The sequence below is a fragment of the Manis pentadactyla genome, chromosome 4 (assembly GCF_030020395.1).
Source record: "Manis pentadactyla isolate mManPen7 chromosome 4, mManPen7.hap1, whole genome shotgun sequence".
Lineage (NCBI taxonomy): Eukaryota > Metazoa > Chordata > Mammalia > Pholidota > Manidae > Manis > Manis pentadactyla.
Genome location: NC_080022.1, coordinates 45,004,824 through 45,076,912, shown reverse-complemented (window position 1 = coordinate 45,076,912; position 72,089 = coordinate 45,004,824). Strand labels below are relative to the sequence as shown.

The following is a 72,089-nucleotide window of genomic DNA, read 5'->3' as shown; positions in this document are numbered from 1 at the left end:
CATGCTGTCGGGAAGATTCCTATGAATCTTCAAATGAATGCACAGTTGGACTAGCTCATGCCTGAGGTCCCATCCAGCTCTGAGACCCCAAGGTTCTCTGAGAGAAAACTTACCTGCTGGGTCCAAACTATACTCCCCTGAATTCACATGCTGTGAAACTGAGAAGTGCCACAGACAAGTTGTGAGGGAGAAGGGGTGTCTGGGGTTTCGGAGACCCCCGAGCCTGAGTAGGTTTCTGTCTTTTGGCTTATTTGCAGTACCCTCAGCCAGTGCCCCCCATGGGAACAAGGGGCGGTTCTATTTTGTTGTACAACAGTTCATAAATCCAGGAATTACAAACAAAGAGGATTCTGTTACAGGTAAATACCATTTGAAATATAATCTCTGTAAGGGCTTTATGTTTGTAACGAATTTTATAAATTGTTGCAGTAATTAACAGGGCATAAAACAGGCTTCCTGCCCCATCCGGGAAGGCCTTCTTGAATGAGCCATTGTCACATGTGCCACTAGGGCTCTCGGAGCATGGGTGCCCTGAGTGAAGCAGAATGTATTTGGGGGTGGGGGCACACAGCACTGGGAGAAACACCCTCGTCCAGGGGTGGTAGTTTAATGGGCTCATTTTAAGCAGTTTAGAGAATGACAGGAGATTTACCTCCTATGCCCTTCCCTCAATAAATCAGAATGGAGCCTGGGCCTGGGAGACAATTAGGACCTTCCCTGCATTTCAGTCAGAAGCTAAGCAACCAGAAAGGTTTTGTTCCTTGCTGGGCCTGCATGCATTTGGGGAATTTTCCCACTTTTTTCTTCTCGATTTCTTTCTCTCTCAGATAACTGTCAAGCACTGTATGGAAAATGAAGGCCCCAATTCACAAACACAGGCTTAATTCCTTTCTGGAAAATAGTACCTTCTTGGAGTCTCAAATGATACAGAGAATTGAGTCAGAGCTCCCCTGTTTCTGCTACCCTGAAAGATGCTGTCCCCTTCACACAACATGCAGGATGTCAGGAAACAGTAAGCACACGTCCTTGCACCCCCTCTTCATGGCATTTTAATTAAGAAATACTTTAGGCAGACAAAAACCATAACTGGTGTAAATAATATTTATGAGCCCACTACCTAGCTGAAAATAACTGAAGCCTCCTGGCCCCTCTCCCAATTTCCAAGTATGTGTCCTGTGAGGTTTTAGCAGGGAAGTGACATGGTCCGATGAGATCTGGGGGAGCTTATGCTGGAAGGATTGGAGGAACCAAGGCTGAACACGGAAAGATCATACTGGAACGGTGCTCACCCAGGATCCAGACCAAGGACACCAGCACTACAAACCCTGCGCTGTACTCCTTAATGCTAACCATAGAAAATCAATAGGAAAATGAAATTTGTGAGTAATATTGGCAACTGATACTGGATTCTCATCTTCAAGTCACCCAGTATTTTTCAAACTCATTAAAACACCAAATCCTCCCCATAACTCTTTCTTTAATCCCAATTTTACATATATGGAAAGTGAGAGTCAATGGATTAAATGATTTTCCCAAGACTATACTGCTGGTTTTGAGTCCTGTTAATGCCCCTACAGCTCTTTCCCCTGACTTTGTGTCAACATAATGTCTGGGACAGAACCCAGGTCATGACAGACTATGCTCCGTAAATGATCAGTGTATAAATGAATCACTCCTATTATATATCCTCTCTATTCTTGGGAGAGTTAATCACATACAACCCAGTGTCTTTTTTTGGCATTTATGTATATAAAATAGTTAGCAGTAATATTTCTAACTTGGTAGTGAACTATAAGAGGAGAGATCATGTTTCTTACCTCCTGGCACAAAGCAGGAATTCATAATTTTAATTCTGCATAGGCACATAGACTTCTATAATCAAAAGAGATGTTTAAGGGCACATGGTTAAATTTCTTCATTTTACAGATGAGGAAACTGAGACTTAGAAAAGAATGCCTGGCCAAGATCCATGGAGTAAGTCAGGAGGACAGTCCGCATGTCATACAGTCACTTTCTCCCAGATTCTTGGGCCAGCCCTCATTTAGAAACCCTCTGACGGGCAGGCCCCAGAATGGGCTCTGGGCTGTGACAGGCAACGGGACACAGTCCTTGCCCTGTGGGTCGTGGGGCTTTACAGACAACCCCATGGTGGGAAGCCATGTCATAGAAGCAAATGGGAGAGGCAATGCCCATGGAGAGTGAGAAAGCCAGTCCTCAAAATAGACATTCAGTTCCATTTTTACCCTCTGTGTCAAGAAAGCTTCCCATGATGGGAAGCAAAATTGGACCATTTGACCATTAATGCACCAGCTGCAAGCCCCTGGTCTGCTTGAGGAGCCAGATAAGTAAAATTTACATGTCTGTTATACCCATCTGGGTACCTCAGAGTTGAAGATGACTAAGGAGGCTGTAGTTGCATGCTAGAGGCATGAGGCCCTATCTAGTATTAAAGCATTCACAGGATTATTCTGCCTTGATACTGGCCACAGTGCCCGCACTTCACCTGGGACCAGTTATTGAATGGCCACCTCCCAAACATAAATCTAGAGTCACAAATGTCATACATGTCATAAATGCTCCTGACTGTCATTGCATTTCTGGGAACCTGTTCTAAAGAATAATTTTCAATCTTGGAAAAACACAGATTGAACCATGATTTACAATGGAGAAGAACTGGGTGTAGTAGTAATACTAATAAGCATTTGATAAACACTTATTGTTAGGTCGCACATCAGACACTGCTACATTACTTATGAACATTATCTCAATCACATTAGTCTTCACTGTCAACCCTACAAATACAAAAATACATAAAAATATAAAAAACAAAAGTCTTATAGCTTTGGTAAGCTATTTAAACTCTGTGTCTTTATTTCTTTACCTGTAAAATGGGGTGATAATAGCATCTATCTCATAAGGTTATTGTAAGATTAAGTTACATATGTAAATGTAAAACACTTTGAGTAATGCCTGGTGTATAGTAAATACCATGTGATGTGATCATCTGTATGTCATTATCTTTGTCAACATCATCTTCATTTAACCACAAGAGCCATGACTTCTTTGGCCATTTGTCAGCACACATTGATCTATTTCAAGCATTCACAGAACTAGAAAGAGCTCTAAGTGGTTACTCATGACATACTCTTGATTGCAAGCAAGACTGTATTCCATCAAGTTCAGGATGGCAGCTCATTTGGCTTTTCAGAGAGCCACTGGAGGGCTTTCTACATCAGTGTTACTAAACCATGCAGTAAATAATTATGAATAAATGAAAGCAGTCTCATTCCTATAAATTTGGTTCTAGCTCATAACTCTACATCTTTAACATTTTGTACGTACATGATGGAGGGTTGAGTGTATACCCATATACCTAAGAGGACAAGGGGGTGCTATTAATATTAACACTGGGGCAATAGGCATAAACTAGGACTGAGTGAGGCAAATCAGAGCATGTGGTCAACTGGGAATAACACACACAAAGGAGCAGAATGGGGTGTCTTAGGAGATAGTAGGCTCCCCAGGATCAGCATCTTCCAGTTAAGTTTTAGGTAGAGAGTGGGGGACCCTCTTGTTGTAACATGCCAGTGCTATAGCCAAACAACTTAATAGCAGGGTAGCATCTGAGTTATAAATCAAGCAATCTAAGGCTTCCTAAAGTCCCTTCCAACTCTGGTGGGCTGGGCAGTGTGGGAGTCACTGAATCTATGCACTGTATAAAAAGCAGGACATTTTTATGGCCCTGGGGAACAATAAATGTTAAAACACCAAAGGTGGCAATATAACAAGTATGCAAAATATGCCAAAGGGTCTTAAATCTCAGAGCAGCATGGCTTGTGTTTGACTGTCTTCAAGTCTGGACAAGTCTAATGCGTTGTCCAATATGCTCTCCACCCTGGCATCAGGGAAGAAGTGTTGAACGTGTCAAACATGAAATGTTCCTCTTTTTCAAATTTATTTGTTTCCCCATGAAACCTGAGTTGCTTTTCACAGTGTTGGCACCTGTGCCCTTTTTGAGAACAACTGGGACTGATGGGAGCTTTTGTATAGCACAGATATTCACAACTTAGCCTCCAGTGCCAACATCCTCAAGGCACATGAGCTGCACAGAAGGTATGTCCCTTCTGACAACCGTGGGTCAGGCTGAGAACTGCCGTCCGGTGTGCTTGTCACTTTGGGTTTCCTTGGCCAGAGGGGCTATAGGTTTTTCTTAATCAGGAGAAATAATAATAACAATAACAATCATATCTACCATTTATTGTGCCCTTACTAGGTAGATACTGGTGTCAGGTCCTCTGGGAAGCAAACACTAAGATAAGTAAGGGATACAAATGGTATATTGGGTACAAAGCTTATAAAAGTTAAGAAGGGGAGGAGGCAGAATTAGGCAGGGGTGGCCTCCAGACTGGGACAGAGGTCTGACTCCTGGAAAAGGAATGCAGAGAGGAAGCAGAATCAGCAGGGAGTGACCCCAACCGTAATGCAGAGCTGACAACTGACCAGGCCAACCCAGGGCGGAGCTCTGCGGCCATGACAGCCAATGGGGGACTCCCACTCTGCGTGGAATAGGCAGGCCCTGAAGGCCCCTAGTGCTCTGTCATCACCTGGGCTGCCCAGGAAGAGGGTGGCCTCAAAGGCTGAGGGAGATCCTGCAGGGGCTGCAGTGGGGGGCGCTCACAATTCTGTGGCTGCCACTGGATTATCCTACCTATTTTATCACTGACTAGAAAACTGAGGCCCAGAAAGTTACCCGTATGCACACAGCCAGTCAGCTGAGGGCAGAACTTGAGCTCATACAGACTTGTGTTCAAAGGCTCACCCTCTTGTAACCATCAAGGAAGACGGGGAGTAGGAGGAAGAATCCCATGGGATCCTAGAAAGATGATCAGGACTTGGGTCCCTGGGGGTAAAGAATTATGAACATTGAAGACGAGGGTACCACTAAGTCACCCACACAACTACGTGCTCCACGGGAGAGGAAGGAGAGGTGGCCTCCAGGCAGCGCACTGCTGGCCGGTGTCGGAGCCCATGCACTCTGGTGCATTGCTACAGAGGTCTCCTGTGTAGGGACTCTGCCACTTCCTCACGGTCACACGGTGGGGAGTGCGTGGGACTCAGCCAGGCAGTCCCGAGGGCCATGCAAGCTCTGCTACTCTCCGCTACCAGGTACGAGACCTCCCTCGGCCTCCCTGTGTCCCTGAATTCACTGCTTATTAACAAACCTTCACAGAGAGCCCTTCACGTTCTGTTCCAGGGGCCTCGAGGAGGAGGCATCACCTCTGTCTTCTGAGAGCCAGTTTCAGGCCAACGTGATGAGTGCTTGGAGGAAGGCGGTGTGTGTACAGGCTCGGTGGCAGGGCAGCTCTTCTACTCTCCACAGCCTGTGTGAAGGGCCTGCCTTGGCCAACAGACAGAGATCCCAGCAGTGCACACAGAAGTGCTATGAATGAAGGGCCTGAGCCCAGCTCCTTCCCAGCTCTGTGGTTCTGCATGGCACCTACCCTGTGCCTGCATTCACCTTGGCCTTCTGACGCCCCAGTGCCTGACTGGCTCCAAGCTTCTCCATTTGGCTCCACCTCAACCCCTGGCCTAGTACTTGCGTTTCAATTCTCTCCTCCAGCTTCCTAGACCACCTGGACAGCTGAGGCCTCACAGCCTGATCACCGTGAAACCATCCCTGATTGGCCAGGGACTCAACCTTCAGCTAGAATGCAGCCCAGAAGGTTGACAGCACACGAGCCCTGTCCTCATTCCCTTCAAGCACAAAACTCTTCAAGGCAGAAGGGTCTCCTGGCTGAGCTGCACTGCGCTAGACTCAGCATTTCACGGGCGCTAGGGTATGCAGTAGTCAGAAGCCAAGGGTCTTGTCTTCTCTTGAGCTGCTGTCACACCGAGGGTGGAATCTAACCACTGCTCTAGGTCCATGAGGGGACACAGACCGATGGGAGAGTGTCAGCTTTGAGCCAGAAGGACTTGGATTTCAACTCCAGCTCAGCCTCTTTCTTATGGGCCCTGGGGAAACCACCTAGTCCCTCTGAGTCTCAGCTTTCTATCGATATCATAAGAATATTAATGTTTTAAAGATTGAAGAGCTAATGTACAGGAAGCTCTTAGCCACCTTGAGTCATAGGATTATTGTAAGATTTAGAGAGAAATAAATAAAAATGGCTAATAAAATACCTAGAACATGGCAGGTAAAAAAATAAATTATGCTTGCCAAAAAAAATAGGATTATCTACTATTTTCCAGCAATAATTTATGCATAAGTAACCCCACAGTATGATTTCTGTTTCATAACACATTTGTTGATCCATTTTCTTGTTTGATCCTTTCAGCCCAATTGACAGAACACTCCGTATCTCCATTTTACAGAGACATAACCTGAGATTTAAGTAGCTGCCCTCGGGTGCCTCATTCAAGGTCACACTGACCTGCAGCAAAGGAGCTGGCCTTTTTACCGGAACTGACCCACACACCAGGCACCTTTCCCTGGGTTCTTCTGGCCCCAGTCTCTCTCACACAGCTCTATAAATTCCATGAGATCAGAAAGCCCATTTCCTACTGCATTGAAAAGAAGGAGAACCAGGCAATGAAGGGGAGAGACTTGTGGTTGTACACAAGCCAGAATAACAAAAGGGACACAGTTTCAGTCACTGAGCCTGTCTTCTGGACAAAGCTGTATTGGGAGCTTGGCAGCATCAATCAATCCTGGTTGATTCTCCCATGATCTTGAGGAGCAACTTTAAGAATAAACCCATTTTGCAGATAAGGGCAATCCAATGCTGAGGAGGAAAAGGAATGTATGATAGTGATGTGCAAATAGCCCTGCTGGGACCAGGAGCCCTGGGGGGAAGTCAGTTCAGCCACTGACAGGCCATGAGGCCATGCGTCAGTCACTGCTCTCCTCAGGCCTGTTTCCCTTTTCACAATTTTCCTGTAATTTATTCAGAAAATCCAGTTCAGGCTAGACCTCTCACAATATACGCAGAGCTTGGCCTCTTACAGAGCACCGGTCCCTGATGACTCTCACTTGCTAGGGTTTCTGGCAACTTTCTTAGGACTTGAAAGACTCAGAGCTTGTATGAGTATCAGGGTCCCCTACCTGGGAGCTTCCTGCCACTCAAATACATGGTACCAACTCAGGGGTAATCAGCCGTCCTTCTGTTTCCACCTGGCTCAAGGCAGAAGCCTGATTACGGTTCATACCTGTAATTTGAAGATAGAGCTATAAATGGGACCCAGACCAGATGGGGGAGGGTGGGGATGAGAAGCCACTAGACCAGCAGGGATGCCCTGGACACCAGTGAGGCTGGAGTTCTTGCATTTTAATAGACTCAGGTCCTGTGGGACACAGTGACCTCCTTGGGGGACTGCACCCTCTGGCTGAATCCTGCCATCCCAGCCTGGGGGCTCCCTGGAGGTGCCCATAGGAGCCAGCCTAAAGGGGGGCTTGCTGCTAGATACTGCCAAAGCAGGATTAATCTGGGCTTTTCCCAAATTGTTACCTCGCTCTAGAGGTCTTGACAACTTGGAGACTTGATAAAGGCAAACACGTATCAGGATTTTTCCACAGTTCACTCAGACACCAGCCACTCAGGGTGCACGCAAGGGTTGGCTCTCACAAGCCCACAGACCTGTATAGCTTAGAAAACTCTGGCTATTAAATTTCCATTTAGAAAAGAGTAAACTGGGGCTTGCTGGCTCCAGAGTTCATGCTCTTACTCATTACCCTGTATTGCCATCTGTATTTGTCAGTGTCTAGTAAGGAGACAGAAAGCTGAGTTGAACAGGGGAAATTTAACGTAAATAATTATTAACTACTAATAGCAGTATCAGGAAACATTGACCTGTTTCATGCCCTGAGTTCTGTATACTATTTAGTGTTGCAGAGGTGAGCGCCAGCAAGGCATGCAAGCTTGCATGCTCTTCAGATATCACTGAGAACATAACTATGCTTGGTCCTGTGTGAGGTGTCAGCGATTCAGCAGTGAGCCACACAGACATGGCTCTTGCCTCACAGAGCTCAGAGTCTAGAGAAAATGCCTCATACCTGCTGGGGAAGGGTGGAGAAACAACTTAGACAATTAAATTATGTGGGACGCATAAGAATCACCCGGAATGTCTGCAAAAACGGATCTGGCATATATCTGAATCCCACTCCAAAGCTAATGGACCAGAATTGTGAGAGGTGCTCAGAAAACAGAAAGCACAAACAAGTTACTCCTAATGTCTGAGCTGATGGGTGAATGGGAGGGTTCAAGGAACGCCTTCTGAAAGGCCAATAATAGGAGAGCTCACCCTATTGCAGACTAACCAGAGGCAAAACACTGTGGTAAGCATTCCACATGAATTATCTTTACTTAATCCTCCAGCAACCTTATTGCCTTTATGTGTATTAACACATTTAATTCTCATATCAGTCTTTGAGTTGTTATTATTATCATTGTTATTATTTTACAAGTGAGGAGCATGCAGCAAAGACAAGTGAAGGAACTTGCCAAGGTCACAAGTAGTAAGTAGCAGATTTGTTCATCATTATATGCCATTGCTATACAACCTGGCAGCTAAAGAGTCAGAGGGAATTCCCCCAGACAACTCCTCTCTCTGCCCTCCTGCCCATTCTGCAGTGTCCTCCCAGAATGGCTGAAAGAATAGCATATGCAAAAGCCCAGAGGTAAGAAATGGCTAAGACCACTCAAGTTGGCTGGGGAATGAAGAGTGCTAATAGAACCAAGCTGGATTATAAATAGTTCAGGTGCAAAGGGTACCGCATATCACAAAATCTGGACTCCACAAGCTAACATTTTGAAGCTCAGTTTAGCCCTCTGGCCTGCCTAAAGATGTGCTTGCCCATGTCCTATGCTGAGTGTCTTCATCCTTGCCTTAGCCCAGGCCCAACAAAAAGATACCTAAGGACCCAAAGTCAGGAGACTGGCAAAGCCCACCTTCACTACACTTCAAGCTCACCCCCCCACCCTGAGGACATCCCACTCAGAACCCCCTGATGTCCAGCCCCTCTTCCTCATCAGCCTTCTTCCTGGATATAGACCACAGCCTGTGTTCCAAGCCCAGCATTGTACCTTTCCCTCCTGCGTCCTTCTTTGCCTACTGAGCTAATAATGTGATTCATGAAAAATGTAAATAATTCATCTCTTAACGGTGACACATACCATGATGAAACAGAAAGAACTTAAGTTTAGGGTCAGGAAAAATGGATTCAAATTTTGGCTTAGCTGTTGACTACCCTTCTGAACCTTAGTTGCCCCATCTGAAAAATGGGACAGTACCTACCCCACGGAGTTGCTAAGAGGTGAACAGTAAGATAATGTCAGTGAAAAGCCATTTGAAAACTCTTTATCAAAATGATTTCAATAAACTTGAAGTTGGCCACTTAACACCTGTCTGACCCATTAAAATTCCTGCTAAAGCTAAGCAAGGGTAGGCATCATGTTTGAGATCTTTTACTCATTTACCCAAGTCAGTGGTCGTGTGTGTTGGCTCTGAAACCAAAACCTTCTGCCCCTGATTCAGACTCTGCCACTACCTGTCTGTGAGACCTCAGGCAGTTCGTTCAACTTTATGTGTCTGTTTTTCTGTCTGTAAAATGGAGATAATGACAGCACCCAGCTCACGCTTGTGGTGAGACCTAAATGAAATAACACAGTAAGACCCTTTGTTATTATACATTGTAACTGCTCAAAAAATGATAGTTATCTTTTAAAAGATCTCCACAGGATATGTCTCAGGCCTGAATGCTTCTCTCCATCGTACAGAGGAGTAAACTGAGACCTGGGGAGACTGACGTCTCAGCCAAGGATGTTCAGTAAGCAGATGGCCCTGCTGAGCTTTGAACCCAAGTCTGTGCAATGCCACTATCCGCTCATATCCCATCTGCCGCATCGTCTGTCGCTGGAGCCTGAGATGGGATCACAAGTCCCTCTGCGTGTTCATTGGTAACATGATCTCTTAGTTGGGCCCAAGCCTAAATGCTCTCCTCTGGAGAAAGGGTAAGATGGGGACAGGATGCTTATGAGCAGCAGAGAAGGGGGTGAGGGGGCAAGAGGACGGAAGCGCGTGGGGGCCTTTGAAAGGGAGGCGAGCAGAGTCTCAGCCAGGACAGGCAGCAAGCAAAGGGGAGGCCTGACTGGAGGGGCCTCAAAGGCAGGAGGAGCAGCTGACCCTGGGCTCCACCTCCCCTTTCAGGTCCCTCCATGCATCAGGGGACCTGTCGTCTTTTTGTAAGATTTCACCTTAAAGGAAAAAATAACTGTAGTAGGAAGGTCATTTCTTCTCTGTCCAGTGGAGAGCTCAGCCCCCATTGGAAAGGACAGAGCACACCACCCATAAACAACCCTCCCTTCTCCAAACCCCATCACTGCCGCTGGCCCTGCCCCTCGGGACAGGAGGTAAAACCTTCCTCCTAGGGGTGCCAAGCATCAGATTGAAAGGTCCTTAGAAATCATCAACTGGAACGCTTGGCCCTTAGGCAAGGAGACTGAGGCAAGATTGGAAAACTAGGTGAAGAGGAGTATGCAGCCACCTCTGCAGGCCTTGGAGAAAAATTCAAATCCTCTCCCCCTTCATTCATTCAATACCCATGTATGAAGTTTCAGGCACTGTGATCAGCTTAGAAGTGAGCAGCCACCAACTAACAGCCCAAAGGCATGATTTTTGGACCCACTCGATTATTTATAATTTTTTAATTAATTGACAACATTTTTAAATCAGCATTTTTCATACATATTCAGCTATTTGTATTCTTTTAAAAAATCAGACCTGGCCACATTCTGAGGACCTGTAAACATACTAGACTCAGCAGTGAGGCCCACTGCTGAGCGTCATGTCCAGCTGCCCCGGCACCTCTACCCACCCTCATCTGCCTACCCAAGTGTCCTGAGAGGCACACCCTGGCTTACCTTGCTCTCTTAGGTGGTGTTTACATAGGCTTATTCCCTCTGCAGCAGCACTTCTGAAACTTAAATGTGTGTATGAATCGCCTGAGGTCTTATTACAATTCAGATTCTGAGTCTGTAGGTCTGGGGTGGGACCTGAGATTGTTTTGTAACAGGCTCCCAGGTGATGCTTGGTCCTGTCTGGGACCACGCTTGAGAAGCAAGCCTCCCAGGAGTGCACAGCTCCCTTAAACCTGGGTTTACATGTGCCTCGGCAAGTTTCACTCCTGCTGTTGGCCTAACTTCAGCCTCTCTGTAAGGGCTGTTTCTGACTCAGTACGTCTCTGCGGGGAGTTTGAGAGCGCATTTCTAACAAGCTCCAAGGTGAAGCTGCTGCTGGGTCTGACACCCACTGACCCAGGTCCCCCCTTCCATTCACTTCCCCGCTTCTGCTGCGATGACCTGTCCAAAGCACTAATCAGTCCATGTTGCCCCGCTGTTTAAAACCTGCCATAAACCAGAGCAATGCCAATATTAAATTACTAGTTTTTCTCTCTTATTTAATCACCATTATTTAAATCACATATAATTATCAACAATAATCCTGCAGTGTATAAAGCATGACTACCATTTTCCAGATGTGAAAACTGAGGTTCAAAGAAGTTAAGCAAACTCCACAGGAGGACCTTATAATTTCTCATGCAAACAGGAATACCTCTGAAGGGAAAGAAGCCCTAGCAATCATTCAAAGGTTCAATGGGCATGACCTGGGACTGTGATAGGCAAACCAGGACGTGTGATCATTCCTCACCTGTAAAAACAGAGCAAGCTGGAGTCCAAACCCAGGACATGGACTCCAATGTCTGTGTCCCTCCACAACGTGCTGCTGAGATCCACCTCCTTTTGCAGCCTGGGGAAATGAGGGGGGCCTGGGGACCCATGGTGCTGGATGCTGCCTGCCAGGGTTTCTCCAGGAGGATTAGAGATGAGAAGTAATATGGTTCTTGCCAATCTGCTCCTTGCTAAGGTCTGGACAACCTGACTTTTATGTTCTTTATCTCTGGTCCAAAGCATAAGCAGTATGTCAGTTTTACTGGGAAAGGCTGCAAAGGTCAGAACCAAAAGAAGCATGTCAGGTTGCCCCAGGCCCTTCCGGAACACTCCTCCGGCAGGCGCTCTGGGCTCCGATGCACTGCAGCTGCACTGAAGTTCTGCCAGGCAGGCACTCCTGGCTCACAGAGGCACAGACAGACAGCAGCCCGAGTGCTCGCCAGTGCTCCACTGTCGCAAAACACTCTCACATCTGCCGCTCAGCGAACGTCTGCTCCAGGCCCATCCGCCTGACAAGAGGGGTTGTGATTTCCCGCTTGACAGATGAAGGATCCAAGACACAGAGGAGCAGAGAGACTTGCACAGAAGTCACCAGCCAGGGCCTGGCTGGCCCAACTTGTCTTTTTTTTCTAATGCCCCACACTACCACTTACTGATTTAGAAATAGGAAAACTAGGCAGTTTGCTTGGAATTTAGAAATTCTGAATTCACATAATCTTTGCATTTTTAAGACAAAAAAATTAGGAACTTGGTCTTTAATGGTTAGTTTGTCTATCATTAGATTGTCCCTAGTTTACTGAGGTACAAAAATGAAAAAATTGTCTAGTCCAAATTCTTACTCCCTAAGGTCACGGAGCAGTCCACTGGACCGAGGCCTTGAGGACGCCTGGGGAAAGAGCAATGGCATTGCTGCGGCATCCGCTGTGTGTCAGGCATAAGCTAGCATGGAACGTGTCACCTCATTTCACCCCCTCTTTCCAGATGAGAAACCGGAGGCAAAGAGGGGGCAATGATGACCTAGAAGCCACACGTCTAGTGAGGGATGTGGCCAAGATTCAAACCCCATGGGATCCCGAAGCCATTCACAAGGAGGGCAATGTTACAAAACTCTATTTCAATTCTATGTCTTGGGTCTTATTAGCTATCATTTCTCCTGTGCCAACTCCTACAGGGACAGGGGGAAAAACAGGATTGCTCCAAACCTTTCCTTTCTCCTCACACCTGCAGCACCTGCTCCCACTTCTTCACTGCAGCTGCTGGCCTTGCTTATTCTCTCCACTGTGAAAATGGACACACTCTGAAGCTTACTTCCACACACTCACAGCCCTGTCTGCCTGATGCCTTGCATCCATGCCTACGTGCTCTGCCACCCCTCCAGCCACTGTGGATGACCTGTCCTGTGCGACTGAGGCCAGCCTTTCCACAGGTGGCCTAGACCCAGACCCTCTCACTTCCAAGGACACTATGGAGGCATTGTCTCCTTTCTCTCCCACACTATCACATTTCCCTTTGTCCTTCCCAGCAGCCTATGAACTTATTGTATCCATCCCATCTTTACAAAACCCTGACTTGCCTCTTCATACTTCTCCAGTCACTGCGCCATTTCTCTGCTCCCCTTTATAGAAAAACTCCTCAAAAGAGCCTCTGTATTCTCCCCGTCTCAACTTCTTCACTGCAATTTCAACTGGACCCTCTCTAGTCCTGTTTCCACCCACATCCCATGGAAATTTCTCTGTCAAGGACTCCACTGACCTGCATGCTGTGAAATCCAATAATCAATAACGACCTAACAGCAGAGTGGACACAGCTGAATTCTCCTTCCTCCTTGATGCTCCTTCTTAATTTGGCTTCCAGCATTGTCTTGATTCACTTCCTTGCCCACCGTGGCTCTTTCTCTGTCCCTTCTGCTGGTTGCTTCTCCTCTCCCCCACTCCTGAAGTTGGAGGGCTGCAGGGCTCCGTTTGTAGTCCTCTTCTCATCTCTTCTCTCAGTAGACAGACACTTGATTATCTCATCCAGTGTTATGACTTTATGGGCCACATGCTAAAAACTCCTAGACACGAATCTTTTGCCCAGACTTCCCTCCTAACTCCTGTCTTACATGTCTATCTCCTCAACGTCCCTCTTAGATAGCTAGTAGACATTTCAAACTCAGCATCTCCTGATTTTCTTTCCAAACCCTGCTTCGTATCCACTTTCTTCTTAGTTGAGGTTAACTCACCTCTTCCAGTCAGACAGGCCATTATCTTAGAGTCACCCTTAAATTCTTTCTCTTATATGCCACATCCAGTCTGTCAGGAACCATGCTGATTTTGCCATCAAAGTATTTCCAGCATCGGCCCACCTCTCACCCCTTCTCTCACCACCCTGGTCTGAGACATCATCGCCGCTAGCTTGGACTTATGCAACAGCTCCTAACTGGTCTCTCTGCCGCTGACCTTGACCCCCTAACGTCCATTCTCAACCCATTAACAAATAAGATGGATAAAGTCATTTCTCTGCCTGCAGTCCTCCTGTGGCTCCTCACTTTGCTTGGCGTGAAACCCAAAGTCGTAGCAGTGCCCACTATCCCAGGAGTCCAGGTGCCCTGTCTCCACGCTGACCTCGCCACCTGCTGCTCTCCTCCTGGCTTGCTCTACTCCAGCCACACTGGCCACCTTGACATACTTGTCTCTCTGTTGAGAACAGTTTTTCCAAGATATATCCATGGCATCCAAGATCTTTCAAGTCTCTTGTCAAAAGCTAACTTCTCTTTAAAATAGTTACAGTCCTATATCCTGCATTTTCATCCCACTAACTTGCTCTGTTTTTCTCAAAGCACTTATTCCTTTAGAACATACTCAGTAATTTCCCTTTTGGCTATGTTTGTCGTCTGCCTTCCCCCATTACAATGTAACTCCCAAGAGGGCAGAGTTTTTCTGCTTTGTTCGCTGATATAGCCCAGACACCTAGAACAATACCTGACACACAGGTGCTTAGGAAATATTTGTTGAATTAACGAAGAAATGAATGAATGAGAGAGGAATATATCTGCTTGAAGGGTTTTGAAGGCCTTCTAGGAGGCTCTAGGTCAGGTACCACCCATGCTGGTGGATGACCCAGAGTCCCTGACTTCACTGTCCCATTTATTTCTTCAGACTCCTGCTTAGCAATATCTCTGCCACTCACCAACTGCATCTGAGAATTTGTCATTCTTTGGACTTGCAAGATCTTCATCAATAACTCCAATAACTTCTATTTCTTGAGAAATAATTAGGTAGCATGCTGGGTAGCACGCCAAGTGGCACACTAGGTGTTTTAAGTCCCTCTGGTCTTCATGTACCACTAAAGGGAGCTTGAAGTTTCCAACTCCTCCTCTGTAAGCAAGGACAATGAGAGGTTGTAGAGTGTATTCACAATCACAAATTGGAGAAGGACAGACACTACCCAGAGCCAGATTCCTTGGCCTTCAAAGCCTGTATTCTTTTTACTCCCCCTCACTGAAATAGGGGAGCTATGACTAAACAGCTTCCAACTTCCTATCCTGCGTTTCTCCCTTTGTCTTCTGAATCTATCCTCCTTAATCATAATCAGCTCCATGGGAGTATGGGCTCTGGAGCTATGCTCCCTGAGCTCAAATCCTGCCATCACCACTTACTAGCTGAGTAACCTTGGGCAAATGACTTAATTCCCTTAATTCTGATTTCCCTCTCTGCAAAATGTCAGTAACAGCAGCACCTACCTCATGAGGTTGTACCTGATTACAGCAGCTCACACGTGTATAGCACTCCAAATAGGACCTGGAATGTGGTGACTAATCATTGTAACTGTTGTTATTTATTATTAGTTCCTACTATCCAAACTAGACCATGACACTGGTCATTTGGAAAGAGAAAAAGGACTATAAAGTACTAAAAGGAAATACTCCAAAATATTAAAACTGGTTGTCTCAAGAGGAAGGGGAGATTACAGGTAACTTTATATTCTTTATAATTTTGTGTATTTTCATATAGACAGAGAGAAAGAGAGAGAAGTTTTAAGGAATTGGCTCACACAATTGTGGAGGCTGACAAGTCCAAAATCTTCAGTCTGGAGGCAAAATTCCCTCTTCTTCAGGGGAGGTAGCCTCTTTTTAAGTAAGGTGTTCATCTGATTGGATGAGACCCACTCACGTAACAGAGGACAACCTGCCTTACTTGAAGTCTACTGATGTAAATGTTAATTTTATCTTTAAAGACACTTTTGAGCAACATGCAGACTGGCATTTGACCACCTAGGTGGGTACAGCCTATGCAAGTTAATGCAGGAAATTCACCATTACAGGAAGTAATACCAGTACCTCTCATGGCATAGGAGAGCCTGTCATAAGCTGCAAAGATCACCTAAATACGGGGGATTACTATTCTTGAGAAATGCCAGAAGTCAAGCTTTTTTTTTTTTATGATGACACAAAAACAGGAAAAAGCAGAGGCCCGGCTCTCGGGAGACCTCCTAACAAGCACACACCCTGCAGGTCTTGCACACTCTTGCACACTTGCTTCCTTTCCCTCCCGTTTTGGATATAGACCCCTGACAAATGCACTTAGCCACTCCTCGCAGTCTGATGATATGAGAGGAGTTTTTAGTTTTTAGCTGAACCTAAAGCGTTAAAAGATTCCATGAGCCCAAATGTCTTTAGAATAGCATTGAAGACAGACATCCACTCATAAAACAGAATGGCTGTCCTTGCAATAGGTGCCTTTTCTGAAATTCAATTTCCCTTCCTATACAAAAGAACTCACACTGGCCCCGCTCACTCAACAGCCACTGAGACTCAGTGGGAACATGGAGCTGACTGTATTCTAAATTGTAATGTCCCCAATACCAGGGATGTTTTGAATCTTTGGAGAATAGTCACATCAAAAATAAGGGCAAACCATGCTCTTTCCACTATCCCACAGGAGATCTAACAGTAGATGTCACAGAGAAAGGGTTAAAAGACAAAACTACAGGTTTCATATTAAACAGAGGTTACCTGGCATGCGTGCTACCACTCTCGCTCTACACTCACGGCAGACATATCTAACTGACCACAGAGCTCTCTCAGAGTCACAAGGGCCTATGTGGTTGTCATGGGAGAGGAGGCAGGGGTGAGGAAAGCTGTTACGAGAACAGGGAATGAGCTCAAAGCAGGAACCGTGGTCAAAATTCATGATAAGCCAAGTTATCGGTGTGCTGGCCTAGACAGAGACATTTATATTGCCTGGTCCGGGGACAGAATCATTCTCCAAATATGGATCTATGCTAAGCCTGGAAGTAGAAGCTAGGAAGCCCCAGATAATGCCTTTTGAAACCCTTTCTGGACCAAGGACATACACCAGTCATTCAATCCATCCCAGACAGGAAAGCTATAGCGACATAGGGACAAGGTTACTGGTCATGGTTACCCAGCACCACCGTCACAGACAATAGCAACCACCACTTCTGTATTAGTTATCTATTTCTGTGTAATAAACCACCCCCAAAATTAAGCAGCTTAACATAACAAGTATTTATCATCTCACAGTTCCTGAAAGTCAGGAATCCAGGAGCAACTTTGCTGGGTATACTTGGCAGGATCTTTCCCAGTTTGCAGTCAAGATGTTAGCTGTAGCTACAGTCACCTGAAGCTGAGACTGGAGAATTTGCTTCCAAGGCAGCTCATTCACAGAGCTATTGACAGGGACCTCAGTTTCTCACCAAATAAACCTCTTTATAGGGCTACTTGAGTATACTTACAACATGGTGGGTGGCTTCCCTCAGAGCAAGCCATCCAACTGCAAAAGCAAAGGAAGAATCTCTGAGGCCTTTTATGACCTAATGTTGGAAGTCTCGCAGGGCATGGGATCAGGCTGCACGTATCTAGAAATACCTAGATCTATTTCACAACCCCCAAAACCAACACCAGGAATGCCTATAATGTGTATAGGAGGGCGTCTTGGGGGTGTGGGCATGTTATGTCAGGTAAAATGCCCTATTTCAATTCAAGCTTTTGTATGCTAGACTAATACATCAACATTCTAGATTTAATGTGTTCAACATTGCAGAGTATCCTTAATTTATGACTAAGCAGATGGATGACAAGCAGATGGATGCTACATTGCAAGTATTCAAGCCAGAGAGAAACTTTCAGATCATTGACCCAACTTCCTCATTTTACAGGAGGGAAAACTGAAGCCCACGGAGGAGCAGTGGCTTTCTCAGGCCCAGCAAGTCGATAGCCTAGCCCTGTCCAGGCGCCTGATTTCCTAGAATTTTCCCCAGTATTTCATACAGGGCGATTTGTAATAGTGCTTATCCCCAAATCAGGTAGATACAGCCTAAGAAGAAAATGAGCTCTAGAGAGGGAGATTTCAGGAAGAAGAAACAAAATGAATTTTTGGAATTCTCAGGAACTGCCAAGACCCTGCAATCCTCCTGGCCCTGAACCAAGCTGCCTTCCTTCCAGGGGATGGCCAAGAGTGAGGCGGCCAGAAGGACAGGAAATGCAAACGAGCTCCCAGCTGCCTCACAACATCCTCCCTGTGGCCAGGGCAGTAACTGCTGCCTGTTGATAGAGAACATTGGCCAGAAAACCCCTGCTGTGTGGCCAGTCCTTCTCCGCAACTCAGGAACACAGAGGTCCGCTCGAGTGGGAGAGCATAAAATGATAGCCAAGACCAAAGTAGTGGAGAGAATATTTTGTATTGTTTTCCCAGCCTATTATATATTTTATGCCTCTTTATGCTCCAATAACAATGCATTATTGCATAGTTATGTAGGAGAAGTATTTTTTAATCTCTGATATTTTACCTAATGTTCCTAAGAACTCTGGAATAGTAATAATAGTGGTAGCCATTCTTGCCTTGTTATTCAGAGAGATAATGCAGCATGGTGGAGGAGCACACTGGTGTGGAGCCGGGCAGCCTAGGTTTAAACCCTGCCTGTACCTTGTATTAACTGTGACTTTGGGAAGGTCATTCAATTTCTCTATGCCTTGGTGTCTTTACCGGTAAAAGGGAAATGATCATAGTTGTTGCCTCGTTATATTGTTGGCATTCATGATCAAGCTGACAGTTGGAAAACACAACAGGGGCTGGTGCGTCCTGAGAACTCAGTGTGACTATTAGTATTGCTAGATGCTTTAAGTCACATATTACCTCATAGGCATTACATCACAGGTGTTACAGATAAATGCCTTGCCCAAGATCACACAGTAATCTGGCCGCTTTTATAAACCCAGTAAGTTGGATTAGGAGATCAATAAGCTCCCATTCCAAAAAGTATTCTATGTGCCTGAGAAGACTGGGAATAAACTCAAACAGATACACGGAGTCAGTCATGTTTTGATTTAAGTTCAACAAAACCTAGATAGGGAGACTCCATGGTGAATACAACTGAAAAATAGTCAAGTTTAATCCTCCCAGCACTCCTGGGAGATGGGTACTGTTGTCATCCTCATTGCACAGACAAGGAAAGTGAGGCACACAGAGGCTACCAGGTGACAAAACTAGTAAGTGGCTGAGCCAGGTTCAGACCTGGGCATTCTGGCCTCAGAGTCTGCTGTGCTTACTGCCTCACTGCATCCAATGGACAGCTTTCCTGCAGTGATGTGGATTGAACTGTTGGGTGAAATGAAACACTGGGTGGAAATCTATTTGCAGCAAAGTGCTTAATTCCCCATTATGTATTTGGCCATCTGCATTCATTTGCCAGTCTCAGTTGGTGTGGTCGGGTTATATGTTCTGTGTTCCAAACACAGGGCTGGGGCACACAGAAATTAAAGAGCCAGAACAGCCAACATGATGTGTGTGTGTGTGTATATATATATATATATATATATATATGTATTCGTATGGCTGCCTGCCCACTTTCCCCTGAATCTGCCATGCTCCTCCTTCTGCCTGTAATGTGCTCTGTTTGCATTTCTGTTTGGAGAATCCCTACTCCTCACCTGAAGTCCTGCTCAGATCACCTCCTTTATGAAGCCTTCTCTGATTTCCCCTGCAGTTTCTTTGTCATTTATGAACCCTCAGATTTTTCATTTTCCAAAGTTGAAGCATTTATCAGTATGTACACAGCTCCTCATTGTAACATATGTCCTTTCTCTCCTTAATATTTCAATAACATGACACCTGAGGGCAGAAACTGAGTTTTATTCAACTTTGAACCTGCTGTGCTGAGGATGGATCAACCCCAGTAGAGGCTTGAAAAGCATTAACTGACTAATTAAATGAATGAGAGACTCTTTCGATATGATATTTTCTACAGAAGTAGTGGTTTTCAGAAAGAGGGTGACTTTCCCACCACTTCTATTGAAAACAGCTCTAAAAGAGATTGGCTTCCTGGAATTTTGCCTAGATTTTCCTTATAATTGTATCCCAATTGTTTGCTATTTGCCTGACACTTCATAATTCCCTCCCTTCTTTGTCTAATAGTTGCAGGCTTTTCCACTTCATCCCTGTTTGCCACAAAGTCTGGCCTGAATCAACATGCGTTCATCAGATAGGCAGCAAGTTCTAGTCTGGGACAGTTTCCTGAAATTACAACATGGACCAAGTCATGCCCTTTGGACTCTACCACTTATTTCCTGGATGAACCTTTTACCTCACTGTCGCCATCATCTGTGAAATGGGATCACCCACCCCTTCCTCTGTGGGATGCTGTAAGGATCCAACAATTTGTAAAGGTGCAAAGTACACACACATATTAGACATTCAACAAATGCTCTAGTACTTCTTCCCCTGTGCAGACAAGATCTGCTTCCTCCTGTAATACAGTGCATTACCCATAAATCAGAGACAAGAATATGTATAGTACATAGTTAGGGGAAGTAAAACATCTAGAAGCTGCTCAGTCATTGTTAGATGCATGCTTATCCAGGCCTCTCCCTTAACACCATGTACTTAGGCAGAAACCCACAACATGGATCATATTTCCCTGTGGCTCAAACCACATTGGCACTGCACCTACTTGTTGCATGTAAGCATGCTGGATGAACAGGTGCAGCGGGAACAAGTACAGGGGAAGTGTGATGAGTTCTGTTTGGGGTGGTAGACAGAGCAAGCTGCAGGGGGCTGCCACTAACAGGGAGAGAAGGGGGAAATGTACAAAGCACCCCTCCCTCCTCAGATCTTCAGGCTAAGGGAGGAGGAAGGGTTGAGAATAGGGACTCAAGACTCAGCCTAAGGGAGGAGGTAAATACATTAAAACAGAAAAAGGGCTTTGGGTCAGAAAATCAAGGTTAAGTCTTAACAATGCCATTAACTAGCTGTTCAATCTTGGACAAATTTCTGGCTCCTTTTCTCCTCTGTTAAATGAGTTGGATAACCCCAGCTCACACTGCATCACAGTTTTGCACAAAGATCGCACAAGGTAACCCATGTGGACAAACAGCATAAGCTCCAATATGGTGTGCCATTGGGAAGGGATCTTTTAATAATCCTGTAGCCTGTTTTCAGTCTAGAGCCTCTAGGTCCTCTGCCAGCCCACTTTGCCAAGAATCCCATCATACACAGTCTCAAATGCATTGCCCAAATCCAAAACTCTAGGAGGTTTTGGTAAGAAGATTGGTAACTAGGGAAATCTCCCATGCTTATCCAGGAGAGTCTGATCCTTAGCCGCCTTTGCTGTTCCCTACAAAAGGGTGAATGTGTAAGGACAAGGGTGAGGAATATTAGAATTAGTAAGTTACACAATTATCATTCTCTTTACACCTTTGCCACAAAAGCTAATCATTTGTGTTTTTAAATTGGATATGGGCTCTTGACAGGTGGCGTCATGAGCAAATGAAATTGTATTTGAATATCCACATGTGTTGCATGCAGAACCTTGGACCTATGCCCGGGCAGTTCTTTCATGTGCTGCCATCCAAGCGGAGGTCTCATTTGAAAGCTAACAACTGATATTCCCTCCCATCCAAGTGTAAACAAAACCCTGATCCAAGAATTTACTATTGTGCCTCTCTGGTGGGCATTAGCCAGTGCTGAATAATTCATTATGACTGATGGTCACAGTGCTAGAAAGAAATTTCCTTTTGCCCCCAAAACCCTGTAATAAGAGTAGGCACTCAATATATGAAATGCATGATTATGTGTTACACACTACAAACTTTTCTCTGAGTCTTACAAAAGTACTGGCAAGTAGGTATCTTTATCCCCATTTTACAGATGAATAGTGGTAAAGTTCCCATTCAAGCGAATTTGGGAATCAGCTATGATGGAACACAAATGGGGACTGAAGTCTGTCATCACAACACAGCAAATATTTTTGAGTGTCCACCATGTAAGAAAGCACTTTACTGAGGCTGGAGATGTAATGTGGATTCCATTATTGTTCTTGCAGTGCTCATAGCTTGGAAGTGAAAACAGATTCATCAGACTTACAATCACTTCTGAATTTTCCCGGAGGAAGTTATTTATAAATGGAGTTTTAAAGGATGAGTAGGAGTAAGCAAGGAGGTGGGGAAACTTAGAGGAGAGAACCTCCCAGGCAGAGGAAGCAGAGAGGAGCATGTTCAAAGGAAGGAGAGAGTGACCGGGCCAGCACCCAGCGAGGCAGCCAGAGGGTGGGGAGGCGGTAGGGTGTCAGAGAGCTCAGACTTCCTCCTTTGGGCACAGAGAGGCCTCTGGAGATCTCACAAGAGGGAATCAGGCTCAGATTTGCATCCCTGGCCTTGTGGCTCCAGCCTCCTCCTGACTGCAGCAGGCACAGACATGAAGAGACTCATGGCAAGGGGCCCAGGCGTCCAGGGATGCTGGTGGCCACGATGCAAGCTGTGGCAGTGGTTATGGAGAAGAAAGGGTGAACTGAGGAGTCCTGGGGAGGCAGCCAGACTCGGAAGCCCCTCGGAAGCCCCACCATCGCAGTGCGGGTGCCAAGTCTCAGCTGCTATGAAGACAAAGAATGAAGATAAACAGGGACCCCAAGGAGATGAGAAGCAGGGTGTTGGTTTGAATTCTGTTGTTGCCAATGTGTTCTTTTTTCTTTTCTTGTTCTTTCCTTTTTTTTTTTCAATCACATGCATGAAGATATAAACTAAAATATTCTCTTTTAAAAGTTTATGCAAGATCATAACCCTGTTTTATACATGGGAAAAGGCTGACTCCCGGTGGGATTTCTGTATTTTCATATTGCCATAATTCAAACAATGTGATGAATCAACTCGCTGTAATTTCTGAAGTGGGGCTCAGAGAAGCTGAATTTTATAGGGGTTTTATTGAGCTGTGCCTGGGGGTTGGGTGGCTGCCCTTAGCGGGAAGGGTGTTTTCTGGCCGGATGGGGGAGGGACTTAATGTTTATGGAGTGTTCCTTGTGTGCCAGGTCATTTGCCCTGCAGGAAAGCAACATGATGTGGCTGCATGTGTGAGGAAAGCCAAGGGACTAACCCAGATGTTCCGGGGTAGACCCCGGCTGAATCCAAAGTCAGTGCTCCTTCCCTGATAGCGCATGCCTCCCAGGAGCAAACGACACATCCCAGTGGGCCTGGTCGTGAGGAAGGAGGAGGCGGTAGGGGTATTTTCCCTGTCTCTCCAGCTTTCCTTACCTTTTTAACCTGAGCACATCTCCCCATTATACCCTGTCCATTCCCTACCAGCTGCTAAAAGGAGGAAGTGGGAGACATGCTCTCCTTGGAACCTATTTTATCTTCAGACCCAAAAACCTTCCCTCATTGGCACACGGAGCATGTAACTTCTAGTCCTAACTCAGTGTCCAGTGCTCATTCCCCAAGCCCCACTTCAAGGAGACCATGCAACAAGTAAACAAAGGAATTGTGTGTTCCTTCTAAGAGTCTCTTCCAAATCTGAGCAGATAAGAGGGAATATTCAAATTTAAGATTCTCAAAGCAGCTAAGGGATTTGCTTTTCCTACCCTGGAATAAGTCAGCATTACTCTCCCATTTTACACATGAGGAAATGGCCTTGAGTCTGTAGTGACACAGTTGGGCCATGAAGGCAGGCTGCAGATATGAACCTACCCAATGTGTTCTTTAGCAGCAGGTGTTGAAAACATGTTTGTTTCCTAGCTTGCTTCCAGCTCTCCGCTTGACCCCTGTCCCTCAGTCTGGAAAGTGGACATCTGTTGGCATTTTCCCAGAGTGGAAGCAACTGTGTCCGTGTGTATCTGTGCCAGCTTCCCTAAGATGTGCTCTAAGTAGACCCTTCAAGGAATTAACAAGCCCACATATGGTGCAGGGTAGACTGGGAGCCTGGACTAAAGAGTCATAAAAGATTTTTAATAGAAGTTATGAGAGAGAGCCCTCCGGCAGGGCAAGCAGTTGGGTAGAGGGGAGGGTGGAGAGCTGAACAGATCCAAAAGTGAGAAGTAAGCTGTCATGAGGAGGAGCTGCTCAGCAAAGACCACATCCTGCCTGGGAGAGCACTGAGCCCCGAGCGGAGGTCTGAGCCTGAAGACTGACTTGAGTTCACCGTATGACTGAAGACCAGGTCCTCCCCTCACGAAGCTCATCTGTGCACCTTAAAATCTGCATATAAGAAAATGTTCTATCTTCTTTGGAATACATTGTTTCATAGGTGAGGTGTCCACGGCACTCACAGCATTTGCTAGTCTTTCGTCTCTAAGTCTTTTAACAGGCTAGCCCATGAACAGAAAGGACAGATAGGATGCAGATTCTTCTATAAATGCAGGGAAGTGCAAGTTTTCAAAGTTTTCATTCCATTTACTAAACTGACATGTAAGTTTCTTCCCATGTTTATAAATAACAGACTTGTATAATCTTTTTCTCAGCATAAGAAAACATGATGAGCAGATTTAGCCTGTAAGGTCAGATTTATGACTTGAGAGTAGAAAACCAGGTAGCTATTTCTTCAAAGTCATTCAGGATGCCCTTTGACTACACTGGGTAATTGTTTCTAAGTTATTTAGAATTAAAACCAATTTTTTTTTAAAAATTGATGTTCTAAAAGCAAAAACAAGAAAGGACACAGGGAGAGGAAGCAGGAAGAAAGGATCGGATCAGACAGTTTAGGTCCATGGTGCTATCACACCGCCCTTTCCACCCTGTGCCCTAGATCACATGTGCCAGCCGACTGTGCACACCGATACCTGTGCGGGTGCTGTTCTTGCTAATGGGAATGTCGTCTCCTCTTTCTCCTTTCTCTGCCCCGGAAGCTCATAGCCAGGTCACGTCACCTGCTCCTTGGTGTCTTCCCTGACTCCTCTTCCTCCTCCACCATCTCTCAGACACAGGCACTCACACCTCTGGGGTTTTATAGTGTTGTATATACTCCAAGGACAGCATCTGTCACACTGTGTCATTATTGTAGGAGTACTAGTAGTATGCTGCTGTTAAAGGAAGATTTGACATAGTGTGTATTTTTACAAGTTATATCATTTAACTTTCTCTCCATGCCATAAATTAGATGTTATTTTCCTAAGTTCAAAATTGAGGAGACCAAGGCCCCAGCAGATCACAGGTCTTTGTACCAAGGAACTCTGGGCAAGGGACAGTGCCTGTATTTGGAGCAGAGGCTGATTCCGTTATACTTCTGAACAAAGAAGTAATAACAGGCGATAAATGAAATAATGAATGAATGTTACCATTGAGTGAAGAGGGGTTAAGTGTGAAGCATGGCTTTAAACAAGTCTTTTCTTGGCTGCAACCATCTCCCAGAACACCCCCACTCAGGGTTGAAAGTAGTCCTGAAGGATCATGTAATTTAACCATGGGAAATGAAGCCCCCACCCCACCCCACTGGCAGGCAAGGGGCTGGCCCCAGTCACAGAGATGCCTTTGGCACCTGCCCAGCTGTATTTCCCAACTTCTTGTGCGCAGCCCACTCCAAACCCCATCCTTCCCAGAACACTGCATTGGCGACAGGCCTGGTTTCCTTCCCCACAGCAGAAGCCTTGCTGTGCCTGTCCTTAGAGACAGAGGAGCACCAGACCTCTGTATTTCTTGGTTGTATTCTCCCAATTAAGCAAAGAAGCCAACCAAAGACTCTTTAAGTCAAATTAATTGCATCTTAGCAGGCTCTGTGCCTGCCAGCTTCAGCCAGGAGTCAGATTTTATAAGCCACTTAGCCCCACACCCAAGTTTTATGATGGAAATCCTGACAAAGCTGCACTGATAAGGCTGCAGAGGACCCAGGAGGCCAGAAAATCTAGTAATTTTCCAGAGTCTAAACCCAGCTTCTACTGCAAGGGCCCCTCGCCAGCCAAGACTCTGAAGTGTGGGCCAAGAGGGCACTGGCAGAGAGCTGTTTGTTTCCACTCCACCGCACTCTGGAAATTCGCTACGATACCTTGCTGGTATTTTTAATGACAAGGTTCTCCTCCAGCATCACCTAGTATGCAATTAGTTTTCCCATTTTTTTTTGGACTGTGCAATCATTCATTCATTCATCAAATTCTCACTTCTCTGCCAGGCTTGTGTTGGGCGCTGAGGAGAAGCACAACCTGGGTGATTAATTTTAAACTCCACTCTGTTAGGGTGCAGTTTGTGCACCACACAACTCTAGGGGTCGCCATTCACATAGCCTGGGATCACATCGAGTACCCCCAGGAGATAATCATGGAGTAGAGAAGAATAAAAGTAAAACAATACGAAAATACTATATGTTCAGTTTATTATAGAAGGAAAAACATTCAAAATAAACAAGTTAGCTCTTAGAGGGATTTCCAATTTGTCTTTCTAAAATGAAAAAAAAAATCAGACATTTCATTCCATTGTTCAAAACAGGCTTTCTGTACTTTGGCATTGTTGACATTTTCGGTTAGATACTCTTTGTTGTGGGAAGCTATCCTGTACATTATAGAATATTTACCAACACAAGTGGCTTTACCTACAAGATGACAGTAACAGCTCCCTCCAAAATGCGACAATAAAATGTCCCCAGATACTACCGAATGTCAGGGATGGAGGGAAAGAGGAAAGGGCTAAATTGTCCCCAGTTGAAAGCCACTGCTTTAAAATGACCTCTTCTTTCTCGCATTTCCTCTCCAGTACCTTCCATTGCCCTCTAAATGAAGTCAAGATGCAGATTTTCATTCAAGACCCTTGCGATCTGACCCCCGCCCACCTGTCCAGCCCCATCACTCACCATTCTGCCATGCCCTCACCCATTCACTCCCACTGCAGGCAGACATAGGCCGCTTCCCGTCCTTCCTGGTCTACTCACCTTGTCCTCCAAGGCTCAGCCTAGTTCCCCTGACTTCAGAAGCCCATGCTGGCCCGTTCCCTCCCTCTGAACAGGTGGAGTCACCCCTCCACGGGATCCTCGGCACCAGGGCACCTCTCTGTCCCAACACTTAGATTTATGAGATCGATTCTACTGAAACTATTGATTTATATGTCTGGGGGCAGTAACCATGTATCCCCACCACAGCAGAGTCCTGGCTCAGGGATTGATTTAGTAAAGGCTCTATAGTATTCAAGCTCAGTGAAGAATTTTAAAAGAAAATAAAGAAAAACCCATATCCTCCACCAATGCCCTTTGGATTAATTGAAGCTTTGGCCAGGGAGTCAGTGCTCTCACCTCCATCGCTGACCAGCTGTCGACTTTGGACAAGTCATTTCATCTCTCTGGTATTCCTCAATTACAGTTGAGCTTCAATGTTATTTTGAGGCACAAATGAATTACTTCACAAAAGCACTTAGTAAATTGTCATTAATTGTATAAATTTGAAGGGTTATTATTACTATTTAATAATAAGATCCTAAAGACATAAATGTTGAGCTGAAATAAATATACTTGCTGAATCCTTCTTTCCTTATATGGAGGCTTGGCCATTTCCTAGATGTGAAGACCATTTTTTTTTTTTTCCTTCTCTCCTGAAAAACAAGTCTTACCATTTGCTAATTCCTACCTTACCTAGAGCTTAAAATTTTAATTCAGGATATTTTTGTTCTTCCTGGGTGAAAATTCAAGGTGTTCCCTTTATTTCTTTGAAGCAAGCCACCCCTAGAAATGGAGGACACTTTTCTAATAGCCATGCAACCTGTAAAACCTTGAATTTTAAAAATTGTGCCAGTGGTAATAATCAGGATAGAAAACTTTAGAAGACAAGTGACTTCTAAATGCATGTTCATTTCAAAGGCCACAAAAATGCATTAGGTTTAAGGAAATGAAGTTGAAAGAAATCTCGTAAGAATGAAGCTTTGCTGTGGGTTGAATTGTGTCCCACAAAAAGGTCCTAACCCCCAATACCTGTGAATGTGAACTTATTCAGAAATAGTGTCTTTGCGGATATAATCAAGTTCAGATGAGGTCATACTGGATTGCAGTGGGCCCTAATCTTACATGACTTGTGTCCTTGCAAGACGAGAGGAAGAGACACAGACAGAGGAGAATGTCTTGTGAAGACTCAGGAGAGACTGGAGCGGTGTAGCTACCAGTCAGGGAACATCAAGGGTTACTGGCAACCACCAGAAGCTAGAAGAGAGGTGTGGATTCCCCTTAGAACTTCTAGAAGGAACCAACCTTCCACAAGCCAGATTTCAGACTTCAAGCTTCCAGAACTATTAAAAAGTAAATTTCTGTTGTTTTAAGCTGCACAGCTTTCGGCACTTTGTTAAGGCAGTGCAAGAAATGAAGACAAGCACCCCAGCCAAAATCATATTCTCTCTATGAAGCCTCCCTTTAGCCACAGTCTGGTGCTGCTCTACCGTAACATGGAGAGAACAAATAAGGAATAACAACGGAGTGTGAGCCCCCTCCACACCCTCCAGAGGGGACATACTCAAAGGGGGGAGACTATTAATCACCCTGTGTCTTCAGCATGCAGGATCCTGAGCACAGAGCAATAGCTCAGCAAGTGTTGAACATTTCCAACTAAACTGAAGCCCAGATGAAGTCCTCAGAGTGCTAAGCTGAGGCAGGGCAAGGAGCATAATCATTTGCCTGCAGTTCCAGGGAGATGAACATCAAAATGCACGTCCTGAAGGAGAGTTCTTAAACCTAGTCTAGAGCACCAAGCCAGGCAACGTGGCTAGTGAGCTAAAGAAGTAGGAAGGGTGAAGACAGTGGCTTAGAACCTGAAAACCAGAAGTGGCCTAGGTTATTACCCAGATGAGGCACCCCTGTCTGGACCTTATAGACATGTACACTTTTGGGGAGTAGTATGGCAATGATTTAGCTTTTTGGCTGCTCAATATCCAATCCCATTTCCTTTTTGGAAGGAATCTCCCATTGTACAAACTATCGGTGGACACAGTGTCCTGATTTTTACCACCATAACTGAAGATGAGAGATGTTCCATCCCTACACGTCCTGAAGCAAGGCACACGGTGTAACTGAGGCCCACCTGTGAGGCTTAAGAACAGGCCACACAAAGCAGACTCACTCACTGCAAGCAGAAAGGGGTCCAGCTGTGAGAGGTCACAGTGATAGGAAGGGATGTGCGCACAACTTCCATCTCCCCAGGCTCGTGTCTGCGTGTGGTGTGGAGACATTGAACCTAGAGCAGCACAGTGGCCTCTTACTCCATTCCTCACTGATTTTTTCCCCATGGGAGAAGAAAGTCACCACCTGGTAAGACATATGCAGCCGATAAGTCTAGAAAGAGGAGTTAAATATGCTCAATGAGTCTACTTCAGCCTTCTCTTTTTCTAAACCAGTCTACCTACAGGGACCCGTCCCAGCTTCTACATGCCATAGCTTGCTGTGGCAAGTTGTGGCCCAAGGATAAGGCCTGCAGTGGTTCCACTGTGCCAATGACTGGGAGGGAGTCAAATCTCAGGGGTGAAAATATAAGCAGACCCATTGGCCTCAGATCCAAAGCCACATTCTTCTGACAGCTTTGTCAATAATAAATGTGATGTTTTAATATGTGACTATTGTAAGCATCTCTGAATGAGCTTTGAACTCAAAAGGTGAAGAAGAATGTCATTTATTGGGCCCTGGGAACACAGAGAGGGAATTCCAGAGACTTATGGCATTGTCAGTGATTGACGTCTGAAATGTTGTTAATTTTAAAGAAAGAGAATTAGATGGTACTGCCAGCAGAAACTGTTATTCTAGATTTGCTCTGTATTGGAGTAAAGCATGGTGGGTGCTTTGTATGCAATGGCTGATATTTTCTATACTAAATATCAGAAAACTCCAGAAGAAATTTGCTTTCATCTGGCAGAAACAGGAGTATACTTGTTCTATCTCAAGGAAATATCAAAACTTCTAGTCTGTGCCACAGTTTAGGCCACAGAGACCTTGACCATCTTCCCATCCTGGTGGCGAAATGTTAGTCCACTATATTAATAGCATCATTTTGTTAGGACCAGAATGTGGGAAATAACATGTACTGTAGATGCTTTTGGTAGGCTACATGCAAGCCAGGAGGGAGGGCATAAACCCCACAAAAATGGGGGATCAGAATGCTATGTGGCACTTAAGAGCAAGCCTCAGCACAAGACTCATAGTAGAAAGTCCGTGAAGTCTAACAGCAAATCCAGGTCTTAATCAGCAAATAATTATGCTCCTTTTAGAAAACACTCTTTGGATTGCGATTAGGCACTGTTGGAGACTAAATAAATGACTGAAAATGGGACCAAAATAAGCACTCACCCCTAGCTAAGCATTATGAGTGGGGTGTTACATAATCCACCCAGCCATGAAGCGCCATGCCCAGTAGCTCCATCATCAAATGAAAATGGAGAATATGGACGAGGCTCAACTGCTCTCAAGGCACAGGAATGGCGGGACTAAGATGCTCCCATGCCCAGCATGCCCTCTCCTCCACATCCGTGTCCTTCATCCACCCACACCTACAGCTGCAAAGGCACCTCCCCACCTCTGATGCGTGTGCTGACAAAGAAGCACTGTGGTTTTTTATAGTTCCACCCAGCAGCTCTACCCAGGAAGCAAAACTTAAAGTAGTACCTGTCTGTGTCTGCTTTGCCGAGGAAGGGAGGGAGCGGGGGAGAGAAGTGGTGGTTTTATGCCAGTGAGAGTCATTTGGTTTAGGAGGAACCCTTTGCTGGGGGCTGGTGGGGGGCTGCTGTACTCACAGAATGGCATTCTGGTCAGTCGAAGAATTCATCACCATACCAGCAGGAAAACACTTCACAGGAGGGGTGGGAAGGGGCAGTATCCTACAGAAAGTGATAAATACTTCAAATAGTGGCACAACTGATGGTGGTATTGCCACCATAGCCAGAATAAAGTGTGTAGAACTGAGGGACTGAGGGGACTGACGAAGGCTTTGCACTCCCACACCCCCCTCACAGGCTTCTGCCTCCCAGCCCACAGCTTTGGCCCACGAGTTCAGTGACTTGGGAGGAGTGCTTGCACGAGGGGCCATGACAATGGTCACACTGAGCTGGACTCAAACATGCCCATCTGGTCCTTCCAGGTTCCTTGTGCCCCTGGGGACACAGGCCAGAAAGGACAGTCACCAAACTGGCCAGGGTCTTAGATCCTGATGATCAAGAAAAAATAGTATTGCTAGTGTTTGGAATATGGGAGTAAGAATGAAACCTGGGGATCCCCTGAGTGACCTCCTAATTCTGGCATATCTAGTAGTAAAAGTGAGTGGAAAACTTCTGCAGCTGGACACCAAGGGCTCATATCCCTCTAAACTAAATGTGGTGGCCCTTCACAGGGTGACCAGTGAAGGGCCAGATGAAGGCAAACACCATTGGAGCAGAATAGCAAAGAGAAGCCACAAACACCAGTTAAGCAACAACGAGGACCAGAGCCTCAATCTGTATTTCCTCCTTGCAGTGTAGAGTATTTATGTATTCTACTGAAGTTTCCTCTTCTTTCCTCTCCATTTTCCCCACTATTAAATATGTGGGAAGTAGTAACAGTGAACTTTACATTTTATTCTGTAGGTTTCAGAAACAACTGGAAGCACAGTCTGGATGCAATAACCAGTAAGGCTTTGCTTCTGCTCCTCTGGGGAGGGGCTCAGTGCATGTTCAGTTGTAAGAAGGATGCATGTGTGTGTGCATGTGTGCACATGTATTGGAAGGATATGTATGGAAAGAAGCTTTGAGTGGAGGTTGGGCAGCTGAAGAGGGGAGCCATCAAGGACATCTGTTAGTTCTTATTGGCCACCCAGCAACAGCTCTGCTTATTTGGCAGGAAACCCCAGAGGGAGAAGCAGCCTATCCTCATGATGGAAGCCAAAGTGGAGAGGGGGGAGTCCCCCCTCTTTCCTGCCCCTGGCATCCTGTAAAGTTGCCCAGATGAATGAGGATGAGGGCTCCTTCCCAGCTGTGGGCCTGTCCTCCCTGAGTGGTAGATGGGTGGCACTGATGGATGGCATAACCTGGCTGTCTCCCAAAGAATAAATGCTTTTTGCTATGTCTCCCTGACAATCAGAAAGTTCCTGTCCACCTTCTCAGTCTGGTCCTCTTGTGTGTACTGATTCTGGAGCCCCAACACCCCCTGGTGAGGGTACCACAGTTTATTTTCATCACTTACACCTGAGAACTATTGCTGATAGTAGAGTGGCTCTAAGTACATGGCTGAGCTAAGTTCATTACAGGGTCCTGGATCAAACAGATAATCACAAGAAGCTTTTAATTGATGTTAGTTGGCCACCAGGAAGAGAAGCTAGTCCCTTCATGTGCACACAAGACTCCAATCTATCCTCTCCATAACCCAAGCCAATATTATTCATAGGTCCATTTTAAAGGTGAGAAACCTGTTGCACAGAGGAGTTACATAACATTCCCAAGCCACACAGCTAAGATATAAAGTATTAGGAGCTCAGACACAAACATGTGGGTAGGAACAGGGACTTCAGAGGAGACAAGACTCATGAAAGGGTTCCGTTATCTGCATCGCCTAGAGTCTCATCTGACCTACCCTCTCCTCCCTCTTGAGAGAATACCTCCCCTAAGTAGCAGTTTTTATGGGAACCAGAAGATACTGCCCAATATCAAGGTTCAACCAGGCAGTCCTGACCTATACAGGATGGGAATTCTTTCATCCACCTAGAGCTAAACTTACTGTATTCCTGACATACAACCTGACGTACTGGTTCGCAGTATTTGCCCCAAGGAAAACAAGTGCCACCTCCATCTTGCTTCTCCACCCACAAGGCCACTCCATTCCTTCCCACAACTCCCTCTCCCCAGCAAGACAAATAGGTGCCCATCTGAGCATTCGCGGGAGCCTTGGGGGTGGGGGAATCTTAGGGAAACGAGAAGACAGGGCATGCGTCCCGTCCCACTGGGCGACCAGGGCAGGAACACGTGTGAGCCATTAGGCCTGGCCTGCGGGTGGGGCAGCCTGACTCCTGTGTTCAAGGAAGCCTACCCAGGGTTTTATAGCCCAGAGTTCTCCGTGATCCTCAAGGCTGCCTTTATTCTGGCCCCGAAAAAACTCCAAGGGAAGAACTTCAAAGTTAATTTCTCATTATAAACGTCACAGCCAGGAGGCTCTGCCCACCCATGTGAAACCACCAGATCCGTGACTCATCTGGAGGTCTCCAAGGCCCCCTTGCCTGACTGGATGCTCCCCTCCCTCCGGCACCCCTCAGAGCTCTGGTTAAGTCCTCTCGCTCAGCCGGATGGCAGGTTTTACCCTTTAGGATTTCCTCTCAGGCATCACACCTCCAGGAAGCCTTCCTCGGCCTGACTGGGTTCCTCGCAGCCCTTTGCCTTTACCTCCAGTGGAGGATCAGATACATCCAAGAACCCACCGTTAGTGCCTGCGGTCTTCTAAGCCATGGGTTCCTAACTGGGGAGATTTTGCCACTGGGCAACCAATTTTTGGTTGTTCCAATTGAGGAGGAGTGCTCCTGGCATCTAATGGGTAGAGGCTAAGGACACTGCTAAACATTCTAGAGTGCACAGGACCACCCCACAAGAAACAGTCATCTGGCCCAGAATGTCAACAGCAGATCTGGCTTCATGGGCAAGCAACCTATGCAGTCAATAGGGCCCAGCTCACTGAAGGTCCCACACTTGGTTTAATGCTCTGCTGTTGCCATGTTGAAATTCTTAGTAACTTCTGAACAAAGGGACTCTGTATTTTTGCTTTGCATCAGGCCATGCAAATTAGGTAGCCAGTTGTGTGGATGTTGAAAAACCCTGTTCTAGGCTCTGCAATAGGGACGTGGAAATGAAGATACCTGCGAGGAGCCATAATCCAGTGGGCGGCATGGGGGATACAGGGGTTGTGGGGGGGCCATGCGCTTCCTCATCTGGGTGGTGATAGGGGAAACCCAGAGGAGGGAGCTCTAGGCAGTTCTGTGTGACCCGAGTACAGGGCACAATGAGAAGGAGAGGTGAGGGTGAGGCTGGCAGGTTAGGAGGAGCCAGGTCTCAATCCCATTAAGCAGATCTTGAAGGATTTTAAGATAGTGACATCATTCAACTGAATTTTAGACAGTCAGAGGGGTGTGGCAGACAGATTGGAGGACAGAAGACCCTGAAGAGGGAGACGGGTTCAGGGGCAGTAGCAATACAAGAGCTGAGAAAGATTGAGCTGAATGAGGTAGGACAGCAGCAATGCACTGGGGAGGAAGAGACAGACGCAGGAGATGATTATATAGAACAGGCTGTCACAATTATTGGATGGATGCATGTATGATGTTTATGCTTATTATCATTTACTATCTCTTTTCATTCTGACAACAGATTTACAAGGGATGTCACATTTTTCTTACGTTGCAATTGAGGAATTTAAGGCTGAAGAGATTAAAATAACTTGACCAAAGTCATTCACTGGTAAGGGGTAAAGCCAACATTTTACTGTAGGCATGCCTGATGCCAGAGTCATTGTCCTCCCACAAGGCTAGGTAGCAGCCTCATGAGTGTGCTGAGGATCCAGCAGGGTGACCAAGAACATTTCCAAACTGGCCCCAGACAGGTGCTGTCTTTATCTCCTGTGGCAGCCTCTGTTCCTCCAGCCGCATGGTCCACTCTTAAGGTTATACACCAAATTCTTTACTTCCTGTTGTCAGATTGGTTTCTTGGCCAATCGATATTTAATAATGGCTAAAGAAAGAGAAAAGTGACAGCAGAAATGTGAAAGCCTGAAAAACATCTTTTAGTTGACATTACCAAGAATCAAAGAAGTGGAGCTTAAAATAATAATGAGGTATCATTCCTGCCTATCAAATTGAATGGTGGTGGGTAACTTGATACAATCTTTTTGAAAAGTAGTTTGACATTATGCATTAATTGCCTTTTTTTTAAAATCATACCCTTTGCTGAGTGCTTGATTACTTCCTTAATATAAGAACCTGGATTAAGATTTATGGATAAAAATATTTTTTGCAATTTAAGCATAATGAGGATAGGGGGGCATTTTCTAAAAACAGGCAAATGAGTAATGATATAAATTCTGATGATGGAATATTAATCCTGCCAAATTTTTAATGACATGAGAAAAGCACTAAAATATAAAACTGAGTGAAAAATAATTTAACAAATGTATACTATTGTATATCCAGTAAACTCCTCATTTTGTGTACACAGAATTTCCCAGCTGGAGCCTAAACTACATATACCCTTGCGATCGAGACATGTCTGGAAATGGACGGTGGAATTATCCTTGGTAAGAAGTCAGCCTCAGGGGGGTGGGGGCTGGGCAGGTAAATTTAACCCAGATACAAAGCTTCAAACATAGGTAGGGTGAGGGCTGTTCTGTGGAAGGCAGGGTGCCTGTCATTCAATTCATGGGGACCTCAGAACATATCTGAACTGAGAGAGGAGATTCTCAATGCTCATATTATGTTTCTATGTAACAAATTACCCCAAAATTTGGGAGCTTAACATAGTAATTTTTTGTTTTCATTCATGGCTCTGCGGACTAACTGGGCTCAGCAGGACAGTTCTCACTCAGGGTCTCCCATGCGGCTGCAATCAGAGGGCAGTTTAGGCTGAAGTCATCGGAAGGCTCGGCTGTGTGGATATCCAAGATGGCGCACTCACAGGGCTGGCAGTCGGTGGGACCTTCAACTGGAGCACCTGCATGTGAACTCCCTAATGGCCGCTTATCCTATGGGGGCTGGATTCTGAGAGGAAATAGTCCAAACTGAGCATTCTAAGAGACCCAGATAGAAGTGGCAAGCCTTTTTTTTTTTATTAAGGTATCTTTTATATACACTCTTATAAAGGTTTCACAAGATAAACAATGTGGTTACTACATTCACCCTTATTATCGAGTACTCCCCCCCCACCGTACCCCATTGCAGTCACTGTCCATCAGTGTAGTAAGATGAAGTGGCAAGCCTTCTTATGACCTAATCTCAGAAGTCCCAGAACATCTTTCTGGATGCGCCTTGTTGGTAGAGTAAGTCACTAAGACCAGCCTAGATCCAAAGTGTAGGGAATTAGATTCCTCCCTTGATATGAGGGATAGCAGGTCTGGCAGGGAGGGAAAGGATCAATGTCAGCCATCTTTCAAATTTGTTGACCATAAATGTTTTTGATAAAGAACTGTGAAAAACATGGCTACATAGGACCTAAAGCAAGCCCTTTTATACCCCAAAGTATAGCTAAAGGGGGCAGAAATTCCTGCCTACATAGGGAGCCCAGCCTGGCTTTGGTGTCCCACAGGCTCCAGAGCACACACTATATGTCGGTACCTGGAGGAAGGCTCGGGGCACCAGGAAGGGCAAAAGCATATGGCAGCTTAAGACTCATGACAATGACCAATTTTTTAAAGAATTTTTTTAAAGAAAAAGCTTTCAAAGTGAGCCCTGGCAGCAAAAGCAGGGCATATTTAAAGGCATGGAGGCCTCCAAAGTGAACATCATTGTAAAGAAAACAGAGGATTAGGTCCCGAGTTCATGTAGAAATCCCTTAGAACTTCCCAGAAATAATTTGGGAGGCCTTTTCAAGGCAGGGGGTGGGGGAGGTTGTCAAGAAAAGTCAGTAAAATACGTTATAGCTACCAGTATCAGCCCATTTCAGCACCCCAGCTTGGTGTGAAATACTTTACGTGTCTTGAACATGTGAATAATTATGTTTCTATTTGCACACATGCATAAATATACAAAGAAAAAAGTGTGCTTGGAAAAAAAAACTGGAAGAAGGTACGCTAAAAGGTTAACAGTGCCTCTGCCATCTCTGAAATCCAATCTGATTCCAGGACAGTTTTTAACCCCCTTCTTTGTATATTTTTCTGTATGTTCCATTCCCAATTTTCTAGATGAACATTTTGCTTATAAAACTAGAAGTACACTATTTTTTTTTGGAAAAAATAAAAAAGCGGACATGTCTCTTAAATAATGGTGCTTGCTCACACAAGGTCATGAGGGAAGGAGGTCTCCCCCAGCCCAGGCCTGGCTCTGGTCACAACAAACTTAACAGCCAGAAACATCTACAACAGATTTGACCTCCATGAAGCCCAGGGGAGCAATGAGTGTAGCAAGTCAGGAGCTACCGAGTAAGGATGTCCAGGGTGACCCCAGGCAGCCCCATCAGCTGGTCATCCCAGGTTATCCTACTCAGGCCGCAGAAGTTGTGCTTTGTTTACATACACACTCATAGGCGTTTCACTTCCATACTCATCAGGGCTACACACCAGGTGCGGAGCCTGACTCGCCTCCTTAGCATGCAGGGGGCTCTAAGGACACAATCGCCCAGGCACCCTCATGGCAACCAACAGCCAAGCAGATGCTCAGACCACGATGGCTTATGGCCCAGCCTAGGGAGGCTCAGCAGCTGCCTTCACAGAGACCTCAGAGCGTGGCAATTCCAAGGTGGCCCAGGTAGCACCCGTGGGGCTGCTAGCCCCCACCGCATGATGGGCCCTTACAGCTCACCTAGAGTCCTAGTCAGCAGCTCAGAGCACCTTCAGCATTTCCTGCTGTGCAGTACATGTCTCAGCCACAGCCACAGCCCTAGCCCTGGGCTGTGCTTGGCCACTTACAGCCCACCCAGACAAGGTTCCTCCAGCAGGGCAGTGCCCTGTCTTTGCAAATGCAGATGGAATATGCCAACCAGCAGACTGGCTTCTCCAGTTCACGGTGCCAACACTCCCGCGCACCTCCACGCACCCTAAAGCCCTGCACACAGCCCCTGGTCTTCTTGCCTCCCACTAGCTCCCAGTGCAGACACAGCCAGCAAGAAAGTCAGGCTTTGCAGCTGCCAGCTGTCCTGGCCCTCAGCGCGCCTTCATCCAGGACAGCCAGCACCAGTGACAGTCAGATTATACCTCCAACCTCACAGCCAGCCCTCGCCACAGGGGAGGGTCCCCTGTGTGTTCCAGTCCTAGGCCAATAAAATCAACTGCCACTGAGGAAAAAGAAGGCCTGGGCTTTGAAACCAGACAGTCCTTGCTCTGCACTTCGCTGACGTTCATCTGGTCAATTGTTTTACTTCTCTGAGTCCCTGTTTCCTCACTTGATTGGCTTGTTGGGTGATTAAATGAGATAAGGTTTATGAAAGCTCTGAGCAAACTTCTGTCCCTCTAAGGACATTTTTAGAGGAAACCATTAGAAGAATCTCTCCCAAAAGCTCAAATCAGATGAAAAGGACACACTTGCATCTCTGTCTGGCCTTGATCATCCCCTAAGGAGCCAACTAGGAGAAAGATCAGACCTGGAGTTGGGGATGGGGGTGGAAAACCTCTGGGAAAAGAGGCCATACCTCCAGCAGCTGGGGTCAACCCCGGGACACTCCACTGAAGAGGCTGGGATGGCCCAGACTGTCAGACGGCTGAGCCCTCTGCATGGGCCCCCATCAGGCTGGAGAAACTGTTCACAGTGCACATGGGGGCTTCTCCCTAAGACCACCATAGGCTCTCAGCTGCTCCGATTACAGCAGGAGGAAAAGAACAAAACCTGAGCAGCCACCATGAGCTACTCACAACAGCCCTGTTAGAGAATTGTATCCATTGGGGAAATCAAGTTCAACGTGGGTGGTTCCAAAAAGAATGAAAAACAAGATTTTAGCAAAAGGACTATCTGAGAGATAAGGGAACACAGGAGGAACCATGCAGCACCAAGCAGCAACAGCAGAAAGCTGTCACCACCCCTAGGGCTGAGGGACAAGGAAGGGAGAAGACAGGGTTAGAGAAGCTATGAAAACCAACACCCATGCGGGGCCACCCACGGACACGAGTGGACAGAATATTGCCAGAAACATGGTGCTGTCCAGGGAAGAAATCCCCCAGGCATCTCTCTTCCTACTTCTCAACTTCCTGCCAGTGCCCCCTACGAGCCAAACTAGTCATCAAGGAACCAGGTAATGTGGCAGTCCACAAGGGCTGGCCCTCCAGATCACAGAACAAGGGGAAAAAAAAAAGGTCAAAATGGATGTGTGAGCAAATAGAAAATGACCCCCCACACAGATATTATTATTATCCCAATTTTTCACATAAGGAAAGTGAGACAGTGAAGTTAGGTATTTGCTCAACATCTTTCAAACACCATATTACTCTTTCTAGAACTCACCCACACAGAGCAAGTTATGTATTGTAACAGGCAGTAAATGACCTGGTGAGTACCAGGAGGCAAGGACTATATACTATAAGAGCACCTAGCTGGGGACAGACACTGGGTGGACAAGGAAAAGTCATCAGATAGGCTTCCCAGGAAAGGTAACTCCTAAGCAGAGTCTTGAATGAATGTGAAACAGCAGGGGTCTTCAAGGCAATTGAGCCCTGGGCTTCTTTCCTCCTCTAGCAGACTATGAACCTTGAGGAATTTCAGGCACTCCATATCATCCATCTTTGCATCCCCATGGCCAACCTGAGACAAATAAATACCTTTATGATTCTATAGGAGGCAGTATTGGGTAATGTTTAAGATTTCAGACCTGCATCAGACCAACCTGGGTTTGTATCCTGAGCAACCTTGGGCAAGTTATTTAATTTCTCTATGTCTATTTTTCTAACTCTATAAAAGGGGTGCCCTGGTAATAGAACCTACTTCATTGTGGTGTTTTTGAACATTAAATGAAGTCATGCATGTAAGGACCTTAGCACTTATTGCTAAGTGCTAAATTGATCATGATTGTCAATAATTATACAGTTATGTTTATTACTGTATGATTATGGTTGTCAGTAATTATACAGTTGTGGTTATTACTCTATGATTTTACTTATTAGCAATTATTATTATTATAATCTAATAGAAATTCTATAACCTAATGAAATTCCGGAAAGAAGTAGTGAATACTTCACCTAAGGAGTTCATGGGGGCTCCCCAGGAGGCAGGGGTGTTAGAACTGAATCTTGAAATTCTCTGGACAGAGGAGGGGAGGGCATCCAGGCACCAGGACAACATGGGCAAGAGCATGGAGGCATGGAGCTTGGCTGCTGGGGAGCCAGTCTGTATTTCAGTGTGGTAAGAGTGGAGACAGAGATGAAATAGCACAAGGTAGGATCAGGTAAATAGGTAGGGGTCCTTCAACAAATCTAACCCACTTTTTAAAAATGCAATGCAAGCTTCTGCTCCTTCCAAAAGTCTTTCACAAGCATCTTACCCCATAGCAAGACCCACCTTCTCTGAATTTTGATAATCCCCTGATTTTGAACCATATAAGTCAGTATCTAATTTTTTTAAGATGGTATTAACCTCAAGATCCTTCTCTGTGACAATTTTTTTATCTCTGGCTTTTTAATTCTCTTGAATTACCCCTGAGAAATAGCACCCAATAAATCTTTAGGAGAACTTTGTTGATAAATCTTGGTTGCCTAAGAGTCTTTTCTGGAGGCGATCGGAAGATGGTGGCATGAGTAGAGCAGCGGAAATCTCCTCCCAAAACCACATATATCTATGAAAATAAAACAAAGACAACTCTTCCTAGAATAAAGACCAGAGGACACAGGACAATATCCAGACCACATCCGCACCTGAGGCGCTGAGAGAACCCAGCGCCTCGCGAAGGGGGTAAGATACAAGCCCCGGCCCCGCGGGAGCCGAGCGCCCCTCCCCCCAGCTCCCGGCGGGAGAAGAGCAGGCAGAGCGGGAGGGAGACGGAGCCCAGGACTGCCGAACACCCAGCCCCAGCCATCCGGGCCAGAGTGCAGACACAGTGCATGCGCAGGGGGCCCTGGATACTAGGAAAACAGGGCAGCAAGAACAGTGAGCGGGCACCGGAGGCCGGGTGCCGGAGGACATAAGAAAAGCGAGCAACCAATTTTTTTTTTCTTTTTTTTTGCTGTTTTGTTTTGGTGAGCGCTTTTTGGAAGTCTTAAAGGCATACGGACCCCAATACTAGGGAAACAGGGCAGCAAGACCGGTGAGCAGATGCCTGAGGCTGGCACCGGAGAATAAAGAAAAACGAGCAGCCACATTTTTTTTTCTTTTTTTTTTTTTTTTGTGGTCGTTGTTTTGTTTTGGCGGGTGCTTTTTGGAAATCTTAAAGGGGCAGGGTGGGACACATAATCCAGAGGTAGGGAATCCGGGGATCTCTAGGCACACTAACCCCTGGGATGCAGGGAGCAGGGAGGCCCCTTACGGAGATAAATAGCCTCCCAGCCGCTCCCCCTCCAACACAACTCCACCACTTTTGAGTAGTTGCCGGAGCCAGGCCACGCCCACAGCAACAGCGGAGATTAACTCCATAGCAGCCGGGCAGGAAGCAGAAACCCTGTCTGCACACAGCTGCCCAGCACAAGCCACTAGAGGCCGCTGTTCTCCCAGGAGAGGAGGGCCAAAAACCAACAAGAAGGGAAGTTCTAACAGCCGTCACTCGTCCCAGCTCTGCAAACTATTCCTATCACCATGAAAAGACAAAGCTACAGGCAGACAAAGATCACAGAGACAACACCAGAGAAGGAGACAGACATAACCAGTCTTCCTGAGAAAGAATTCAAAATAAGAATCATAAACATGCTGACAGAGATGCAGAGAAATACGCAAGAGATATGGGATGAAGTCCGGAGGGAGATCACAGATGCCAGAAAGGAGATTACAGAAATGAAACAAACTCTGGAAGGGTTTATAAGCAGAATGGATAGAATGCAAGAGGCCATTGATGGAATTGAAACCAGAGAACAGGAACGCATAGAAGCTGACATAGAGAGAGATAAAAGGATCTCCAGGAATGAAACAATATTAAGAGAACTGTGTGACCAATCTAAAAGGAACAATATCCATATTATAGGGGTTCCAGAAGAAGAAGAGAGTGGAAATGAGATGGAAAGTATCTTAAAAGAAATAATTGCTGAAAACTTCCCCAAACTGGGGGAGGAAATAATCGAACAGACCACGGAAATACAGAGAACCCCCAACAGAAAGGATCCAAGGAGGACAACACCAAGACACATAATGATGAAAATGGCAAAGATCAAGGACAAGGAAAGAGTTTTAAAGGCAGCTAGAGAGAAAAAGGTCACCTATAAAGGAAAACCCATCAGGATAACGTCAGACTTCTCAACAGAAACCCTACAGGCCAGAAGAGAATGGCATGATATATTTAATGCAATGAAACAGAAGGGCCTTGAACCAAGGATACTGTATCCAGCACGACTATCATTTAAATATGATGGCGGGATTAAACAAATCCCAGACAAACAAAAGCTGAGGGAATTTGCTTCCTACAAACCACCTCTACAGGATATCTTACAGGGACTGCTCTAGATGGGAGCACTCCTAGAAAGAGCACAGAACAAAACACCCAACATATGAAGAACGGAGAAGGAGGAATAAGAAGGGAGAGAAGAAAAGAATCTCCAGACAGTGTATATAACAGCTCAATAAGCGAGCTAAGTTAGGCAGTAAGATACTAAAGAGGCTAACCTTGAACCTTTGGTAACCACGAATTTAAAGCCAGCAATGGCAATAAGTACATATCTTTCAATAGTCACCCTAAATGTTAATGGACTGAAAGCACCAATCAAAAGACACAGAGTAATAGAATGGATAAAAAAGCAAGATCCATCTATATGCTGCTTACAAGAGACTCACCTCAAACCCAAAGACATGTACAGACTAAAAGTCAAGGGATGGAAAAACATATTTCAAGCAAACAACACCGAGAAGAAAGCAGGGTTTGCAGTACTAATATCAGCCAAAATAGACTTCAAAACAAAGAAAGTAATAAGAGATAAAGAAGGACACTACATAATGATAAAGGGCTCAGTCAAACAAGAGGATATAACCATTCTACATATATATGCACCCAACACAGGAGCCCCAGCATATGTGAAACAAATACTAACAGAACTAAAGGGGGAAATAGACTGTAATGCATTCATTGTAGGAGACTTCAACACACCACTCACCCCAAAGGATAGATCCACTGGGCAGAAAATAAGTAAGGACATGGAAGCACTGAACAACACAGTAGAGCAGATGGACCTAATAGACATCTATAGAACTCTACATCCAAAAGCAACAGGATATACATTCTTCTCAAGTGCACATGGAACATTCTTCAGAATAGACCACATACTAGGCCACAAAAAGAGCCTCAGAAAATTCCAAAAGATTGAAATCCTACCAACCAACTTTTCAGACCACAAAGGCATAAAACTAGAAATAAACTGTACAAAGAAAGCAAAGAGGCTCACAAACACATGGAGGCTTAACAACACGCTCCTAAATAATCAATGGATCAATGACCAAATCAAAATGGAGATCCAGCAATATATGGAAACAAATGACAACAACACTAAGCCCCAACTTCTGTGGGACACAACAAAAGCAGTCTTAAGAGGAAAGTATATAGCAATCCAAGCATATTTAAAAAAGGAAGAGCAATCCCAAATGAATGGTCTAATGTCACAATTATCGAAATTGGAAAAAGAAGAACAGATGAGGCCTAAGGTCAGCAGAAGGAGGGACAAAATAAAGATCAGAGAAGAAATAAATAAAATTGAGAAGAATAAAACAATAGCAAAAATCAATGAAACCAAGAGCTGGTTCTTCGAGAAAATAAACAAAATTGATAAGCCTCTAGCCAGACTTATTAAGAAGAAAAGAGAGTCAACACAAATCAACAGTATCAGAAACGAGAAAAGAAAAATCATGACGGACCCCACAGAAATACGAAGAATTATTAGAGAATACTATGAAAACCTAAATGCTAACAAGCTGGGAAACCTAGGAGAAATGGACAACTTCCTAGAAAAATACAACCTTCCAAGACTGACCCAGATAGAAACAGAAAATCTAAACAGACCAATTACCAGCAACGAAATTGAAGAGGTAATCAAAAAACTACCAAAGAACAAAACCCCCGGGCCAGATGGATTTACCTCGGAATTTTATCAGACATACAGGGAAGACATAATACCCATTCTCCTTAGAGTTTTCCAAAAAATAGAGGAGGAGGGGATACTCCCAAACTCATTCTATGAAGCCAAAATCACCCTAACACCAAAACCAGGCAAAGACCCCACCGAAAAAGAAAACTACAGACCAATATCCCTGATGAACGTAGATGCAAAAATACTCAACAAAATATTAGCAAACCGAATTCAAAAATACATCAAAAGGATCATACACCATGACCAAGTGGGATTCATCCCAGGGATGCAAGGATGGTACAACATTCGAAAGTCCATCAACATCATCCACCACATCAACAAAAAGAAAGACAAAAACCACATGATCTTCTCCATAGATGCTGAAAAAGCATTTGACAAAGTTCAACATCCATTCATGATAAAAACTCTCAGCAAAATGGGAATAGAGGGCAAGTACCTCAACATAATAAAGGCCATCTATGATAAACCCACAGCCAACATTATATTGAACAGCGAGAAGCTGAAAGCATTTCCTCTGAGATCGGGAACTAGACAGGGATGCCCACTCTCTCCACTGTTATTTAACATAGTACTGGAGGTCCTAGCCACGGCAATCAGACAAAACAAAGAAATACAAGGAATCCAGATTGGTAAAGAAGAAGTTAAACTGTCACTATTTGCAGATGACATGATACTGTACATAAAAAACCCTAAAGACTCCACCCCAAAACTACTAGAACTGATATCGGAATACAGCAAAGTTGCAGGATACAAAATCAACACACAGAAATCTGTGGCTTTCCTATATACTAACAATGAAACAACAGAAAGAGAAATCAGGAAAACAACTCCATTCACAATTGCATCAAAAAAAATAAAATACCTAGGAATAAACCTAACCAAAGAAGTGAAAGACTTATACTCTGAAAACTACAAGTCACTCTTAAGAGAAATTAAAGGGGACACTAACAGATGGAAACTCATCCCATGCTCGTGGCTAGGAAGAATTAATATCGTTAAAATGGCCATCCTGCCCAAAGCAATATACAGATTTGATGCAATCCCTATGAAACTACCAGCAACATTCTTCAATGAACTGGAACAAATAATTCAAAAATTCATATGGAAACACCAAAGACCCCGAATAGCCAAAGCAATCCTGAGAAAGAAGAATAAAGTAGGGGGGATCTCACTCCCCAACTTCAAGCTCTACTATAAAGCCATAGTAATCAAGACAATTTGGTACTGGCACAAGAGCAGAGCCACAGACCAATGGAAAAGAGTAGAGAATCCAGACATTAACCCAAACATATATGGTCAATTAATATTTGATAAAGGAGCCATGGACATACAATGGCAAAATGACAGTCTCTTCAACATATGGTGCTGGCAAAACTGGACAGCTACATGTAGGAGAATGAAACTGGACCATTGTCTAACCCCATATACAAATGTAAACTCAAAATGGATCAAGGACCTGAATGTAAGTCATGAAACCATTAAACTCTTGGAAGAAAACATAGGCACAAACCTCTTAGACATAAACATGAGTGACCTCTTCTTGAACATATCTCCCCGGGCAAGGAAAACAACAGCAAAAATGAATAAGTGGGACTATATGAAGCTGAAAAGCTTCTGTACAGCAAAAGACACCATCAATAGAACAAAAAGGAACCCTACAGTATGGGAGAATATATTTGAAAATGACACATCCGATAAAGGCTTGACGTCCAGAATATATAAAGAGCTCACACGCCTCAACAAACAAAAAACAAATAACCCAATTAAAAAATGGGCAGAGGAACTGAACAGTTCTCCAAAAAAGAAATACAGATGGCCAACAGACACATGAAAAGATGCTCCACATCGCTAATTATCAGAGAAATGCAAATTAAAACTACAATGAGGTATCACCTCACACCAGTAAGGATGGCTGCCATCCAAAAGACAAACAACAACAAATGTTGGCGAGGCTGTGGAGAAAGGGGAACCCTCCTACACTGCTGGTGGGAATGTAAGTTAGTTCAACCATTGTGGAAAGCAGTATGGAGGTACATCAAAATGCTCAAAACAGACTTACCATTTGACCCAGGAATTCCACTCCTAGGAATTTACCCTAAGAACGCAGCAATCAAGTTTGAGAAAGACAGATGCACCCCTATGTTTATCGCAGCACTATTTACAATACCCAAGAATTGGAAGCAACCTAAATGTCCATCGATTGATGAATGGATAAAGAAGATGTGGTACATATACACAATGGAATACTACTCAGCCATAAGAAAAGGGCAAATCCAACCATTTGCAGCAACATGGATGGAGCTGGAGGGTATTATGCTCAGTGAAACAAGCCAAGCGGAGAAAGAGAAATACCAAATGATTTCACTTATCTGTGGAATATAAGAACAAAGGAAAAACTGAAGGAACAAAACAGCAGCAGAATCACAGAACTCAAGAATGGACTAACAGGTACCAAAGGGAAAGGGACTGGGGAGGATGGGTGGGTAGGGAGGGATAAGGGGGGAGAAGTAGGAGGGTATTAAGATTAGCATTCATGGGGGGGTAGGAGAAAAGGGAGAGCTGTACAACACAGAGAAGGCAAGTAGTGATTCTACAACATTTTGCTATGCTGATGGACAGTGACTGTAAAGGGGTTTATAGGGGGGACCTGGTATAGGGGAGAGCCCAGTAAACATAATATTCGTCATGTAAGTGTAGATTAGTGATACCAAAGGAAAAAAAAAAGGGCAGTTTCTGTGTGGTAACCTCCAACGAGTTCTACACAAGGGTATAAAGGGCATATAAAAGTGTAGGCAAGGGGAGGGGCGGAAGATGGCGGCGTGAGTAGAGCAGCGGAAATCTCCTCCCAAAACAACATATATCTATGAAAATATAACAAAGACAACCCTTCCTAGAATAAAGATCAGAGTACACAGGACAATATCCAGACCACATCCACACCTGAGAGAACCCAGCGCCTCGCAAAGGGGGTAAGATACAAGCCCCGGCCCCGCGGGAGCCGAGCGCCCCTCCCCCCAGCTCCCGGCGGGAGAAGAGCAGGCAGAGCGGGAGGGAGACGGAGCCCAGGACTGCCGAGCACCCAGCCCCAGCCATCCGGGCCAGAGTGCAGGGCCCTCGATACTGGGAAAACAGGGCAGCAAGAACAGTGAGCAGGCACTGGAGGCTGGGCGACAGAGGGCATAAGAAAAGTGCGCGACCATTTTTTTTTTTTTTTGCTTTTTTGCTGTTTTGTTTTGGCGAGCGCTTTTTGGAAGTCTTAAAGGGACAGGGACCCCAATACTAGGGAAACAGGGCAGAAAGACCGGTGAGCAGAGGCCTGAGGCTGGCACCGGAGAATAAAGAAAAACGAACGACCACCTTTTATTTTTTTAATTAAAAAAATTTTTTTTTTTTTTATTAAAAAAATTTTTTTTCTTGTTTTTTTTTTGTGGTCGTTGTTTTGTTTTGGTGGGTGCTTTTTGGAAGTCTTAAAGGGGCAAGGCGGGTCACTTAATCCAGAGGTAGGGAATCCGGGATCTCTGGGCACTCTAACCCCTGGGCTGCAGGGAGCAGGGAGGCCCCTTACGGAGATAAATAGCCTCCCAGCAGCTCCTGCTCCAACGCAACTCCACCATTTTGGAGTAGCTGCCCGAGCCAGGCCACGCCCACAGCAACAGCGGAGATTAACTCCATAGCAGCCGGGCAGGAAGCAGAAACCCTGTCTGCGCGCAGCTGCGCAGCACAAGCCACTAGAGGCCGCTGTTCTCCCAGGAGAGGAGGGCCACAAACCAACAAGAAAGGAAGTCCTTCCAGCCGTCACTCGTCCCAGTTCTGCAGACTATTCCTATCACCATGAAAAGGCAAAGCTACAGGCAGACAAAGATCACAGAGACAACACCAGAGAAGGAGACAGACCTAACCAGTCTTCCTGACAGAGAATTCAAAATAAGAATCATAAACATGCTGACAGAGATGCAGAGAAATACGCAAGAAAAATGGGATGAAGTCCGGAAAGAGATCACAGATGCCAGAAAGGAGATTACAGAAATGAAACAAACTCTGGAAGGGTTTATAAGCAGAATGGATAGAATGCAAGAGGCCATTGATGGAATTGAAATCAGAGAACAGGAACGCATAGAAGCTGACATAGAGAGAGACAAAAGGATCTCCAGGAATGAAACAATATTAAGAGAACTGTGTGACCAATCTAAAAGGAACAATATCCGTATTATAGGGGTCCCAGAAGAAGAAGAGAGAGGAAAAGAGATGGAAAGTATCTTAGAAGAAATAATTGCTGAAAACTTCCCCACACTGGGGGAGGAAGTAATCGAACAGACCACGGAAATACACAGAACCCCCAACAGAAAGGATCCAAGAAGGGCAACACCAAGACACATAATAATTAAAATGGCAAAGATCAAGGACAAGGAAAGAGTGTTAAAGGCAGCTAGAGAGAAAAAGGTCACCTATAAAGGGAAACCCATCAGGATAACGTCAGATTTCTCAACAGAAACCCTACAGGCCAGAAGAGAATGGCATGATATATTTAATACAATGAAACAGAAGGGCCTTGAACCAAGGATACTGTATCCAGCACGACTATCATTCAAATATGACGGTGGGATTAAACAATTCCCAGACAAACAAAAGCTGAGGGAATTTGCTTTCCACAAACCACCTCTACAGAACATCTTACAGGGACTGCTCTAGATGGGAGCACTCCTAGAAGGAGCACAGCACAAAACACCCAACATATGAAGAATCGAGGAGGAGGAACAAGAAGGGAGAGAAGAAAAGAATCTCCAGACAGTGTATATAACAGCTCAATAAGCGAGCTAAGTTAGGCAGTAAGATACTAAAGAGGCAAACCTTGAACCTTTGGTAACCACGAATTTAAAGCCTGCAATGGCAATAAGTACATATCTTTCAATAGTCACCCTAAATGTTAATGGGTTGAATGCACCAATCAAAAGACACAGAGTAACAGAATGGATAAAAAAGCAAGACCCATCTATATGCTGCTTACAAGAAACTCACCTCAAACCCAAAGACATGTACAGACTAAAAGTCAAGGGATGGAAAAACATATTTCAAGCAAACAACAGTGAGAAGAAAGCAGGGGTTGCAGTACTAATATCAGACAAAATAGACTTCAAAACAAAGAAAGTAACAAGAGATAAAGAAGGACACTACATAATGATAAAGGGCTCAGTCAAACAAGAGGATATAACCATTCTAAATATATATGCACCCAACACAGGAGCCCCAGCATATGTGAAACAAATACTAACAGAACTAAAGGGGGATATAGACTGCAATGCATTCATTCTAGGAGACTTCAACACACCACTCACCCCAAAGGATAGATCCACTGGGCAGAAAATAAGTAAGGACACGGAAGCACTGAACAACACAGTAGAGCAGATGGACCTAATAGACATCTATAGAACTCTACATCCAAAAGCAACAGGATACACATTCTTCTCAAGTGCACATGGAACATTCTCCAGAATAGACCACATACTAGGCCACAAAAAGAGCCTCAGAAAATTCCAAAAAATTGAAATCCTACCAACCAACTTTTCAGACCACAAAGGCATAAAACTAGAAATAAACTGTACAAAGAAAGCAAAGAGGCTCACAAACACATGGAGGCTTAACAACACGCTCCTAAATAATCAATGGATCAATGACCAAATCAAAATGGAGATCCAGCAATATATGGAAACAAATGACAACAACACTAAGCCCCAACTTCTGTGGGACACAGCAAAAGCAGTCTTAAGAGGAAAGTATATAGCAATCCAAGCATATTTAAAAAAGGAAGAGCAATCCCAAATGAACGGTCTAATGTCACAACTATCAAAATTGGAAAAAGAAGAACAAATGAGGCCTAAGGTCAGCAGAAGGAGGGACATAATAAAGATCAGAGAAGAAATAAATAAAATTGAGAAGAATAAAACAATAGCAAAAATCAATGAAACCAAGAGCTGGTTCTTCGAGAAAATAAACAAAATCGATAAGCCTCTAGCCAGACTTATTAAGAAGAAAAGAGAGTCAACACAAATCAACAGTATCAGAAACGAGAAAGGAAAAACCACGACGGACCCCACGGAAATGCAAAGAATTATTGGAGAATACTATGAAAACCTATATGCTAACAAGCTGGGAAACCTAGGAGAAATGGACAACTTCCTAGAAAAATATAACCTTACAAGATTGACCCAGGAAGAAACAGAAAATCTAAACAGACCAATTACCAGCAACGAAATTGAAGAGGTAATCAAAAAACTACCAAAGAACAAAACCCCCGGGCCAGATGGATTTACCTCGGAATTTTATCAGACATACAGGGAAGACATAATACCCATTCTCCTTAAAGTTTTCCAAAAAATAGAGGAGGAGGGGATACTCCCAAACTCATTCTATGAAGCTAACATCACCCTAATACCAAAACCAGGCAAAGACCCCACCGAAAAAGAAAACTACAGACCAATATCCCTGATGAACGTAGATGCAAAAATACTCAACAAAATATTAGCAAACCGAATTCAAAAATACATCAAAAGGATCATACACCATGACCAAGTGGGATTCATCCCAGGGATGCAAGGATGGTACAACATTCGAAAGTCCATCAACATCATCCACCACATCAACAAAAAGAAAGACAAAAACCACATGATCATCTCCATAGATGCTGAAAAAGCATTTGACAAAGTTCAACATCCATTCATGTTAAAAACTCTCAGCAAAATGGGAATAGAGGGCAAGTACCTCAACATAATAAAGGCCATCTATGATAAACCCACAGCCAACATTATATTGAACAGTGAGAAGCTGAAAGCATTTCCACTGAGATCGGGAACTAGACAGGGATGCCCACTCTCTCCACTGTTATTTAACATAGTACTGGAGGTCCTAGCTACGACAATCAGACAAAATAAAGAAATACAAGGAATCCAGATTGGTAAAGAAGAAGTTAAACTGTCACTATTTGCAGATGACATGATACTGTACATAAAAAACCCTAAAGACTCCACCCCAAAACTACTAGAACTGATATCGGAATACAGCAAAGTTGCAGGATACAAAATCAACACACAGAAATCTGTGGCTTTCCTATATACTAACAATGAAACAACAGAAAGAGAAATCAGGAAAACAACTCCATTCACAATTGCATCAAAAAAAATAAAATACCTAGGAATAAACCTAACCAAAGAAGTGAAAGACTTATACTCTGAAAACTACAAGTCACTCTTAAGAGAAATTAAAGGGGACACTAACAGATGGAAACTCATCCCATGCTCGTGGCTAGGAAGAATTAATATCGTTAAAATGGCCATCCTGCCCAAAGCAATATACAGATTTGATGCAATCCCTATGAAACTACCAGCAACATTCTTCAATGAACTGGAACAAATAATTCAAAAATTCATATGGAAACACCAAAGACCCCGAATAGCCAAAGCAATCCTGAGAAAGAAGAATAAAGTAGGGGGGATCTCACTCCCCAACTTCAAGCTCTACTATAAAGCCATAGTAATCAAGACAATTTGGTACTGGCACAAGAGCAGAGCCACAGACCAATGGAAAAGAGTAGAGAATCCAGACATTAACCCAAACATATATGGTCAATTAATATTTGATAAAGGAGCCATGGACATACAATGGCAAAATGACAGTCTCTTCAACATATGGTGCTGGCAAAACTGGACAGCTACATGTAGGAGAATGAAACTGGACCATTGTCTAACCCCATATACAAATGTAAACTCAAAATGGATCAAGGACCTGAATGTAAGTCATGAAACCATTAAACTCTTGGAAGAAAACATAGGCACAAACCTCTTAGACATAAACATGAGTGACCTCTTCTTGAACATATCTCCCCGGGCAAGGAAAACAACAGCAAAAATGAATAAGTGGGACTATATGAAGCTGAAAAGCTTCTGTACAGCAAAAGACACCATCAATAGAACAAAAAGGAACCCTACAGTATGGGAGAATATATTTGAAAATGACACATCCGATAAAGGCTTGACGTCCAGAATATATAAAGAGCTCACACGCCTCAACAAACAAAAAACAAATAACCCAATTAAAAAATGGGCAGAGGAACTGAACAGTTCTCCAAAAAAGAAATACAGATGGCCAACAGACACATGAAAAGATGCTCCACATCGCTAATTATCAGAGAAATGCAAATTAAAACTACAATGAGGTATCACCTCACACCAGTAAGGATGGCTGCCATCCAAAAGACAAACAACAACAAATGTTGGCGAGGCTGTGGAGAAAGGGGAACCCTCCTACACTGCTGGTGGGAATGTAAGTTAGTTCAACCATTGTGGAAAGCAGTATGGAGGTACATCAAAATGCTCAAAACAGACTTACCATTTGACCCAGGAATTCCACTCCTAGGAATTTACCCTAAGAACGCAGCAATCAAGTTTGAGAAAGACAGATGCACTCCTATGTTTATCGCAGCACTATTTACAATACCCAAGAATTGGAAGCAACCTAAATGTCCATCGATTGATGAATGGATAAAGAAGATGTGGTACATATACACAATGGAATACTACTCAGCCATAAGAAAAGGGCAAATCCAACCATTTGCAGCAACATGGATGGAGCTGGAGGGTATTATGCTCAGTGAAACAAGCCAAGCGGAGAAAGAGAAATACCAAATGATTTCACTTATCTGTGGAATATAAGAACAAAGGAAAAACTGAAGGAATAAAACAGCAGCAGAATCACAGAACTCAAGAATGGACTAACAGGTACCAAAGGGAAAGGGACTGGGGAGGATGGGTGGGTAGGGAGGGATAAGGGGGGAGAAGTAGGAGGGTATTAAGATTAGCATTCATGGGGGGGTAGGAGAAAAGGGAGAGCTGTACAACACAGAGAAGGCAAGTAGTGATTCTACAACATTTTGCTATGCTGATGGACAGTGACTGTAAAGGGGTTTATAGGGGGGACCTGGTATAGGGGAGAGCCCAGTAAACATAATATTCGTCATGTAAGTGTAGATTAGTGATACCAAAGGAAAAAAAAAAAGGCAATTCCTGTGTGGTAACCTCCAACGAGTTCTACACAAGGGTATAAAGGGCATATAAAAGTGTAGGCAAGGGGAGGGGCGGAAGATGGCGGCGTGAGTAGAGCAGCGGAAATCTCCTCCCAAAACAACATATATCTATGAAAATATAACAAAGACAACCCTTCCTAGAATAAAGATCAGAGTACACAGGACAATATCCAGACCACATCCACACCTGAGAGAACCCAGCGCCTCGCGAAGGGGGTAAGATACAAGCCCCGGCCCCGCGGGAGCCGAGCGCCCCTCCCCCCAGCTCCCGGCGGGAGAAGAGCAGGCAGAGCGGGAGGGAGACGGAGCCCAGGACTGCCGAGCACCCAGCCCCAGCCATCCGGGCCAGAGTGCAGGGCCCTCGATACTGGGAAAACAGGGCAGCAAGAACAGTGAGCAGGCACTGGAGGCTGGGCGACAGAGGGCATAAGAAAAGTGCGCGACCATTTTTTTTTTTTTTTGCTTTTTTGCTGTTTTGTTTTGGCGAGCGCTTTTTGGAAGTCTTAAAGGGACAGGGACCCCAATACTAGGGAAACAGGGCAGAAAGACCGGTGAGCAGAGGCCTGAGGCTGGCACCGGAGAATAAAGAAAAACGAACGACCACCTTTTTTTTTTTAATTAAAAAAAATTTTTTTTTTTTAATTAAAAAAATTTTTTTTCTTGTTTTTTTTTTGTGGTCGTTGTTTTGTTTTGGTGGGTGCTTTTTGGAAGTCTTAAAGGGGCAAGGCGGGTCACTTAATCCAGAGGTAGGGAATCCGGGATCTCTGGGCACTCTAACCCCTGGGCTGCAGGGAGCAGGGAGGCCCCTTACGGAGATAAATAGCCTCCCAGCAGCTCCTGCTCCAACGCAACTCCACCATTTTGGAGTAGCTGCCCGAGCCAGGCCACGCCCACAGCAACAGCGGAGATTAACTCCATAGCAGCCGGGCAGGAAGCAGAAACCCTGTCTGCGCGCAGCTGCGCAGCACAAGCCACTAGAGGCCGCTGTTCTCCCAGGAGAGGAGGGCCACAAACCAACAAGAAAGGAAGTCCTTCCAGCCGTCACTCGTCCCAGTTCTGCAGACTATTCCTATCACCATGAAAAGGCAAAGCTACAGGCAGACAAAGATCACAGAGACAACACCAGAGAAGGAGACAGACCTAACCAGTCTTCCTGACAGAGAATTCAAAATAAGAATCATAAACATGCTGACAGAGATGCAGAGAAATACGCAAGAAAAATGGGATGAAGTCCGGAAAGAGATCACAGATGCCAGAAAGGAGATTACAGAAATGAAACAAACTCTGGAAGGGTTTATAAGCAGAATGGATAGAATGCAAGAGGCCATTGATGGAATTGAAATCAGAGAACAGGAACGCATAGAAGCTGACATAGAGAGAGACAAAAGGATCTCCAGGAATGAAACAATATTAAGAGAACTGTGTGACCAATCTAAAAGGAACAATATCCGTATTATAGGGGTCCCAGAAGAAGAAGAGAGAGGAAAAGAGATGGAAAGTATCTTAGAAGAAATAATTGCTGAAAACTTCCCCACACTGGGGGAGGAAGTAATCGAACAGACCACGGAAATACACAGAACCCCCAACAGAAAGGATCCAAGAAGGGCAACACCAAGACACATAATAATTAAAATGGCAAAGATCAAGGACAAGGAAAGAGTGTTAAAGGCAGCTAGAGAGAAAAAGGTCACCTATAAAGGGAAACCCATCAGGATAACGTCAGATTTCTCAACAGAAACCCTACAGGCCAGAAGAGAATGGCATGATATATTTAATACAATGAAACAGAAGGGCCTTGAACCAAGGATACTGTATCCAGCACGACTATCATTCAAATATGACGGTGGGATTAAACAATTCCCAGACAAACAAAAGCTGAGGGAATTTGCTTTCCACAAACCACCTCTACAGAACATCTTACAGGGACTGCTCTAGATGGGAGCACTCCTAGAAGGAGCACAGCACAAAACACCCAACATATGAAGAATCGAGGAGGAGGAACAAGAAGGGAGAGAAGAAAAGAATCTCCAGACAGTGTATATAACAGCTCAATAAGCGAGCTAAGTTAGGCAGTAAGATACTAAAGAGGCAAACCTTGAACCTTTGGTAACCACGAATTTAAAGCCTGCAATGGCAATAAGTACATATCTTTCAATAGTCACCCTAAATGTTAATGGGTTGAATGCACCAATCAAAAGACACAGAGTAACAGAATGGATAAAAAAGCAAGACCCATCTATATGCTGCTTACAAGAAACTCACCTCAAACCCAAAGACATGTACAGACTAAAAGTCAAGGGATGGAAAAACATATTTCAAGCAAACAACAGTGAGAAGAAAGCAGGGGTTGCAGTACTAATATCAGACAAAATAGACTTCAAAACAAAGAAAGTAACAAGAGATAAAGAAGGACACTACATAATGATAAAGGGCTCAGTCAAACAAGAGGATATAACCATTCTAAATATATATGCACCCAACACAGGAGCCCCAGCATATGTGAAACAAATACTAACAGAACTAAAGGGGGATATAGACTGCAATGCATTCATTCTAGGAGACTTCAACACACCACTCACCCCAAAGGATAGATCCACTGGGCAGAAAATAAGTAAGGACACGGAAGCACTGAACAACACAGTAGAGCAGATGGACCTAATAGACATCTATAGAACTCTACATCCAAAAGCAACAGGATACACATTCTTCTCAAGTGCACATGGAACATTCTCCAGAATAGACCACATACTAGGCCACAAAAAGAGCCTCAGAAAATTCCAAAAAATTGAAATCCTACCAACCAACTTTTCAGACCACAAAGGCATAAAACTAGAAATAAACTGTACAAAGAAAGCAAAGAGGCTCACAAACACATGGAGGCTTAACAACACGCTCCTAAATAATCAATGGATCAATGACCAAATCAAAATGGAGATCCAGCAATATATGGAAACAAATGACAACAACACTAAGCCCCAACTTCTGTGGGACACAGCAAAAGCAGTCTTAAGAGGAAAGTATATAGCAATCCAAGCATATTTAAAAAAGGAAGAGCAATCCCAAATGAACGGTCTAATGTCACAACTATCAAAATTGGAAAAAGAAGAACAAATGAGGCCTAAGGTCAGCAGAAGGAGGGACATAATAAAGATCAGAGAAGAAATAAATAAAATTGAGAAGAATAAAACAATAGCAAAAATCAATGAAACCAAGAGCTGGTTCTTCGAGAAAATAAACAAAATCGATAAGCCTCTAGCCAGACTTATTAAGAAGAAAAGAGAGTCAACACAAATCAACAGTATCAGAAACGAGAAAGGAAAAACCACGACGGACCCCACGGAAATGCAAAGAATTATTGGAGAATACTATGAAAACCTATATGCTAACAAGCTGGGAAACCTAGGAGAAATGGACAACTTCCTAGAAAAATATAACCTTACAAGATTGACCCAGGAAGAAACAGAAAATCTAAACAGACCAATTACCAGCAACGAAATTGAAGAGGTAATCAAAAAACTACCAAAGAACAAAACCCCCGGGCCAGATGGATTTACCTCGGAATTTTATCAGACATACAGGGAAGACATAATACCCATTCTCCTTAAAGTTTTCCAAAAAATAGAGGAGGAGGGGATACTCCCAAACTCATTCTATGAAGCTAACATCACCCTAATACCAAAACCAGGCAAAGACCCCACCAAAAAAGAAAACTACAGACCAATATCCCTGATGAACGTAGATGCAAAAATACTCAACAAAATATTAGCAAACCGAATTCAAAAATACATCAAAAGGATCATACACCATGACCAAGTGGGATTCATCCCAGGGATGCAAGGATGGTACAACATTCGAAAGTCCATCAACATCATCCACCACATCAACAAAAAGAAAGACAAAAACCACATGATCATCTCCATAGATGCTGAAAAAGCATTTGACAAAGTTCAACATCCATTCATGTTAAAAACTCTCAGCAAAATGGGAATAGAGGGCAAGTACCTCAACATAATAAAGGCCATCTATGATAAACCCACAGCCAACATTATATTGAACAGTGAGAAGCTGAAAGCATTTCCACTGAGATCGGGAACTAGACAGGGATGCCCACTCTCTCCACTGTTATTTAACATAGTACTGGAGGTCCTAGCTACGACAATCAGACAAAATAAAGAAATACAAGGAATCCAGATTGGTAAAGAAGAAGTTAAACTGTCACTATTTGCAGATGACATGATACTGTACATAAAAAACCCTAAAGACTCCACCCCAAAACTACTAGAACTGATATCGGAATACAGCAAAGTTGCAGGATACAAAATCAACACACAGAAATCTGTGGCTTTCCTATATACTAACAATGAAACAACAGAAAGAGAAATCAGGAAAACAACTCCATTCACAATTGCATCAAAAAAAATAAAATACCTAGGAATAAACCTAACCAAAGAAGTGAAAGACTTATACTCTGAAAACTACAAGTCACTCTTAAGAGAAATTAAAGGGGACACTAACAGATGGAAACTCATCCCATGCTCGTGGCTAGGAAGAATTAATATCGTTAAAATGGCCATCCTGCCCAAAGCAATATACAGATTTGATGCAATCCCTATGAAACTACCAGCAACATTCTTCAATGAACTGGAACAAATAATTCAAAAATTCATATGGAAACACCAAAGACCCCGAATAGCCAAAGCAATCCTGAGAAAGAAGAATAAAGTAGGGGGGATCTCACTCCCCAACTTCAAGCTCTACTATAAAGCCATAGTAATCAAGACAATTTGGTACTGGCACAAGAGCAGAGCCACAGACCAATGGAAAAGAGTAGAGAATCCAGACATTAACCCAAACATATATGGTCAATTAATATTTGATAAAGGAGCCATGGACATACAATGGCAAAATGACAGTCTCTTCAACATATGGTGCTGGCAAAACTGGACAGCTACATGTAGGAGAATGAAACTGGACCATTGTCTAACCCCATATACAAATGTAAACTCAAAATGGATCAAGGACCTGAATGTAAGTCATGAAACCATTAAACTCTTGGAAGAAAACATAGGCACAAACCTCTTAGACATAAACATGAGTGACCTCTTCTTGAACATATCTCCCCGGGCAAGGAAAACAACAGCAAAAATGAATAAGTGGGACTATATGAAGCTGAAAAGCTTCTGTACAGCAAAAGACACCATCAATAGAACAAAAAGGAACCCTACAGTATGGGAGAATATATTTGAAAATGACACATCCGATAAAGGCTTGACGTCCAGAATATATAAAGAGCTCACACGCCTCAACAAACAAAAAACAAATAACCCAATTAAAAAATGGGCAGAGGAACTGAACAGTTCTCCAAAAAAGAAATACAGATGGCCAACAGACACATGAAAAGATGCTCCACATCGCTAATTATCAGAGAAATGCAAATTAAAACTACAATGAGGTATCACCTCACACCAGTAAGGATGGCTGCCATCCAAAAGACAAACAACAACAAATGTTGGCGAGGCTGTGGAGAAAGGGGAACCCTCCTACACTGCTGGTGGGAATGTAAGTTAGTTCAACCATTGTGGAAAGCAGTATGGAGGTACATCAAAATGCTCAAAACAGACTTACCATTTGACCCAGGAATTCCACTCCTAGGAATTTACCCTAAGAACGCAGCAATCAAGTTTGAGAAAGACAGATGCACCCCTATGTTTATCGCAGCACTATTTACAATACCCAAGAATTGGAAGCAACCTAAATGTCCATCGATTGATGAATGGATAAAGAAGATGTGGTACATATACACAATGGAATACTACTCAGCCATAAGAAAAGGGCAAATCCAACCATTTGCAGCAACATGGATGGAGCTGGAGGGTATTATGCTCAGTGAAACAAGCCAAGCGGAGAAAGAGAAATACCAAATGATTTCACTTATCTGTGGAATATAAGAACAAAGGAAAAACTGAAGGAACAAAACAGCAGCAGAATCACAGAACTCAAGAATGGACTAACAGGTACCAAAGGGAAAGGGACTGGGGAGGATGGGTGGGTAGGGAGGGATAAGGGGGGAGAAGTAGGAGGGTATTAAGATTAGCATTCATGGGGGGGTAGGAGAAAAGGGAGAGCTGTACAACACAGAGAAGGCAAGTAGTGATTCTACAACATTTTGCTATGCTGATGGACAGTGACTGTAAAGGGGTTTATAGGGGGGACCTGGTATAGGGGAGAGCCCAGTAAACATAATATTCGTCATGTAAGTGTAGATTAGTGATACCAAAGGAAAAAAAAAAAGGCAATTCCTGTGTGGTAACCTCCAACGAGTTCTACACAAGGGTATAAAGGGCATATAAAAGTGTAGGCAAGGGGAGGGGCGGAAGATGGCGGCGTGAGTAGAGCAGCGGAAATCTCCTCCCAAAACAACATATATCTATGAAAATATAACAAAGACAACCCTTCCTAGAATAAAGATCAGAGTACACAGGACAATATCCAGACCACATCCACACCTGAGAGAACCCAGCGCCTCGCGAAGGGGGTAAGATACAAGCCCCGGCCCCGCGGGAGCCGAGCGCCCCTCCCCCCAGCTCCCGGCGGGAGAAGAGCAGGCAGAGCGGGAGGGAGACGGAGCCCAGGACTGCCGAGCACCCAGCCCCAGCCATCCGGGCCAGAGTGCAGGGCCCTCGATACTGGGAAAACAGGGCAGCAAGAACAGTGAGCAGGCACTGGAGGCTGGGCGACAGAGGGCATAAGAAAAGTGCGCGACCATTTTTTTTTTTTTTTGCTTTTTTGCTGTTTTGTTTTGGCGAGCGCTTTTTGGAAGTCTTAAAGGGACAGGGACCCCAATACTAGGGAAACAGGGCAGAAAGACCGGTGAGCAGAGGCCTGAGGCTGGCACCGGAGAATAAAGAAAAACGAACGACCACCTTTTTTTTTTTTATTAAAAAAAATTTTTTTTTTTTAATTAAAAAAATTTTTTTCCTTGTTTTTTTTTTGTGGTCGTTGTTTTGTTTTGGTGGGTGCTTTTTGGAAGTCTTAAAGGGGCAAGGCGGGTCACTTAATCCAGAGGTAGGGAATCCGGGATCTCTGGGCACTCTAACCCCTGGGCTGCAGGGAGCAGGGAGGCCCCTTACGGAGATAAATAGCCTCCCAGCAGCTCCTGCTCCAACGCAACTCCACCATTTTGGAGTAGCTGCCCGAGCCAGGCCACGCCCACAGCAACAGCGGAGATTAACTCCATAGCAGCCGGGCAGGAAGCAGAAACCCTGTCTGCGCGCAGCTGCGCAGCACAAGCCACTAGAGGCCGCTGTTCTCCCAGGAGAGGAGGGCCACAAACCAACAAGAAAGGAAGTCCTTCCAGCCGTCACTCGTCCCAGTTCTGCAGACTATTCCTATCACCATGAAAAGGCAAAGCTACAGGCAGACAAAGATCACAGAGACAACACCAGAGAAGGAGACAGACCTAACCAGTCTTCCTGACAGAGAATTCAAAATAAGAATCATAAACATGCTGACAGAGATGCAGAGAAATACGCAAGAAAAATGGGATGAAGTCCGGAAAGAGATCACAGATGCCAGAAAGGAGATTACAGAAATGAAACAAACTCTGGAAGGGTTTATAAGCAGAATGGATAGAATGCAAGAGGCCATTGATGGAATTGAAATCAGAGAACAGGAACGCATAGAAGCTGACATAGAGAGAGACAAAAGGATCTCCAGGAATGAAACAATATTAAGAGAACTGTGTGACCAATCTAAAAGGAACAATATCCGTATTATAGGGGTCCCAGAAGAAGAAGAGAGAGGAAAAGAGATGGAAAGTATCTTAGAAGAAATAATTGCTGAAAACTTCCCCACACTGGGGGAGGAAGTAATCGAACAGACCACGGAAATACACAGAACCCCCAACAGAAAGGATCCAAGAAGGGCAACACCAAGACACATAATAATTAAAATGGCAAAGATCAAGGACAAGGAAAGAGTGTTAAAGGCAGCTAGAGAGAAAAAGGTCACCTATAAAGGGAAACCCATCAGGATAACGTCAGATTTCTCAACAGAAACCCTACAGGCCAGAAGAGAATGGCATGATATATTTAATACAATGAAACAGAAGGGCCTTGAACCAAGGATACTGTATCCAGCACGACTATCATTCAAATATGACGGTGGGATTAAACAATTCCCAGACAAACAAAAGCTGAGGGAATTTGCTTTCCACAAACCACCTCTACAGAACATCTTACAGGGACTGCTCTAGATGGGAGCACTCCTAGAAGGAGCACAGCACAAAACACCCAACATATGAAGAATCGAGGAGGAGGAACAAGAAGGGAGAGAAGAAAAGAATCTCCAGACAGTGTATATAACAGCTCAATAAGCGAGCTAAGTTAGGCAGTAAGATACTAAAGAGGCAAACCTTGAACCTTTGGTAACCACGAATTTAAAGCCTGCAATGGCAATAAGTACATATCTTTCAATAGTCACCCTAAATGTTAATGGGTTGAATGCACCAATCAAAAGACACAGAGTAACAGAATGGATAAAAAAGCAAGACCCATCTATATGCTGCTTACAAGAAACTCACCTCAAACCCAAAGACATGTACAGACTAAAAGTCAAGGGATGGAAAAACATATTTCAAGCAAACAACAGTGAGAAGAAAGCAGGGGTTGCAGTACTAATATCAGACAAAATAGACTTCAAAACAAAGAAAGTAACAAGAGATAAAGAAGGACACTACATAATGATAAAGGGCTCAGTCAAACAAGAGGATATAACCATTCTAAATATATATGCACCCAACACAGGAGCCCCAGCATATGTGAAACAAATACTAACAGAACTAAAGGGGGATATAGACTGCAATGCATTCATTCTAGGAGACTTCAACACACCACTCACCCCAAAGGATAGATCCACTGGGCAGAAAATAAGTAAGGACACGGAAGCACTGAACAACACAGTAGAGCAGATGGACCTAATAGACATCTATAGAACTCTACATCCAAAAGCAACAGGATACACATTCTTCTCAAGTGCACATGGAACATTCTCCAGAATAGACCACATACTAGGCCACAAAAAGAGCCTCAGAAAATTCCAAAAAATTGAAATCCTACCAACCAACTTTTCAGACCACAAAGGCATAAAACTAGAAATAAACTGTACAAAGAAAGCAAAGAGGCTCACAAACACATGGAGGCTTAACAACACGCTCCTAAATAATCAATGGATCAATGACCAAATCAAAATGGAGATCCAGCAATATATGGAAACAAATGACAACAACACTAAGCCCCAACTTCTGTGGGACACAGCAAAAGCAGTCTTAAGAGGAAAGTATATAGCAATCCAAGCATATTTAAAAAAGGAAGAGCAATCCCAAATGAACGGTCTAATGTCACAACTATCAAAATTGGAAAAAGAAGAACAAATGAGGCCTAAGGTCAGCAGAAGGAGGGACATAATAAAGATCAGAGAAGAAATAAATAAAATTGAGAAGAATAAAACAATAGCAAAAATCAATGAAACCAAGAGCTGGTTCTTCGAGAAAATAAACAAAATCGATAAGCCTCTAGCCAGACTTATTAAGAAGAAAAGAGAGTCAACACAAATCAACAGTATCAGAAACGAGAAAGGAAAAACCACGACGGACCCCACGGAAATGCAAAGAATTATTGGAGAATACTATGAAAACCTATATGCTAACAAGCTGGGAAACCTAGGAGAAATGGACAACTTCCTAGAAAAATATAACCTTACAAGATTGACCCAGGAAGAAACAGAAAATCTAAACAGACCAATTACCAGCAACGAAATTGAAGAGGTAATCAAAAAACTACCAAAGAACAAAACCCCCGGGCCAGATGGATTTACCTCGGAATTTTATCAGACATACAGGGAAGACATAATACCCATTCTCCTTAAAGTTTTCCAAAAAATAGAGGAGGAGGGGATACTCCCAAACTCATTCTATGAAGCTAACATCACCCTAATACCAAAACCAGGCAAAGACCCCACCAAAAAAGAAAACTACAGACCAATATCCCTGATGAACGTAGATGCAAAAATACTCAACAAAATATTAGCAAACCGAATTCAAAAATACATCAAAAGGATCATACACCATGACCAAGTGGGATTCATCCCAGGGATGCAAGGATGGTACAACATTCGAAAGTCCATCAACATCATCCACCACATCAACAAAAAGAAAGACAAAAACCACATGATCATCTCCATAGATGCTGAAAAAGCATTTGACAAAGTTCAACATCCATTCATGTTAAAAACTCTCAGCAAAATGGGAATAGAGGGCAAGTACCTCAACATAATAAAGGCCATCTATGATAAACCCACAGCCAACATTATATTGAACAGTGAGAAGCTGAAAGCATTTCCACTGAGATCGGGAACTAGACAGGGATGCCCACTCTCTCCACTGTTATTTAACATAGTACTGGAGGTCCTAGCTACGACAATCAGACAAAATAAAGAAATACAAGGAATCCAGATTGGTAAAGAAGAAGTTAAACTGTCACTATTTGCAGATGACATGATACTGTACATAAAAAACCCTAAAGACTCCACCCCAAAACTACTAGAACTGATATCGGAATACAGCAAAGTTGCAGGATACAAAATCAACACACAGAAATCTGTGGCTTTCCTATATACTAACAATGAAACAACAGAAAGAGAAATCAGGAAAACAACTCCATTCACAATTGCATCAAAAAAAATAAAATACCTAGGAATAAACCTAACCAAAGAAGTGAAAGACTTATACTCTGAAAACTACAAGTCACTCTTAAGAGAAATTAAAGGGGACACTAACAGATGGAAACTCATCCCATGCTCGTGGCTAGGAAGAATTAATATCGTTAAAATGGCCATCCTGCCCAAAGCAATATACAGATTTGATGCAATCCCTATGAAACTACCAGCAACATTCTTCAATGAACTGGAACAAATAATTCAAAAATTCATATGGAAACACCAAAGACCCCGAATAGCCAAAGCAATCCTGAGAAAGAAGAATAAAGTAGGGGGGATCTCACTCCCCAACTTCAAGCTCTACTATAAAGCCATAGTAATCAAGACAATTTGGTACTGGCACAAGAGCAGAGCCACAGACCAATGGAAAAGAGTAGAGAATCCAGACATTAACCCAAACATATATGGTCAATTAATATTTGATAAAGGAGCCATGGACATACAATGGCAAAATGACAGTCTCTTCAACATATGGTGCTGGCAAAACTGGACAGCTACATGTAGGAGAATGAAACTGGACCATTGTCTAACCCCATATACAAATGTAAACTCAAAATGGATCAAGGACCTGAATGTAAGTCATGAAACCATTAAACTCTTGGAAGAAAACATAGGCACAAACCTCTTAGACATAAACATGAGTGACCTCTTCTTGAACATATCTCCCCGGGCAAGGAAAACAACAGCAAAAATGAATAAGTGGGACTATATGAAGCTGAAAAGCTTCTGTACAGCAAAAGACACCATCAATAGAACAAAAAGGAACCCTACAGTATGGGAGAATATATTTGAAAATGACACATCCGATAAAGGCTTGACGTCCAGAATATATAAAGAGCTCACACGCCTCAACAAACAAAAAACAAATAACCCAATTAAAAAATGGGCAGAGGAACTGAACAGTTCTCCAAAAAAGAAATACAGATGGCCAACAGACACATGAAAAGATGCTCCACATCGCTAATTATCAGAGAAATGCAAATTAAAACTACAATGAGGTATCACCTCACACCAGTAAGGATGGCTGCCATCCAAAAGACAAACAACAACAAATGTTGGCGAGGCTGTGGAGAAAGGGGAACCCTCCTACACTGCTGGTGGGAATGTAAGTTAGTTCAACCATTGTGGAAAGCAGTATGGAGGTACATCAAAATGCTCAAAACAGACTTACCATTTGACCCAGGAATTCCACTCCTAGGAATTTACCCTAAGAACGCAGCAATCAAGTTTGAGAAAGACAGATGCACCCCTATGTTTATCGCAGCACTATTTACAATACCCAAGAATTGGAAGCAACCTAAATGTCCATCGATTGATGAATGGATAAAGAAGATGTGGTACATATACACAATGGAATACTACTCAGCCATAAGAAAAGGGCAAATCCAACCATTTGCAGCAACATGGATGGAGCTGGAGGGTATTATGCTCAGTGAAACAAGCCAAGCGGAGAAAGAGAAATACCAAATGATTTCACTTATCTGTGGAATATAAGAACAAAGGAAAAACTGAAGGAACAAAACAGCAGCAGAATCACAGAACTCAAGAATGGACTAACAGGTACCAAAGGGAAAGGGACTGGGGAGGATGGGTGGGTAGGGAGGGATAAGGGGGGAGAAGTAGGAGGGTATTAAGATTAGCATTCATGGGGGGGTAGGAGAAAAGGGAGAGCTGTACAACACAGAGAAGGCAAGTAGTGATTCTACAACATTTTGCTATGCTGATGGACAGTGACTGTAAAGGGGTTTATAGGGGGGACCTGGTATAGGGGAGAGCCCAGTAAACATAATATTCGTCATGTAAGTGTAGATTAGTGATACCAAAGGAAAAAAAAAAAGGCAATTCCTGTGTGGTAACCTCCAACGAGTTCTACACAAGGGTATAAAGGGCATATAAAAGTGTAGGCAAGGGGAGGGGCGGAAGATGGCGGCGTGAGTAGAGCAGCGGAAATCTCCTCCCAAAACAACATATATCTATGAAAATATAACAAAGACAACCCTTCCTAGAATAAAGATCAGAGTACACAGGACAATATCCAGACCACATCCACACCTGAGAGAACCCAGCGCCTCGCGAAGGGGGTAAGATACAAGCCCCGGCCCCACGGGAGCCGAGCGCCCCTCCCCCCAGCTCCCGGCGGGAGAAGAGCAGGCAGAGCGGGAGGGAGACGGAGCCCAGGACTGCCGAGCACCCAGCCCCAGCCATCCGGGCCAGAGTGCAGGGCCCTCGATACTGGGAAAACAGGGCAGCAAGAACAGTGAGCAGGCACTGGAGGCTGGGCGACAGAGGGCATAAGAAAAGTGCGCGACCATTTTTTTTTTTTTTTGCTTTTTTGCTGTTTTGTTTTGGCGAGCGCTTTTTGGAAGTCTTAAAGGGACAGGGACCCCAATACTAGGGAAACAGGGCAGAAAGACCGGTGAGCAGAGGCCTGAGGCTGGCACCGGAGAATAAAGAAAAACGAACGACCACCTTTTTTTTTTTAATTAAAAAAATTTTTTTTTTTTTAATTAAAAAAATTTTTTTTCTTGTTTTTTTTTTGTGGTCATTGTTTTGTTTTGGTGGGTGCTTTTTGGAAGTCTTAAAGGGGCAAGGCGGGTCACTTAATCCAGAGGTAGGGAATCCGGGATCTCTGGGCACTCTAACCCCTGGGCTGCAGGGAGCAGGGAGGCCCCTTACGGAGATAAATAGCCTCCCAGCAGCTCCTGCTCCAACGCAACTCCACCATTTTGGAGTAGCTGCCCGAGCCAGGCCACGCCCACAGCAACAGCGGAGATTAACTCCATAGCAGCCGGGCAGGAAGCAGAAACCCTGTCTGCGCGCAGCTGCGCAGCACAAGCCACTAGAGGCCGCTGTTCTCCCAGGAGAGGAGGGCCACAAACCAACAAGAAAGGAAGTCCTTCCAGCCGTCACTCGTCCCAGTTCTGCAGACTATTCCTATCACCATGAAAAGGCAAAGCTACAGGCAGACAAAGATCACAGAGACAACACCAGAGAAGGAGACAGACCTAACCAGTCTTCCTGACAGAGAATTCAAAATAAGAATCATAAACATGCTGACAGAGATGCAGAGAAATACGCAAGAAAAATGGGATGAAGTCCGGAAAGAGATCACAGATGCCAGAAAGGAGATTACAGAAATGAAACAAACTCTGGAAGGGTTTATAAGCAGAATGGATAGAATGCAAGAGGCCATTGATGGAATTGAAATCAGAGAACAGGAACGCATAGAAGCTGACATAGAGAGAGACAAAAGGATCTCCAGGAATGAAACAATATTAAGAGAACTGTGTGACCAATCTAAAAGGAACAATATCCGTATTATAGGGGTCCCAGAAGAAGAAGAGAGAGGAAAAGAGATGGAAAGTATCTTAGAAGAAATAATTGCTGAAAACTTCCCCACACTGGGGGAGGAAGTAATCGAACAGACCACGGAAATACACAGAACCCCCAACAGAAAGGATCCAAGAAGGGCAACACCAAGACACATAATAATTAAAATGGCAAAGATCAAGGACAAGGAAAGAGTGTTAAAGGCAGCTAGAGAGAAAAAGGTCACCTATAAAGGGAAACCCATCAGGATAACGTCAGATTTCTCAACAGAAACCCTACAGGCCAGAAGAGAATGGCATGATATATTTAATACAATGAAACAGAAGGGCCTTGAACCAAGGATACTGTATCCAGCACGACTATCATTCAAATATGACGGTGGGATTAAACAATTCCCAGACAAACAAAAGCTGAGGGAATTTGCTTTCCACAAACCACCTCTACAGAACATCTTACAGGGACTGCTCTAGATGGGAGCACTCCTAGAAGGAGCACAGCACAAAACACCCAACATATGAAGAATCGAGGAGGAGGAACAAGAAGGGAGAGAAGAAAAGAATCTCCAGACAGTGTATATAACAGCTCAATAAGCGAGCTAAGTTAGGCAGTAAGATACTAAAGAGGCAAACCTTGAACCTTTGGTAACCACGAATTTAAAGCCTGCAATGGCAATAAGTACATATCTTTCAATAGTCACCCTAAATGTTAATGGGTTGAATGCACCAATCAAAAGACACAGAGTAACAGAATGGATAAAAAAGCAAGACCCATCTATATGCTGCTTACAAGAAACTCACCTCAAACCCAAAGACATGTACAGACTAAAAGTCAAGGGATGGAAAAACATATTTCAAGCAAACAACAGTGAGAAGAAAGCAGGGGTTGCAGTACTAATATCAGACAAAATAGACTTCAAAACAAAGAAAGTAACAAGAGATAAAGAAGGACACTACATAATGATAAAGGGCTCAGTCAAACAAGAGGATATAACCATTCTAAATATATATGCACCCAACACAGGAGCCCCAGCATATGTGAAACAAATACTAACAGAACTAAAGGGGGATATAGACTGCAATGCATTCATTCTAGGAGACTTCAACACACCACTCACCCCAAAGGATAGATCCACTGGGCAGAAAATAAGTAAGGACACGGAAGCACTGAACAACACAGTAGAGCAGATGGACCTAATAGACATCTATAGAACTCTACATCCAAAAGCAACAGGATACACATTCTTCTCAAGTGCACATGGAACATTCTCCAGAATAGACCACATACTAGGCCACAAAAAGAGCCTCAGAAAATTCCAAAAAATTGAAATCCTACCAACCAACTTTTCAGACCACAAAGGCATAAAACTAGAAATAAACTGTACAAAGAAAGCAAAGAGGCTCACAAACACATGGAGGCTTAACAACACGCTCCTAAATAATCAATGGATCAATGACCAAATCAAAATGGAGATCCAGCAATATATGGAAACAAATGACAACAACACTAAGCCCCAACTTCTGTGGGACACAGCAAAAGCAGTCTTAAGAGGAAAGTATATAGCAATCCAAGCATATTTAAAAAAGGAAGAGCAATCCCAAATGAACGGTCTAATGTCACAACTATCAAAATTGGAAAAAGAAGAACAAATGAGGCCTAAGGTCAGCAGAAGGAGGGACATAATAAAGATCAGAGAAGAAATAAATAAAATTGAGAAGAATAAAACAATAGCAAAAATCAATGAAACCAAGAGCTGGTTCTTCGAGAAAATAAACAAAATCGATAAGCCTCTAGCCAGACTTATTAAGAAGAAAAGAGAGTCAACACAAATCAACAGTATCAGAAACGAGAAAGGAAAAACCACGACGGACCCCACGGAAATGCAAAGAATTATTGGAGAATACTATGAAAACCTATATGCTAACAAGCTGGGAAACCTAGGAGAAATGGACAACTTCCTAGAAAAATATAACCTTACAAGATTGACCCAGGAAGAAACAGAAAATCTAAACAGACCAATTACCAGCAACGAAATTGAAGAGGTAATCAAAAAACTACCAAAGAACAAAACCCCCGGGCCAGATGGATTTACCTCGGAATTTTATCAGACATACAGGGAAGACATAATACCCATTCTCCTTAAAGTTTTCCAAAAAATAGAGGAGGAGGGGATACTCCCAAACTCATTCTATGAAGCTAACATCACCCTAATACCAAAACCAGGCAAAGACCCCACCAAAAAAGAAAACTACAGACGAATATCCCTGATGAACGTAGATGCAAAAATACTCAACAAAATATTAGCAAACCGAATTCAAAAATACATCAAAAGGATCATACACCATGACCAAGTGGGATTCATCCCAGGGATGCAAGGATGGTACAACATTCGAAAGTCCATCAACATCATCCACCACATCAACAAAAAGAAAGACAAAAACCACATGATCATCTCCATAGATGCTGAAAAAGCATTTGACAAAGTTCAACATCCATTCATGTTAAAAACTCTCAGCAAAATGGGAATAGAGGGCAAGTACCTCAACATAATAAAGGCCATCTATGATAAACCCACAGCCAACATTATATTGAACAGTGAGAAGCTGAAAGCATTTCCACTGAGATCGGGAACTAGACAGGGATGCCCACTCTCTCCACTGTTATTTAACATAGTACTGGAGGTCCTAGCTACGACAATCAGACAAAATAAAGAAATACAAGGAATCCAGATTGGTAAAGAAGAAGTTAAACTGTCACTATTTGCAGATGACATGATACTGTACATAAAAAACCCTAAAGACTCCACCCCAAAACTACTAGAACTGATATCGGAATACAGCAAAGTTGCAGGATACAAAATCAACACACAGAAATCTGTGGCTTTCCTATATACTAACAATGAAACAACAGAAAGAGAAATCAGGAAAACAACTCCATTCACAATTGCATCAAAAAAAATAAAATACCTAGGAATAAACCTAACCAAAGAAGTGAAAGACTTATACTCTGAAAACTACAAGTCACTCTTAAGAGAAATTAAAGGGGACACTAAAAGATGGAAACTCATCCCATGCTCGTGGCTAGGAAGAATTAATATCGTTAAAATGGCCATCCTGCCCAAAGCAATATACAGATTTGATGCAATCCCTATGAAACTACCAGCAACATTCTTCAATGAACTGGAACAAATAATTCAAAAATTCATATGGAAACACCAAAGACCCCGAATAGCCAAAGCAATCCTGAGAAAGAAGAATAAAGTAGGGGGGATCTCACTCCCCAACTTCAAGCTCTACTATAAAGCCATAGTAATCAAGACAATTTGGTACTGGCACAAGAGCAGAGCCACAGACCAATGGAAAAGAGTAGAGAATCCAGACATTAACCCAAACATATATGGTCAATTAATATTTGATAAAGGAGCCATGGACATACAATGGCAAAATGACAGTCTCTTCAACATATGGTGCTGGCAAAACTGGACAGCTACATGTAGGAGAATGAAACTGGACCATTGTCTAACCCCATATACAAATGTAAACTCAAAATGGATCAAGGACCTGAATGTAAGTCATGAAACCATTAAACTCTTGGAAGAAAACATAGGCACAAACCTCTTAGACATAAACATGAGTGACCTCTTCTTGAACATATCTCCCCGGGCAAGGAAAACAACAGCAAAAATGAATAAGTGGGACTATATGAAGCTGAAAAGCTTCTGTACAGCAAAAGACACCATCAATAGAACAAAAAGGAACCCTACAGTATGGGAGAATATATTTGAAAATGACACATCCGATAAAGGCTTGACGTCCAGAATATATAAAGAGCTCACACGCCTCAACAAACAAAAAACAAATAACCCAATTAAAAAATGGGCAGAGGAACTGAACAGTTCTCCAAAAAAGAAATACAGATGGCCAACAGACACATGAAAAGATGCTCCACATCGCTAATTATCAGAGAAATGCAAGTTAAAACTACAATGAGGTATCACCTCACACCAGTAAGGATGGCTGCCATCCAAAAGACAAACAACAACAAATGTTGGCGAGGCTGTGGAGAAAGGGGAACCCTCCTACACTGCTGGTGGGAATGTAAGTTAGTTCAACCATTGTGGAAAGCAGTATGGAGGTACATCAAAATGCTCAAAACAGACTTACCATTTGACCCAGGAATTCCACTCCTAGGAATTTACCCTAAGAACGCAGCAATAAAGTTTGAGAAAGACAGATGCACCCCTATGTTTATCGCAGCACTATTTACAATACCCAAGAATTGGAAGCAACCTAAATGTCCATCGATTGATGAATGGATAAAGAAGATGTGGTACATATACACAATGGAATACTACTCAGCCATAAGAAAAGGGCAAATCCAACCATTTGCAGCAACATGGATGGAGCTGGAGGGTATTATGCTCAGTGAAACAAGCCAAGCGGAGAAAGAGAAATACCAAATGATTTCACTTATCTGTGGAATATAAGAACAAAGGAAAAACTGAAGGAACAAAACAGCAGCAGAATCACAGAACTCAAGAATGGACTAACAGGTACCAAAGGGAAAGGGACTGGGGAGGATGGGTGGGTAGGGAGGGATAAGGGGGGAGAAGTAGGAGGGTATTAAGATTAGCATTCATGGGGGGGTAGGAGAAAAGGGAGAGCTGTACAACACAGAGAAGGCAAGTAGTGATTCTACAACATTTTGCTATGCTGATGGACAGTGACTGTAAAGGGGTTTATAGGGGGGACCTGGTATAGGGGAGAGCCCAGTAAACATAATATTCGTCATGTAAGTGTAGATTAGTGATACCAAAGGAAAAAAAAAAAGGCAATTCCTGTGTGGTAACCTCCAACGAGTTCTACACAAGGGTATAAAGGGCATATAAAAGTGTAGGCAAGGGGAGGGGCGGAAGATGGCGGCGTGAGTAGAGCAGCGGAAATCTCCTCCCAAAACAACATATATCTATGAAAATATAACAAAGACAACCCTTCCTAGAATAAAGATCAGAGTACACAGGACAATATCCAGACCACATCCACACCTGAGAGAACCCAGCGCCTCGCGAAGGGGGTAAGATACAAGCCCCGGCCCCGCGGGAGCCGAGCGCCCCTCCCCCCAGCTCCCGGCGGG

At 43.9% G+C, this 72,089-nt stretch overlaps 1 pseudogene; it reads left to right on the top strand.

Annotated features, from left to right (window-relative positions):
- Positions 1 to 31,125: 31,125 nt before the first annotated feature.
- On the top strand, positions 31,126 to 37,763 carry LOC118925380 (G protein pathway suppressor 2-like; annotated as a pseudogene).
- The last annotated feature ends 34,326 nt before the right edge of the window (positions 37,764 to 72,089 follow it).